Source organism: Silene latifolia, chromosome Y (assembly GCF_048544455.1).
Source record: "Silene latifolia isolate original U9 population chromosome Y, ASM4854445v1, whole genome shotgun sequence".
Lineage (NCBI taxonomy): Eukaryota > Viridiplantae > Streptophyta > Magnoliopsida > Caryophyllales > Caryophyllaceae > Silene > Silene latifolia.
Genome location: NC_133538.1, coordinates 158000378 through 158072466, shown reverse-complemented (window position 1 = coordinate 158072466; position 72089 = coordinate 158000378). Strand labels below are relative to the sequence as shown.

The following is a 72089-nucleotide window of genomic DNA, read 5'->3' as shown; positions in this document are numbered from 1 at the left end:
ATTTAGTTGTGCTTTGTTTCCATCTCAAAAACCGCCTTCCATGCCTCTCGATATCGACCTGTTATGGACTGTTGGAATCTGTTTGGTGCTGTGAAATGACCAGTTTGGACCCTGTTCGGGGACGGATATGGTACCTGCCGGGACTATTTATCATGCTTTCCCTCTTCGTGTAATATCGTCACATGTTTACTCGGTTTCGGGTGGCTGTTTGGACGGGTTTTTGATAGCTAGTGGTGGATTTAATGTGGCTGTTTTGGGTAGTAATCGGAATTGATTGGGGTCGGGTATGGCAGCTTGCGTAAGTCGTGTATGGTTGTGTATAGAGGTCGTGTATAGTGCGGCCAAATGACATGTTTGAATCGTTTCATAAATTGTTTTGGCGCTAGTTTAGTTTATTTGAAATTGTTTAATTTCCGTCTCGTACTTTATATAACGTAATTCGTTAATATCGTTCTTTCAAATATTTAATTTATTGGGCTCATTTGACCTTGTTGTTGAGCTTGTAATACTTTACTAAGTTGGACTTGTTGTATTTTAATTATTGGACTTCACATGACAATTTATTTGGGTTTTTCATGATCAAATGGTTGGGTTTCACATGATTAAGATATTGGGCTCCTTTAGTTTTGTTTGTTGGACTCATTCGGCTTTAAGTTTTAGACTTGTCACACTTCTTTGTAGGGCTTCATATAACTTAATTGTTGGGTTTAACATGAATTGATTATTGGGCTTAATGTGCCCTATTCATTTGGTCTCACATTGTTTGCGTATTGGGCTTCTTATAGCTTATTTGTTGGGCTCATAAACGAGTCACTTGAGTCGGTCACATTTTATTCCGTAATTTCACATAACGTAATTTATTCATTATCATTTATTATATTTTATTTAACCGGCATGTATAATTATGAAATGAAATGTTTATTTTATATGTTACAAGTATGAAAAATATTATTATAAATAATTACTTGTAAGAGTCGTATTCTTGTAGAAATGCCATATTACCATCGGATGTGCTTGACATACATTTTTGCCCTGCTTGTGCTGTTCTGGCAAGCACGGTTTGACCTACTTGTCTTTGTTCGCAAGTACGGTTTTGGCCTACTTGTCTTTGTTCGCAAGTACGTCTTTTGGCCACTTGTGCTGTTCTGGCAAGTGAGTCTTATCTTAGTCTTTCCGCCACTTTCGTGTTGTTCTGGCGATTGGGGTACTCGGTCTCCTTAGTAGTCGAGTCTTGGGTGCGTGCTGTGCTGGCGCACGTCGAATCGGGATATACACCCGAGAATCTGCAGATTTAGACTAGGACCGTATTATTATCGTAGTCCTACCCGGAGAAATTATAGTCTAAGAGTGATAAATGTCTTGCATTATTTGGATGGTTACTTTGGTCATATCTCCTTGAAATACGTGCTCGTGGCTAAGTGGTCGTGTCTGTTTCCTTGTCTTTCGTCTCCATTTATTTATTGTTGCTTATACCTTACCTGTTTATTCCGTCATTTCTCTATTCCTTGTTGGTTTAAACACGTATGATCTCATGTTTAGTTATGATCCGATTCACCCATGTCTTATCTAATATGATTGTTTGTTTATGTTCTTTGTTATGTTCGTTTCGACATATTATGGCTGGGAGAACCTGTGGGAAATAATCTGTATACTTCCCTTAATTTAGAAGGATTATAACGAATTTAACAATGATGATCAAAGGTCATAAACAAAATACATAAACAAAGTATAAAGGATTCAGAATTAACCTTCGGTCCTAGCAAAATTGGCCTAAGAACAATATCAAAATTGATATTCGCCTATCAGTTGCACCCAAGACGATATGAGATATGCCCTATTGATTATGCTAGAATCGATCTAAAATTTTCTGTAAATTTTTAGTTGTTTTGTGTTTTTCTGATGAGAGAGAGAGAGAGGCTAGGTCAAGAAAAAGAATTAGGGTAGAATAAACATCTCCCTTTTTTCTTATACTGACCGAAATTTTGGAGTCAATTAGGAAAGAAAAATCTTTCCCAATTTCGGCCAAACTGACCGAAATAAGGAGTATTATTCTCCTTATTTTTGGTCTATCCAAAAATATATAAAGTGTGTTGAATTGTCATTTAGTGAGGATCGAACCCATGACCTCTTGGTATGTGTACCCTCACTATTACCACTATGACACATTCATCTTGTTGATATTAAATATAACTGATTATATTTAATTACGAATTAACAGATTAATTCATCCAAGCTAACATTACATATACTCCCTCCTATTCATTTTAACCTTCCTCCTTTCCTTTTTCATCTATTCATATAACTCTCCCCCTTTCCTTATTTAGTAAAGTTTTATACTTATTTTAATCACCTTACCCCACAACAATACCCCACAATACTCATACTTTATCTTATTTTAATCACCTTACCCCCACAACAATACTTATTTTAATCATCTTACCCCACAATAATACCTTCCCTCTCTCCAATTACCTTACACCACCACAATACTTTACAATAAAATAATCATACCCTTAATTTGCGTGCCCTTTTGAAAGGGGAAGGTTAAAATGAATAGGAGGGAGTATTTAATTAAATATAACTTATTACATTTAATTTACGAATTGACAGTTAATTCGTCTTAACTAATATTATTTAATTTTCATTAAATAATTATCTCATCAACACATTGACTAACTATTTAGTCATATTGGGCATCAATATGATTATATTTCTATAACCACATTTCTCAAACACATCCTATAGGTGTGACCTTTAGGGACCAGTTGATCACCGCCATCTGTATGATAATAACGTCAAACTTTCTAGAAAGCCAACCGTTATTAGGTAAACGTTAATCAACTGATTTAAATATACGAACTATACCCTTGTGAACCTGTAAGAGATTTACAAATGTTATCACACTAATTTGTGGAGGACACAAGCTCCAACAAACTCCCACTTGTCCTCACAAGTGTATGTGCGACAACCGATTCTCATATCCTATAAAATTTCTCCCACTCAATGTAAAACAATTTGCAAATCCGAATTCACAAAGGTCGTATTTTACAAGCGATCAATATCAAGAGTGGTTTCCCCGACTAGAGAGTAACTTAACTGATAAACGAATCAACATTCGAGCATGGCCATGCATTTCAGTTACAACTCCTCGAGTGGCCCTGAGAAAGAACTATACCTGATAAGGGTTGGATATTTTCCTCAACTTGAATCCTACAGATGTAAGCACAGTATGAAATGACCCAGAAAAAAACTACTTAGCCTCCATTTACGGCAGACCGTGAGAAAGAAACCAAAGTCACCCAAAAACTGCCTTAATCTCAAGAGACAGTCGATAGTCAAAAGAATCGACTCTAGGAACACAATGGATGTCCTATCCACGACCTGGCACCAAATGTTTTTAAACATTTAGGACTCCATTACGATGTCACAAAAAAAATTTGTCCTACGAGGTATCGTCATAATCTCGCATCTGTGATCAATCAGTTAACCGTTTGACTTATGGCTCGTTGAACCCACCATCAATCGACTGCACAGTATAATAGCCGGAGTTATCAGCTCACATTGGCGATTATGGACCAAAACAAATATAATGTAATTCAGTTCACTTTGTGGCGTTCAAAGTTGTCAGTACAATCCACATGAAAAACAAAATATTATATATAAAACGATGAAGTTATAAATAGTATATGAAAAAGATAATGTATCAAATCCATAATCAAGTACTACAACCCTGGAACATGTTTAATTCCCATGGAATTAACATGCCCTACATTCTTATCATAATTCAACGGTTTGGTGAGAGGATCTGCGATGTTATCATCCATCGCAATCTTGTCAATCACTATCTCTTCTTGCTCCACGTAATCACGGATCAGGTGAGCCTTCCGAAGTACATGTCTAGATTTGTTGCTAGACTTTGGCTCCTTAGCCTGGAAGATGGCACCTCTATTGTCACAATAGATGGTGATCGGGTCATTCGAACTAGGAACTACCGAAAGCCCTTGTAAGAATTGACGCATCCATATCGCTTCCTTTGCTGCCTCCGAAGCGGCATAGTACTCGGATTGATGAGTAGAATCTGCTACAACACTCTGTTTGGAACTCTTCCAGCTGACCGCAGCACCATTAAGAGTGAAGACGAACCCGGACTGAGATTTTGAATCATCTCGATCCATTTGGAAGCTAGAATCTGCGTAACTGGTTGCGCATAGCTTAGTATCTCCTCCATAAGTCAATACCCAATCCTTAGTCCTCCGTAGGTACTTGAGGATATTTTTGACTGCTATCTAGTGTGTTTCACCTGGAGTCTTTTGGTACCGACTCGTCATACTCAATGCATATGCCACGTCTGGACGTGTGCATATCATGGCATACATGATCGATCTTATTGCAGATGCATAAGGAACACGACTCATGCGCTCTATCCCTTCAGGCGTCGTGGGTGACTGAGACTTGCTCAACTGCATCCCAGTCATCATTGGAAGGTTCCCCTTCTTGGAGTTGGTCATGCAGAATCTTTTAAGAATCTTATCCAAATAAGACTCCTGACTTAGTGATAACTGAAGGAAATGTAGATTCATATACATACTAACATACTCATATATGTCGAAATAATTTGTCATAAAATTAAATACGGATTTTATGCATGCAAACAAAATATAAATAGAGAAGAAATCACCCTTACATTGCTATTTCGGTTCTTATGGGCACAAGTGAGTTCACCTACTCACTTGTTCTTGAGCTCTCCAAATGGAAGAACAAGATCCAAGTATAGGATCTCTCCCTAAGCTTTATACCCAAGGCTAACCCTTAATCTAATTAATATTATTTGATCTAGTATAATATTAATCTTATGAAAAATTGAACCAAAATATTTGGTATTTTAGTTCTCAAAACCGGTTGAGAGAAGAGGAGAGGAAGAGAAATTATTTTTATCTCTCTAAAAATAATTATGTTGAGTGAATGAATAATTATCTTACACACTATGCATATAGTGAAAGATAAAAAAAAATGAAAAAGAACCCTTGTTCTTTCCAAGGAGAACTAGGGTAGGGTGAGGGAAATGGCCTATGCATGGCCTTTGTGCTCTTACACAAAAGGCACTAGGTATGCATGCCTATATTAGATAAATGATGATTAATTCCACTAATCTAAATTAACATAATATGTTAATAATTCCCAATATTTCGGTCCACATTGTAATATGGATTCCATATTATTTTTGTCAAATGTCAATATGTCACATGTCATATGTAACATAAATTGTTTATGTATTTTTAACATATTAAAAATCAACGCATTAATAAAAATACGTCATATACAAAATTGACTTAGTAATTCATAATTACTCGTACCAAAATATTTTACCGTTTATAAATCGCATTTATAATAATTCATTCAAATCCAATTGTTTCTTTAAACAATAATTTCATCCGAGTAATGATACAATTTGATTACTCAGACCGTATCTCATTTAATCATATTTCAATTTGATACGTAAATTTTACTTCCAAAATCGTCCGTCAATTTTTCAAGTAATTTAATTAACTCGTAACATTATACCATTAATTAAATGATCAATTAAGAGTATCGCCCTATAGGTATGACCTAGGGGGTCAACTGATCACCACCGTCACACGACAGTAATGTCAAACTCTAGTCACCCAATCATTACCGATATATGTTGACCGGTTGACAAGAATAATATTACTTCCCAATTGTATTCTATATAATGAGACTTAAACATGTGATCATCATGATCAATGATCGTGATTGCATTATTGTCGGAGGACACATATTCCAACAATCTCCCACTTGTCCTCGACAAGTGTGCGTCACCAATTCTCTTGTCCTATTACTATCTCCCACTCAATGCAAGGTGTCTTTGGGTCGTACTTGCAAGTGATCATATCGAGAGTGGTTTCCTCGATCTGGAGAATAACTGATTGACCGGATTTATCCACTCTGGATGCCATCCGAGCGTGGCCACGCATTTCCAGTTTATTACTCCTCGAGTGGCCCTGAGATATTGTTTTAACCCTGACAAGGGGATGGACAATTCCTATCGCACTCATTCCCTTCGACTAGCCACAGCCATCATAACCCAAAATATGCCCATTTGACCCCATTTACGAAGGTCGTAGTAACACAAATCAAAGTTAATCAAATCGTGCCATCTTAGGTGAATAGTCTTTAGTCAAAAGAATCGACTCATTTGAATACTATAGTAGCTCTCGCCACGACCAGGCTATATAAATTGCCAGAACTCTATAAGCGGTCATAAGGCCCGACAAAATGTTCCTAACAGTCTGCCTATGTGATCGACTAGTCATCTCACATGACTCTATGGTACTTGAACTTGCCATCAATCGCATCACACTCTAGTTACTTCGAGACGTCACCTCATATAAGTAACTATGGGCAAATACAATGTTAATCCGTGTTCACTTTAACGGGGTTCAATTGTCTCCACAACCCGTTTGGATGTAACAAAGTATAATAAAAGAGTTTTAAAATAAAACTCGAACGACAAATGCGATTATCACACATGAATAGTCAATGCCTGATTACTATTTCATGTTCTATAATCTAATTTGATCTTGTACGTAGTTGTTCATTTCAATTCAATTGAAATGACATGACTCATCATGTTTAGCCTTTGAGAAGGCTTTGGTTAGTAGGTTTTATCAATTTCTTGTACCTTACTCAACCTCACTACATACTCGTTTTCCTTTTGTAATGTATACATTTGCATTACAAAACTTTCTGAGTACGTGTCGAGATCCAATCAAGACATAGGCCCTCTAGCCTAAGAATAGCTCCCACTGTTTTCACAGTGTGCGGGACTCATCCTCTTGTACATCTCATGATTGCAAGTGTACTCAATTTCCGTTATAAATATCTCTCATTGTTCTTTATTGCCTAGAACGATTCTATAAAATCTACTTTTTAATTAACATTGCCACAATGGTATCTTAACCATCCTAGTGTGTTTTGATTATGGTTTTGTCGGAAACCATGCGCAATCTCAATTGTCAATTGTCACTTGTGTAACACCCTTACACAATATTGCATCATAAACACTTGCTTTACTTCCTTAATGCTTCTGCAAGCACTTAAGGGTAATCTTTATAGCTTACTTGGTAAAGATTACTTAAATTCGATTTTTGAAAACAATTCATCATACTCAAAGCATAAGAAGTGTTCAACATCGTTTCTTTTTAATTGATTCGGCAGCGGAAGCAAATGAAATCAATCAAATATGTTCAATTTAATTGAACTAGTCATGAATCTTATCAACATAAGACTTCTTACTGACGCTAATATCATGTGGATTTATCTTCATAAATCCGGATATTCAAGATGTATTATAATACTCCAAAAGTCTTAAATCATTCTCAATGATCAATATGTCATCCACATATCGGACTAATTAAAACTTCCGTAACTCCCACTAAACTCCATGTATAAGCACAACTTCTCGACTTATCGAGAAACGTTTTATAACATGATCAAATCATTGATTCCAACTCATTGATGTCCTACTTAAGATTCTCTCTTAAGTTTCACATAATCTTAGGATTGCAAGAATCTACAAAACTCAAGACATGTATTGAATACATTCCTTCTTTTGAAGAAGCGGGTTTTAGATTCACTTGCTACGTATTTCATAACCTCATAATGAAACACAATCCTTAAGAAGATCCAAATAGACTTAAGCATTTTAATTAGTGCAAAACCCTTTGCAACCAATCTTGCTTTGAAATATCTCTTTATTAGTGCAAAACCCTTTGTCACTAATCAAGCCTTTTGTTTTGGATTTTCTTGGCTCTAAGCCTTGTATTGAGTTGTGACTTGAACACTCTTATGTAAGTCATATGTTCATTACTTCCTAGAAGCAATCAACTTGAATCAAACAATTTCTTTGTAAGTTATAAGCTCTTTACTTTCTTAAAAGTAGCATGAATTCATCATTTTTAGCAAGTGACGAATTTAACCTCCTAGGTTTTTTGAAGAAACAATGTCTTACACAAAACATCTCATGTAGCCAAGAAAGACCAGTTTCTTGCGACATAATATTCTTTGTGGCATTTTTTTGTGGCTCTTGAATAATTTCTCCCACTCTGTCTTCTAAAAATAAACTTGTACTTTAGAAAGACAGCTTCACGAGCCGCAAACCCGTCGTACTCATGATAATTGAAGAGGAAAAATGAGCATTTGTTTCTTGTGAAAAACTTACAACCATGGTACCCTTACCATTTCATATCTCATATGATTCGATTTAGTGGAAAAATAATTTAGACAAAATGATAAAATCCCCAAAAAGATCAAGTAACTCAAAGTAACTTGATTGAAGTCCAAACCATATCGAATAGCGTTTGATTTCTTATCCAACCACACATTAATCCATAATGCGTGCTAAGAGAGATTAATTTGTGATACTATATCACAATTCATTTGGCTTATATCAAAGTCTTCACTTTGATAATCCCATCACGACTAAATCGTGATTCCTTGAACTCTTTGAAATTCTTCAAAGATTTCTCTATTTACCTTATTAAGTGAACATATTAGTGTCAACTTAAATCGTTGGTAAAAGATAATGATCAACCTATTTTGGATCGATGATTTACAACCTCGATCTCCTTTTCAACCAAAAGGCACGAGGCATCTTGCTTTGAATACAAGATACGCATATACCATTAACAATCTAATGGTTTCAAGAGTACTCGATAACTCTTTGCGTTCATCATTCCAAAATTTAAGGTTTAATCTTGGGTTACCAGTTTAAATCTTACATCATCTACATGATATATCATTCTAGTTTGGTTTAGAATATAATCACCTTGATAATGGGCTAGCCATACATCAAATCGTGGTGTATAGGGTCACAAAAGTGAAAACCTCTTTTGTATCTTAACAAGTTTATATCCTTATTTAGAGTTTATGCACTTAATAGTCATAATTAAGTACAACTTTAAATCCAAAAACTAGATTGAGTACACAATTACTCTATCTCTCGACATTATTGATGCTAGTCGTCATATTCTAATCATTCTATGTATCAAGTACAATGATGAAAACCTCCATTGGTTTCTAATATTGAAGTAAGTAGTACTAGCAAAATTTTATGTTTAATCAAATAAACATTTAAAGAAGAAGGTCCCATTAGATGTCCCACAACTAACTTGTTGATTCTTCAATAATTTGGGGTAGTTTCCTTTCTCGTGTCCAACATTTAAGACAATGGAAACTTTATCGGTCGTGATTGATAGGTTTAGTATCGTCATTCTCAACAACTTTACCTTTAACATTACCTTGTATCAATTCCTTTATAATCTTTACTTCTTGAACCTCTTCCTCATCTTAACGGTTTAAGAGAATGCTCCCACTTGTTACAATGAGTCTTTGCTTTGAGAAGCAAAATTGAATTCACGAAGATCACTCTTCATTTGTTCGTTTTAGTCTTAAAACTTTCATTGAAGTGGTTGCGTTATTTTGGTCAATTACGAATTTGAAAATCTAATCACCAAAACAATTTTATCGCTTCAAGGTACTTAATTCAATTAAGTATATGAAACATAATCCATTGTAAGTAGAAGTGTTAGTCATGAATCAAAAACCTGTTTGATAATGAATAACTTTAATCTATACTCTTTACAAGAGATCCTTAGCAATGGTTCATTTGAGGTTTTAGAAGCAAATTCATATTTGTCTTTAGTTACGATGTTTTAAGGAGATTTGAATCAAAAAACGAAATGATATCGTATATGAATTGTGGTAAAGAAATAGAACAATATTATAACGGAATAGTGGAAAACAAAACATCCATCGATATATTAATACTTGTAAACAAGTATAGCATTTACATAGTGACCTCTACCCAACTATGATAAATGATTCCAAGATCCAAATTCATATTAACTTGGGCACGGTGGGGCCGATACATCCCTTATCAATATAACTCGGTGGATTAACTCTTTAATCGATTCTACTTTTAGAACTCTTGGTCGATAAAATTACATTAACATTTATATTTAGCCCAAAACACATCGACAAGGGCACGGTGTGGCCGATACATCCCTTATCAAATACTTTTGTTGAGTTCAATCCAAATTTCGAATAAATGTGTCCATGATCCAAACCCACATTAACTTGGGCACGGTGTGGCCGATACATCCCTTATCAACATGAATTCGGTGGATTAACATTCATCACCCACTTCCCCTACGTAACAAGGTTTGTACCCCGGTATGGCCGAGCGCACTCCCTCACGAAATAGGTTTTCATGGTTTCTACTCTTTGGTAAGGCTAAGTCTCAATTGTTTATTTTAGCGAGAGGTCATGTCAATTTATTATCTATCACGTTTTAAGTGAACTAAAGCGGTGAACTACGATAATTATATTTGACACGGTCGATAAACTCGATAAAAGACAATGCATGTTTAAGTTATGGCGATTTAGCGATGCATGCGACATAAAATAAAATGCAAGCATAAAAGTAAATAAATCCTAGTATGGCCATCCTAAAATAGAAAAACTATTTAACTATTACATTTCGGAAACCAACTCCATTGGTCCCTTGAACTTCGGTTGTGGCACGCATCTCGAGGTAACACCGTCTTTATGTATCGCCATTCTTGAAGAAATCCGTCTTTGGGAACTCCGGAATGAATAAAATTACATAATAAATTACATAATTTCCTATTATACATTTGTAACTAAAATAAAATAAATCTATTAAATTACAAAACGGTGATACGAGATCACAATAAAATTACAACCGAATCGATATTCCCATACATTTCGGGAAATACCAATTAAAATCTAAGGCCATACTAAGTAAAATTACATAATTCAAAAATTACATAAATTAAAATTATGACAATCATAAAAAAAATGCAGCAATATAATATGTATGAACATGCTCAATTTTATGCTAAATCGCCTTTAATTAGCCAATATCGTATATTACTCGGTTTTACTGGTTTGCGTGATTTCAACATTTTATAATCACAAAAATACATAAACTCATATTTATGCATAAGTTAATTACCCTAACCTCTTAGGACTCAAAATTTAGTCTTCACTAATAATTTGACCATAATTAACCCATATTTTATAAGATTGTTCATAAATGGACTAAAAATTACAAAAATAAGCTATTAAACTTCAAATAAATCACAAAATTTCAAATAAATTCAAAATTTGAAATTTAAACTCATGAACATTCTGGAAAATTTCCATGACACTCATAATGTTCAAAATCTTAGGTTAAAAATTTCGAAATTTTTCCGGAAAAACAATGTTGCGGTTTATCGATTTTTAATAAAATAATCATAAAAATATGGAAAAATTATTTTCATTAACTTTTCAATTTTATATCTGAAAAAGATAATAAAATGCAACATTAGACGTTTTTCCTAAGTCATAGATTATGTTTTATTAATTTTTCACTAATAATGTCACTATTTATGCTATTTTTCTTCAAAAATCCATAAATCATGCAAAAAGACTTCTTTATAGCCAATTATTTTACACACATCTTGTAAAATTTCATGTGACAACATATTAATTTTCTATGACCAGATTCGAAATTTAACTCATATTAACCTATTTTTCACTTAAATCCGAATTTAATAATGAAAAATTCATTTTTCGAGCATAACAAGTCCAAAAATTATGAAAATTTACAGGTTATCTCAAAATAATATATGTGACAACATATCCAAAAATCAATGGAAAATTCGAAGTATAGCTAATTTTAGACCAAAAATGACATTTTTACTCATAAAATCACATTTAAATGCCATTATTGTAAATTATGAACAATAAAAATCCGAAAAATTAACCAAAATATCCTAAAACATTTTAGGACCAGAAATATTAACATGCATGTAATAATTTCGTGATATATCATAATAACACAAATTTTACAAGTTTTATTTGTTATTCTTATAACTCGGAAAAACTTTTAACCAATTTGCATGCAAACAACCGTGGCTCTGATACCAATTGAAGGAAATGTAGATTCATATACATACTAACATACTCATATATGTCGAAATAATTTGTCATAAAATTAAATACGGATTTTATGCATGCAAACAAAATATAAATAGAGAAGAAATCACCCTTACATTGTTATTTCGGTTCTTATGGGCACAAGTGAGTTCACCTACTCACTTGTTCTTGAGCTCTCCAAATGGAAGAACAAGATCCAAGTATAGGATCTCTCCCTAAGCTTTATACCCAAGGCTAACCCTTAATCTAATTAATATTATTTGATCTAGTATAATATTAATCTTATGAAAAATTGAACCAAAATATTTGGTATTTTAGTTCTCAAAACCGGTTGAGAGAAGAGGAGAGGAAGAGAAATTATTTTTATCTCTCTAAAAATAATTATGTTGAGTTAATGAATAATTATCTTACACACTATGCATATAGTGAAAGATAAAATAAAAATGAAAAAGAACCCTTGTTCTTTCCAAGGGAGAACCGGGTAGGGTGAGGGAAATGGCCTATGCATGGCCTTTGTGCTCTTACACAAAAGGCACTAGGTATGCATGCCTATATTAGATAAATGATGATTAATTCCACTAATCTAAATTAACATAATATGTTAATAATTCCCAATATTTCGGTCCACATTGTAATATGGATTCCATATTATTTTTGTCAAATGTCAATATGTCACATGTCATATGTAACATAAATTGTTTATGTATTTTTAACATATTAAAAATCAACGCATTAATAAAAATACGTCATATACAAAATTGACTTAGTAATTCATAATTACTCGTACCAAAATATTTTACCGTTTATAAATCGCATTTATAATAATTCATTCAAATCCAATTGTTTCTTTAAACAATAATTTCATCCGAGTAATGATACAATTTGATTACTCAGACCGTATCTCATTTAATCATATTTCAATTTGATACGTAAATTTTACTTCCAAAATCGTCCGTCAATTTTTCAAGTAATTTAATTAACTCGTAACATTATACGATTAATTAAATGATCAATTAAGAGTATCGCCCTATAGGTATGACCTAGGGGTCAATCGATCACCACCGTCACACGACGATAATGTCAAACTCTAGTCGACCCAATCATTACCGATATATGTTGACCAGTTGACAGTAACAATATTACTTCCCAATTGTATTCTATATAATGAGACTTAAACATGTGATCATCATGATCAACAGTCGTGATTGCATTATTGTCGGAGGACACATATTCCAACAATAACGTCCGTCGTGATCTATCTCGGTAGATACGGATTCCCAAAATGCGCTGTGCCTCACCCAGATCTTTCATCTGGAAATGGTTCTTCAACCATTCTTTAACCGAAGATAGGAGAGGAATGTCATTCCCAATCAAGAGTATGTCATCGACATACAATATCAAGAATACAATCTTGCTCCCACTCGACTTGATATATAAGCATGGTTCCTCGACCGATCGAGTGAAGCCATACTCTTTTATCACTTGGTCGAAACGATGATTCCAACTCCGAGAAGCTTGCTTAAGTCCATAAATGGAACGCTTAAGCTTGCATACTTTCTTAGGATGCTCAGGATCTATGAAACCTTCGGGTTGCACCATGTACAACTCTTCCTCCAAATAACCGTTTAAGAAGGCGGTTTTCACATCCATTTGCCAAATTTCATAATCATGAAATGCGGCAATCGCTAAGATTATCCGAATGGAACGTAGCATGACTACAGGTGCAAAAATTTCATCATAATGCAATCCTTGCACTTGAGTGAAACCTTTTGCCACAATTCGTGCCTTATACATATCTGGTTGCGCGTCTACAGAACGCTTTATTTTGTAAATCCATTTGCACTGTAGAGGTTTTACCTTATTAGGTAAATCAACTAGATCCCATACGTTATTCTCATACATGGAGTCCATCTCGGATTGCATGGCTTCGAGCCATAGCTTTGAGTTGGAACAGGCCATAGCACCTTTATAGGTTGCGGGTTCATTACTTTCTAGAAGTAAAACGTTATTCTCCTCGACCATACCAATGTATCTGTCCGGAGGATGAGAGTCTCTACCCGACCTCCTAGGTTCCTCAGGAATATTAACTGTATCATCAGTTGGAGGTACAGCTTCCTCCATCTGTTCCTCGGTTGTTGGTTCTGGAATCTCCGATAGCTCGAAGGTTCTATTACTCGACTTGTTCTCGAGAAATTCTTTCTCTAAGAACGTCGCACTAGCCGCAACAAAAACTCGATGTTCGGTAGGCGAATAGAAGTAATGACCAAATGTTCCTTTTGGATAACCTATAAAGTATGTCTTGACCGATCGCGGGCCGAGCTTATCCTCGTGTCGCCACTTGACATAAGTCTCGCAGCCCCAAACCCAAATAAAGGACAAGTTAGGGACCGTTCCCTTCCACATTTCATATGGAGTCTTGTCGACAGCTTTAGACGGACTTCGGTTAAGTATAAGAGCGGCTGACAAAAGAGCATAACCCCATAATGAATCAGGCACTACCGTGTGACTCATCATGGATCGAACCATATCAAGTAAGGTTCGATTTCTCCGTTTGGACACACCATTCAATTGAGGTGTTCTAGGTGGAGTTAACTGCAAAACGATTCCACAGACTTTCAGGTGTTGGTGAAACTCATTTGAAAGATATTCGCCACCCCGATCTGAACGGAGTGCTTTAACCTTTCTACCCAGTTGGTTCTGTACCCTATTCTGGTATTCCTTGAATTTCTCAAAGGATTCACTTTTATGCTTCATTAAGTAGACATAACCGCATCTACTCAAATCGTCCGTGAAAGTGATAAAATATCTATAGCCATCTCTAGCGGTAATTGACATACGTCCACATACGTCCGTATGTATGAGTCCTAATAGGTCACTAGCGCGCATTCCAACACCTTTGAAAGAAATTCGAGTCATCTTGCCAATGAGACATGATTCACACGTGCCATATGTAGAAAAATCGAATGCGGGAATAGTTCCATTATCAACGAGTTTCTTCACGCGTTTCTCATTTATGTGTCCCATTCGACAATGCCATAGATAGGTTTGATCTTTGTCACCAACCTTTAATTTCTTATTATTCATGTGTAATACTTCCGTGGTTTGATCTAAGATGTAAATTCCATTCATGGAAACTGCTTTGTCATAAATCATTTCATTAAAAGAGAAAATACAACTATTATCCTTTATTGAAAATGTAAAACCGTCTTTAGCAAGTACGGAAACAGAAATAATGTTCTTAGATAAACTGGGTACATAGTAACAGTTATTTAAAAATAACTCAAAACCACTAGGGAGTTGGATTACATATGTTCCCTTCGAGGCGGGTTGCTCGTGCTCCATTCCCAACTCGCAGGTCCACATCACCTTTTTCGAGAGGTATGATGTTCTTTAGGCCCTGCAAATGATTACACAGATGAGAACCACAACCAGTATCTAGTACCCAAGTTCCGAAACTTGCATGGTTAATCTCAATCATATGAATATAAGATGACATACCAATAGGAACGACGGGGCCTGCCTTGATGTCCTCACGGTAGACGGGACAGTTCCTCCTCCAATGTCCAGTCTTGTGACAATGGTGGCACTCTATGTCACCGCCCTTGCTCTTTGCCTTGCCCTGTGAGCCACTAGTCTCACCAGGCGCACTCTTACCGTTTCCTGGCTTCTTAAACTTTGGCTTACCTGGCCTAGGTCGCCATGAGCCTTGCCCTTACCTTTACCTTTGTAAATCGTGAGAACATCCTGCTTCACGCTCCCACTCAATTTCATATCCTTCTCGGTCTGTACGAGAAGGGAGTGTAGCTCATGAGGACTCTTTTTCAAGTCATTCATGTAGTAGTTCGCCCTGAAAAGGGCAAAACCATCATGAAGAGAATGAAGCATTCGGTCAATGACAATGCTCTCACCGATTTTACAATTCGGTGCCTCCGCCTTCTCGACATTCTCAATCATGTGAAGAATGTGTGGGCTAACCGGTTGGCCCTTCTGGAGTTTCGCATCAAAGAAGCGACAGGTATGCTCATATGTAACGATTCTCGGTGCTTTTGAGAACTCGTTAGTGAGCGTGGTGAAAATCTTGTTTGCACCTTGGGCAATGAAGCGTCTCTGCAAATTGGTTTCCATTGCAAAGATGAGTACGTTCTTTATCGCACCCGCTTCCATAACGAAATCACTATAAGCGAGTGACTCGTTGGCTCCTGCATTGGGGCCTGGGTTGACCGGTAATGGCTCAGTTAAATACCTGAGCTTACCGTCGCATGGCGCGCATTCCGTAGTGCCGCCTCCCAATCCGCAAAATTGGACCCATCATTCTTCAGTCGAGTGGACTGATTCATTTGGTCCATGAACATTTTTAGCCAGGACGAACGATCTAGTGTGGCACTAGGCATTTGGATTGCGTTATTTCCAGCCATTTGTTGTAACAGTATTATCGATAATAAAAGTGTTCTACACTGCGAAAGAAGAATAAAATAATAAGCATGTGCATCGTTTTGATTTTAAGTCTAATGAACTAATGTTATAACGCGAAGACTCAAAACATTTATACAATTGGCCTCCCTCAAGAATTATATAAATGACCCCAAGTCTCAATTCTCTGCAAATTGATAAGCTAACCTTTTAGCTATTTCTACCGTTAGAATTCTTGGTAGATAAATTTCTGTAAATTCTATTTTTAGTCCATCATAATCACGAGAAACTCTTCGGACTATGATGTTGAGGTAAACTAAGTCAACACAACTACTTACCCAACGTAGAAGGGGTCATATTAGGCCTACCGACGAAAAAGGGATTCATAGATGTTTGCCCTTATAAAGACTAATCTCAATTTCTGTTTTAGAGGAAGACCCCATCATCTTTATTTTAATTCATTTTAAGTGAACTATTATCTAGCATGCGAGAATGAATAAACTAAGGTGATGGCTTATAGACTGTGACATCTGCATGTCCATGAAAACTAACATACAACCTATATGAGTCAATTTTCTTGCATTTTAGAAGTAGGTGGTTTGGTTTTAGGCGGAATATGATGCAATTACTAACATGTGAATGAAAAGCAATAATAATGAAAAACGTAAAAAAACAGTAAAAGTCCTAGTATGGCCTATCCTATCAAAATAAACAATAAATACAAGTTTAGAATCCATCCTTGGACCCGAGAAGCTTGTCTTGATGTTCCATCTTGATCCATGTAGCGGGAGTGAGCTTGAATTAGTCTTCTTTGAAATTACAATAAATAAAATTACATAATTGACCTATTTATTACATTCTAATTTCAAAACCCAAAACTAAAATAAAGGAGATTCGAGATCTCATAATTACATAAAAAATCATGTTTCCTTCATTACGAAAACATAATTTGACTAAGGCCACACTAAGTAATACAAATTACAACCGATTGCAAAAATTAAATACGTAAATAAAAATCATTCATTCGATTCATTCAACAAAATTAAAAGCATCAACTAAAAATAAATTAAACATACATGACACAATTCCTTAATTATGTTGATTAATTTATCCAAACCACCTATTTAAATTAAATTAAGTGACAATTCCAAAATTAATCACATTAATTTCATTCTTAATCCATATTAAACTTGTAATATGAATTCTATCCGTCAAAATTTTAAACTGCTTTAAAATAACTCGGTATCTTTAAATTGTGAACCGATTCACAATAACTAATTGGCCAAATAAAAACAAAAACCAATTTTTTTTTAAATTGTACTCGGCTGGAAAAATAAACAACAAAAAATTTTTTTTTTTATTAAAATCCAGCTGCACACGGCTGAAAAAAAACAACCCCCTTTTTTTTATTCGGCAATTAGGAAAACAAAAGGAAAAAAAAACTTTCCAAAAAATTTTTTTTTTTTAAATTTCTGCCGTGAACAGTAGCAGAACCTAAAAAAAAAATTTGGCTAAAAAAAAAACAAGAACCCTAATTGCCCCTTTTTTCTTTCTTTTGCGGCAATATGCCCTAAAACAAGATTTGATGACAAAATTGTTTACCTTTGCTATTAGAACATGATTAGCATATGAAATAATAGACATGATTAATTTATATGCCAAAAACTATATAGCAAAAACATTCTTTTTATCATAAAAATGACGATTCCATTTAATTTTAACTTAATCTGCATTAAATCAAAAACTACCAATTCTTCATATGATAATTTTAACTGATTAAAAACAATAATATGAAAAATAAATAGAAAAAAATATCATCAAACTTAAAAGAAAAACGGCAGAAAAAAAAACAATTCGGCACAAAAAAAAATTTTTGCCGAACTCAAAAATTTTTCGAAACCCTAATTTTTTTTTTTTTCGAAAATCCTCATTGTTCACATACAAATTTATGAAAATCATCAAAATCAAAATCGTGGCTTATTGCTCTGATACCACTTGTGGGAAATAATCTGTATACTTCCCTTAATTTAGAAGGATTATAACGAATTTAACAATGATGATCAAAGGTCATAAACAAAATACATAAACAAAGTATAAAGGATTCAGAATTAACCTTCGGTCCTAAATTAGGGTAGAATAAAAATCTCCATTTCTTTCTTATACTGACCGAAATTTTGGAGTCAAATAGGAAAGAAAAATCTTTCCCAATTTCGGCCAAACTTGCCGAAATAAGGAGTATTATTCTCCTTATTTTTGGTCTATCCAAAAATATATAAAGTGTGTTGAATTGTCATCTAGTGAGGATCGAACCCATGACCTCTTGGTATGTGTACCCTCACTATGACACATTCATCTTGTTGATATTAAATATAACTGATTATATTTAATTACGAATTAACAGATTAATTCGTCCAAGCTAACATTACATATATTTAATTAAATATAACTTATTATATTTAATTTACTTAATTGATGATTAATTGTCTTAACTAATATTATTTAATTTTCATTAAATAATTATCTTATCAACACATTGACTAACTATTTAGTCATATTGGGCATCAATATGATTATATTTCTATAACCACATTTCTCAAATACATCCTATAGGTGTGACCTTTAGGGACCAGTTGATCACCGCCATCTGTATGATAATAACGTCAAACTTTCTAACAAGGCAACCGTTATTAGGTAAACGTTAATCAACTGTTTTAAATATACGAAGTATACCCTTGTGAACCTGTAAGAGATTTACAAATGTTATCACACTAATTTGTGGAGGACACAAGCTCCAACAGAACCTTGAGTTACTCCCCACTGACTGTGGCGTTCATGTTTACATGAATGACAGGTGGTGAAGGTACTTACGTGGGGAAGACGTGTGGGCTAGCGAGAACTAAACCCTTGGGCCTTAGTTGCTAGTTTAGAAACCCTTTATATGTTTATTCGTGGGATATCGTTTCCCCGCCTTCTAGACTTGGGTTGTAATAACCTAAATTTGTCTATTGTTGTATTTGTTTCATTTCTTTAGTGACACCCGCGTGCTATTCTTTAACTAGTAATTTTAAAAGTTTTTTAAAATATCACAAATTTCCGCTTTAATTTATTAGTTATATTTTCCGCTTTATCACGGGGTGTCACAACGTCCATGTTGCGTAAGTACACTTCGCTCTTTCACGATGGATCAAGGGTCTCATTGGGTTCCAGATGATCTTTTTATAGCCAAGGAGATGAATCTCCGAGACTCTTTTTTGGGTCTTGTTGCAGGTATTTCTCTGACGCTTTGTCTATTAAGATGAATGAAGATTTGGTCTATCATTTGGCCACCTCGGTTTGTCCCTTCAAGAAGATGGAGGATGAAGATGTTGATATCCATGTTCAGCCAGTCGTACACCTTCAACTGGTGTTTGTTAACCGATGTAGTTGCATTTTCGTCTTTGTTTACAGCATTAGTAGGACAAGTACATTGGACCATATGAGTACAATGCCGATTGTATAAGGAATCTTTCTTTACTTGTTGCCAAATAAAAAAAAAAAAAAAAAAAAAAAATCACTCAAAAGTCTTATATCCTTGCATCCTAAAATGTGTAAACTTCAACCAACTGTTCCTTATGAACAGTAGAGCCCTTAGTAACAATACTCCCTTAAAGAACAGTGAAAGCTCCCATCTAAACGACTCATCTCAACTGATTTGTTGCATCTAAGCCACACACTGCAACCATCCAACACACTACCATTCGTTCCTCCTTTCACTCCATGCCATTCATTCCACCTTCCACTTTACTCTAAGCCACGATAATTTCCGATCATTCCTAAGAGGCTAAGATTGTAAACTGATTTCCTTTACTCCTTCCTTGGCTTCTTCTGATGAGGATGATGATGATGACGACGACGACGACAATGACGAGATGATGCTTCCGGGAATCCGGGTATGATTGTCCCCTATGACTGATGCTTTGTTTATTACCCATATTTTTAAAAGTGAATTTATATCTAGATTCTTCAAATTGACGGTTGATTTGAAGAATGAGGCAAGAAATAGAGGATCCGGAACCGAATTTGCGGAGCTTCGATTAAGGATTTTATGGTTTGGTTAGTGGCTCAATTATATCAGTCAATCATCAAGTTCTCGGTTGAATTTTACGGTTTATAGTTTGATTTCGTTATATGTATGCTTCTGGGCTTGATTGAGATGCCTTTCGGCTCGCTTTTTTTAGACGGTATCAGTGGTCGTGATGATGAAGATGAACACAAATACAGGTACCGTTTCGTTGGTTATTGTTTTTTTTTTTTGAAAAAAAAAATAAAAAAAATCAATTCATTAATAAATAGTCATACGGCATCTACATGACAAATTTGAACGGATACAACTCGATTAGAACGAAATGAAATAAAATCTTGTTCAAAGAAAGATATGTAAACTTGAATTGCTCCAAAACGCGTCCTCTATTATATCGTCGTAAACAGCTTTTCACAAGAGGATCATAGGATCTTGAGCCTTGACGAGAGACGATTTCATCTGACCAAATTGAGTGCAACCAACAAAATGACAACATATGTAATACCATATAACGATCTATTACGAAACCGATCTTCTGCATCTTCACCATATGAAGAACGATTAAAGCGCTCTTATCTATATTTCCAATAGAATTAAAACCTAGAAAAACATGGACTGAAAAAACTCTGAAAATAGAGACTGACAAAAGATCTCACCAAAAGGGAGATTTTTATTGATTAATTCATTTCGTTGGTTATTGTTTTGATTATATTTACTTATTAGAGTTTTATAAGTTGGAAATGAGAATACACGTGTTTCAACTTTCAAGTGTATCATATTTATGTGCCTTACAAAGTATTGCTCAGGTCAACCTGTTTTAGGATTCAATCCCGCTTCAAACAACTCCCTTGTTAAGTATGTGATCCTATTCCTTTGGGGGGAGGTGCTGGTGTGAGATATTTGAAGGGAGCAGACTACAAAATAAATAAATATGAGTGAGTCGTCATTAGGTTTTATAAAAAAAACATATAAAAATAAGTTTAACGAAAATGCCTTTTTTGATTCCTGATATTGATATTGATCCGTTACTCCGGTCTGAATTAAAGATTGCGGATTCGGGGGGAAAGGTACGGTTAGGAAAGGTGTTAGGCACCCGGACCTCCCATCAAACTGACGGCCTCTACTATTTATTTATAATATTATATATTTGATGATATTTAATGATAAAAAAACAATTACTCCCTCCATTTACCTATTTCCTTCCCATTTCTCATATTTGGCAATTTATCTATTTTCTTCCCATTTCTCATCTTTCCCCATTAAGACATACAAATGACTATATTATCCTTGTCTAACTTTTGTATTTACAGATTTTGCCATCCAGCTTTGGGCCTAATTTTTTTGCTAATCTACCCTAACCCACTTAGATTAGGCCAACCCAATCCAATTAGACTAATGACTCCCTCCATATTTTTGACCCAATATACAAATTTCCCTCTAAAAACCCTAACACCCATTTCATACGATCATTCTACACACTGCCTCCTTCTCCCTTTCTCTCACTTCAGACCATCTACGCCTCCTCCCCTCCTTCTTCATCTACGCATTCTTACTTCTCCAACTTCTGTCACTTCACTCTCCTTCTTACCTCTTCATACAAATGTCGATGGATGATTTAATGTTACACTTTGTCCCAGATTCAGAGGATGAGGACGGGTTTGTTGGTTTAGATGAACTTGAAGATCATCATTGTTTCCAAGATTCAATCAATTTGCACAAGGTTTGTCGATTTTATTGTTATTTTATTGAATCATTTTATTGTGAATTTAACACTTTAGATTTGTCATTTTATTAAATCAAATACATTGAAAATAATAATTTTATGCGAGATTATTAGGTTGCATGTCATTAATTTTGTTTGAATGGATGTTTTTACAAAGGATAAAAAGAGAAAGAAGCAGGAAGATGATGTAGGGGAGAAGAAGATGGCAGAAGAGCAAGAAGGGAGTATTGTGAAGAAAAGAAAAGAGATGGAGGAGGAAGTTAACGTGGTGAAGCCGGGGGAAAAAGAGGAAGTCAAACTAAAGGAGGCGGTTTGTGAAGAAAATGAGGACGACATTGATCTTCCTAATTTGATTTTGGGAATATATTGCCCAAAATTTAAAACTATGAAAGAATATAGAGGTATAACTATCTTCACCTTCATGGTTTAATTCTGTTTTCTGCTGGTTTAATTCTGCCATTGACTGCTGGAAAGGCTATGTTGTTTGCTGGTATTTATCTGTCGTTTGTTGGTATAAGTTTGTTGTTTGCTGGATTAATTTTGTTGCATGCTGGTACCTTCTGTTCGCTGATGAAGTTGTTGATTACTCAATTCTGCATAAATAGTATTCGTCTAACAGTGCTTTTGCTTTAACATTTGACATAACAATGCTCTGGCTTTAGGAGACCTACGATATGTCTAAATTAAGCTCAATGATGAAAAAAGCTAAGTGCTTTGAGAGCAAGAATTTGGATGAAATAATTGTCACTGATGTATATGGCAGTTTGTTTTAATCAAATTGATTGGACATATACATAGGATTCCACCAGATTTTGTTGGTTGTTTGAGTGATTATTAGTAATTGCATTGGTAGGAGACTCTGTGATAAAACTAGCTTATTGCTTTGAGAGTTGGCTCAGTGATAAAAAAAAGCTTATTGCTTTGAGAGCTTGAATTTGGTTGCCTATTGTTGCTTTGAGAATTGGCGCAGTGATAAAAATAGCTTATTGCTTTAGAGCTTCAATTTGGTTGCTGTGAGCATTGCCTTAATCAAATAAATTTGGTGTCTTGCTTTGTTATTTGCCTGGACATGCATAGGATTCCATCATAAGTTTATGGCTTCAGGAGACCTTAGTTATGTCTAATTTAAGCTCAGTGATAAAAAAAAGCTTATTGCTCTGAGAGCTTCAATTTGGTTGCTGTGATCAATGCCTTAATCAAATAAATTTGATGTCTTGCTTTGTTATTTGCCTGGACATGCATAGGATTCCACCATAAGTTTATGGCTTCAGGAGACCTTAGTTATGTCTAATTTAAGCTCAGTGATAAAAAAAAGCTGAGAGCTTAATCATTTCATTGCAAAACATTGTCATTGATCATTACAAACCAGATGTTATTACAAAATGTCTCATACCCTAGTGATGTTTATAGTGTAAACATTCTTAACCTAAAATGTTTACACCATAAACTTGCACCTATAAGGGATGAGTTAGAGCAAGTGGTGTAGTTATTTCTTCTAAGCCTGCATCCCCGCCTGCTTCATGTAGATGGTTAATACACTCCCTAACTTTAACTTCATCTGCAGTAAGGTTCCTTGGCAATGTCTCAGCAAGTCTCTATGCTTTTTTTTTTCAAGTGTGGAACCTTATAATCATTGTGCCCCTTCCTGTCCATTATCTCCAACATACATGCTTGTAGACTTAACTAAACGTCACCTAAACATTGGGCTGGTTCATCATCCCAAGCTTCTAAAACATTAGACACCAACTTATCAACTGTTTGTGCCCTTTTCTTTTCTTGGAGTGACTGAATTGATCTAAAGAATCCTAAATCTAACACATTTAGATCAGGGGAGTTTGCTGGTTGTTGAGTCAAACTAATATTGAAACCATTTGATGTGGCTGCCATCCTAAAATCTGGATCATCATTCTTTATATGTGGCCGTGCATTGTCTTGTTGCATAATGATGTTCTTGCTCATTGATTCTGACCACTTACTTTTAATTGCTGGAATTACTTTGTTTAGTAGCATATCCTTGGTCACTTGTTTGTTGATTGAAGGTATTGATTTGGTTTCCAAAGTTCCAGCAGGTCTGTTTATTGAATTTCTTTGGGCTGGTTCTAGGAAAGTAAAGGGGAATATCCCTATCTTACCATCAAAAACAAGGTTACCATTCCCATCATATATTGGTCTAGAAACTGTTGCCATAAACATAACTTTTGTAATGAAACTTTTACTTTTACATGCCCTATAAGGAGTGTCTTCTTCCATGAGAAGAAAAAACTTTGCTTGGTCGTCTGTGATATAAAACCATTTCTCATCTATATGAATGATATTTGACATATCTTTGAATTTTAAAGAACATGATATCCTATCATAACTTAATTTAGAAAGAGCAAAATAGAATCTTTGAAACTTGTTCTCTTCAGTTAGAGCTGGGTGCAAGGCTGAAGTGTGGCTTCTAATTTTGCGTTGTTTAACCCAATTAAAAATTGTACCTGCTGATACTCCAATAGCTGCACCAAATATTTTCATTGACCCCCTATCTCCCAAGCTTGTTGCTAAAATTTTCTCAACTGGAACTTCTAAAGTTGGCCTGCCTTTTTTCCCTTGAGTTTGGAATTTAGCTGCAACATCTCACCATGTTCTCTTTGACGTTTTGCAACTCTCAATATGTCAAATATTGTTCTTCTATCAACCTGATACTTTGCTGCAAGTATGTTCATAGAGCCTCTTATTGGCTTGCCATTACTGCTATTTTCAAATAAATAGCACCCTATTCTGTGTCTTTCATCATTTGTGAGATTTGGCCCTCTCATTTTCAGGTAAGTGAAGGTAAGTTTTACTGCTGATTTTTTTACTATTTTGTCTTTGAATATGTTACTAACAATTTATTGAAGTACAGAAAAGTGGAGGTCAAAGTCTCTTAGAGAGCAAATGAAGGAGCTGAAAGAAATGGAAAAAACGAAGAAGATGGAAGAGATGAAGAAGCTGGATTATTGGAAAAAAATGGAAGAGAAGAAGTGAGGCAGTGTTGGTGTTTGTATGAAATATTGTAAAGTAATGATTGTAGAGTACTTATTTTAGGAGGGAACATTTATGAGAGTTTGAATTTCCCCCTCATTTGTATTTTGGTGGGAAATCCTATGCCCAGAATTTTGTACCAAAAATTAAGATTAACATAATCTTACCTTTAACCATTTCAGTTTTCTATGTTAATGCAAGCCAACTAGCAAGCCTACCATTATTTTTCCTTTCTTTATTACCTTCTCTTAATTCTTGTGCAAAAAGTTTTGGGAAGAAATTAGATAAATGGAGGGAGTATAAAACAAAAGCAATACAAATTATTTACAAAGACAAGTTAAATAGGTTAGTTTATATACAATTATACAAATTATACAATAAAACAGAGAAAATAAATAAAAGACTGAAATAGAGAGAGTAAAGAAAACTTATTCAATTTTGGTACCTCAGACCTGTGTGGATGTTGACTATTAATGAATTTCGATTTTGTCGTAAATTAACGGCTCTTATACGTTTACATAGAATTGGGACAATTTATATATGTAGCGTGTGTTTGGCCTGACTTTTAAAAGTGTTTTTGGACATAAAAACACTTTTTGGCCAAACACATGTTTATTTAAAAGCTAAAAAGAAATTTTTCAAAAGCCGAAAAACCATCTTTTTGCCCATAAAAATAGAAGCAGCATTTGATATTTCTGCTTATGAAAAACACTTTTAGAAACTTAAGCTTAAAAAACAAAAACCCGTTTTCAACAAGTTAGGCCAAACATGCTCTAGTTTGGTTAAAAACTAGAATATAATATTTGAGACGGTGTCTGGAAGTATAGTATTTCTGAATCTGGCCTTATGATTTTCGTCTGAATATTCGTATGTCCTCCTTCTGATAATAATTATGTCCGTCCCTCTCTCTAGCTAAGAGAATACTCCTACTATTTATACTGACTTGTGTAGCATGAATTCGATTTGATCTGGGATGGATCAAGATAAAGTTATTTTTTTTGGATTGCTATCTTAAATTAGGTCATCGTACATCATGCTTTGAATTGTAGTGCAGATAGAATTGTTATTACTAACAATCATGATAATTACCTACTGTCCAAGGCTATCCATTATAGAACTGGTAGTGCTCTTTTCCGTGTGCCACCTTTTAAGAAATACTCCGTATTTGTTTATTCTGTGAACTTTCCAACTTCCGTTGTGTGTTAATGACAGTTGGGCCTTGATGATATAATTAAGTTGGACGCGAATTTGACGGGCCCTATTGACTCTCAACAGAAAACATGTATTCGAGAAATGGGTTTGTTAAGTTGTACATGGCTGCTAATTTGTATTAAAAGGTGAGTTTAATAAGGTGTTGGGCTTTTGGTACGGGGTTGTTGACACACACAACTGTGAGTCGGTTTTATGCCATTTTGAATGATTTTTCGTGAAATAAGTGTAAAGAGTCGATAATTATAACATTATCAATTTTCATTTAGTCATTTAATTTTAGCCTCATCATCGGATACCCATAAGGCTAGTAGACAATTTTGAGTTGTCAACAGAAGCCCCCACTTTGACCGAGTCTGAGTAAGACGAAGGTTAAAGTAGTCCGGTCGGGACAGATAAAGGTTAAGAAACGTACATGGGTCTCTTATATTACCTGTCTTGAGTAGCTGGAAACTGGGACTGGCTTAGCAAAACTTTGTTTTACTAATCTGGAATGAAGCTGGTAAAACTTTGTTTCACCAATCTGGAAACTGGCATGGCAAAACTTTGTTTTGCAGGTCTGGAATCTTGTAAAGGAAAACTTTGTTTTGCTGGTCTGGAATCTGGAATAGCTAAGCTTTGTTTAGTTGGTCTGGAATAGCCAAATTTTGTTTAGCTGGTCTGGAATCTGGTAAAGCAAAACTTTGTTTCGCTAAAGAGTGAACCTGCAGAAATCTGATTTCACAAGTTCAGATGCGTGTCAGGGCCCGCCAACCGAGGAATTCAAAATTTTATTTTGAAAAGGGATTAGAATGTAAAATCTGATTTTACAAACTAGGATTTGCAAAATTTTATTTCGCAAAAGGGCAAGTTCAGAAAATTTTATTTTAAGAACTCAAAATGCATGTCAGGTCCTGCCGACCAATTGATTTGAAAATTGCAAAATTTTGTTTCGCAAAAAAAAAAAAGTTCAGAAAATTTTATTTTAAGAACTCAAAATGCATGTCAGGGCCTACCGACCAATTGATTTGAAAATTGCAAAATTTTATTTCGCAAAAAGGACAAGTTCGGAAAATTTTATTTTAAGAACTCAGATGCAAGTAAGGGCCTGCCGACCAGGATGAATTTCAAAATTTTATTTTGAAATAAGTTGAATTTGAAAATCGCAAAATTTTATTTCGCGAAAAGGGCTGGGAAATTGCAAAATTTTATTTCGCAAAAAGATTATATTGAAAGTTTTTGATTGATTTTGAAACTCGCAAAATTTTATTTTACGAGAAAATGAGACCTCATGAGAAAGCCCTCACTTTGGGTGAATCTGGAAGATGAATGACATAGTAGTTGACTGGAGCAGTTAGTGGCAAATATATGACACTTAAAATGCAAATGCATGTCCAAGTTATGATGCATGTACGATGAATGCAAAAAATGTTATTTTTTGATAACATTTTAAATGAGTATTGAAAGAAATTCCTTTTTTTTGAAAATATTTTGAAAAAAAGATGGGGTCTGACCCAAACGTGATCTAAGTAGAAAGATTAGACACTGACTGGACATTTTTACTCTGGACGTAGCTCACAATTTCTCTGCTGTGGAGAATGTGTATCATTTTTATTTGACATGTGAATTTGAGTTCTATTTTGATGAATTTTGCCCTCTTTAAAGTTACAAACTCTACTAATTAAGCAAAACTAATACCATAGAAACAAAATACTTTTGTGACCGTATAAACTTAGTGTACATCCCCCGAATTCTTAGACGCTGAACGAGGGTGATAAATGGAGTAGAGTAGAAGATTCTATGGTGTTAGAAGACACTGGAGACCTGTGTGCCTCTGTCACTCACCTAAATGAATGAAAGGATCGTCCCAAAAGCAAGGGAGACAATTGAACTATGGAATTGACTCGTTTGAGAAATGGAAAAAATGACTACTCTGCAATTTGATTGTAAATTGGACTGAAAATTTTTGTGTTTTGAATTTTTGAGACTGAATTTGTATCTATTTGAGATCATAATGTTTTTGTCTTTGACTTGTTGAGACTTTTGTCACTGGATTCGTATCAATTAGACATCATATTTTTTTTTTGTCTTTGACTTTTGAGAGTTTTGTACTGGAAATGATGCAACTTTGGCTGAAATTTTTGTTGACTTGTGAGTCTTTGGTGTGAATATTTTGAGCTTGTATTGTTACTTGGATTCACATCTTAAATTCATTCCAAGTGACTAGTGGTCACCTCTCTTGTTTTAATAGCACAGAGGGCGCGCTCCTGTGTCTTATTTGGTATGTTTGGGCACGGGTGTATTAGAAATATGGTTTGAATATTTTTGAGCTAGTTTTCAAGCACTAATAGGAGTGAATGATAATATTTGCTAAAATGGTTGATCATATGAGTTTGTGCTCATCTGCTAGTCATTTGAGATATGGGAAATTAATGAATCTGGTAGATAGAGAGTTGTTCTCATTTGGTAGTCATATGGAAAATTGACGAATCGGGTAAAAAGATCGAGTCTCCAAACCTATAGGTCACCTAGCTAGAGACACGGCGATCAAGGAATTATCACACACATGATGTCAAATGCACGCCCTCATTCAGGCTAATTGTAAGACGTCGATTGATCTACACTATAGAGATACGCCCGAAAGTATTTCAAGTCTATTCTACTAGTTAAGGGTAAAAACTAGATCAAGTGACGAATAAAAATGACATATGCTTTTTTTTTATTCCATTTTATGTCACTAAAAAAGGACTAGAATGACCCTATTAAATTAGACACTCTAAACAACATGTTATTTGATAATGTCAGCAACAGAGTTATGGGATTATATGATTATAAGAGAGTGTTTTTTTCGTCGTTTTATTGACATATTTGTGCTTATTCTTTGTTTTTCTTTTTAGACCGGTTGACATGACTTTACAAGGAGAAATTTGGGAAAATTGTTTAGAAACTGACTCGATGTGTAAGACAAAATATACAGATCACTACATGGATCACAAATAAGTTTTTTTTTTTGAAAAAATAGAAAGGAATTTTTTTTTTTTGAAAAGAAAATTAAATTAGGATCCCTATTTTATTAGAAAAAGAATTTTTTTTGAAAGGAGAAAAGAAACAAATAAATAAATAAATAAATAAATAAATAGATAAATAAGTTCAGACTCTACAGTAATGCAATCTTTTTACAATGCACGTAACCGTGTAATGACTATGCATGATAGTGGTCAGATGCTAAACAAATCTACAGAGAAGAATATGAGCATCCTATTGCGAAGTACTCCTACTCCGTAACTAAAACCGTGTAATGAATATGCATGACTAATCAATCAATATCTATCTATATTGTTAAAGGAAGCTTTTTTCGAGTGATTCTAGAGAGTCCACCTTTTCCGAACTACTTTAATTAAAAAAAAAGAATTGGGATCAGATATATAATACGGAGTATAGGAGGAGATAAAATACGATCTACATAAAATAAAACTCTTATCTCTAGCATCACTACAACTCTACAATCTTATTTACGTGCCATTATACCACAATTAGAAGATTAGGTATATTTAATTACCAAATTCTATATCTATGCACATATAAATATATGCGTACCCTCCAAATTTTCACGCGTGTTCTATTGGGTTGACTATTTGGATATGCCCTCATGCATTAACTTTTTCTTTTTCTATCTATGTGCTATTTCTTTTTAGGAATAGTTATTATTATTAATTATAATTTTTGTGCATGATATATTGATTTGTTCAAGTGTTGCTTTAGGTAGGTGAATTATCATTACTTGAATCTATTTTTTTTTTTTTGCAATCTTAATGGATCTTTGACATGGTGATGACAGCATTGGAATTGCTAAAATACTAGGGGTAAGCCGATTTTACACAAATTTAGTGTAGAACGGGATCTATTAGTATTCACTTCTTTACTTCTCTATTAACAAGAGTGTGTTTAGATTCGTTTTTCAACTATATAAGTGTAAAACTGTAATAACGGAAGGATATAGATTTTTTTTTTTACAACGAATCTCATGAGCAAATAAAGTAAGAGTGTGTTTAGATCCGTTTTTCAATTATATAAGTGTAAAACCATATAACGGAAGAATATAGATCTTTTTTATAACGAATATTTAAGCAGATCACGTAGTAGTATAGTATAGGATGAGAATTAGTCAAATTGTATAATGTCATATACGTGATCTGCTAAGATGTTTATTTTTTTTTTCATGACAGGTTACACAAGTTCATTACCTAGCTATGCACTGATTACTTCCTACGACACCGGAGTATTTTCGAGAGTTTTTGGTACGCGAGGTTCAAACCAAAAGTTAAGTTCTTCTATAACAGATATAAAATAAAAATTACAGAGGTTTTCCACATAAAAAACATCCAACATAAGGTTTTCCCCACAAAAAACATCCAACATTCAAACTCATGCTATAAGTAATCCTATAATAATATAACCTGTTGTTTTTGCAAGTGCCAAACAAGTTTATAATATAGTTGTTCAAGAGTGTTTTGCAATGTTAATTATAAACATCCAGGATTTGAAGATACTATATGGCTTTTGAATTGTAACTAATCCACCATTATGCGTTGAAATTGTTACCTTTGTTAGAAAATGCGAGAAAAAAATTGAGATATGTAATAATTTAGTAGTAAGAGTGAGTGCGCATTTAATTAAGAAAAAATAAAAATAAATTAGTTTTTACGAGCATTTTAACTATACACGTTTTAACATTTTCAGTTACTATATTTTACTCGGTAGAGTATTACAAATAGGCTCGTGCATCGCACGGGCATTAAATCTAGTCAATATCTATCTATATTATTAAATGAAGCTTTTTTCGAGCGACATGAGAGACCCCAACTTTCTGAAACTACCTAAAATAGTTTTTTATTACAATAAATTTAGGCATAATTAGGCAATAAGAAATTAATTATATATTTGAAGAGATAAACTTTTATCACATCATTATCTTTGTATTACATCCAAACACTTCTAATACTAAAAAGCGTTTCACAGTTGACTAATGCATGAGTTATTGAGTTTGATCAACAGCAAAATATGTTTGTATTTTTTATATTTTATGTGAGAATTATGCATAACTACATAATCTCTATTTGGGTGGATTACAAAGACTATTTGTATATATAAACACTTATATTATAATTTATACATATTCTAAACTACGGTCGATTTCCCTTCTCTCATTATCGAATTATTATTGTTATTATTAAATTGTTAATTTGTTTGTTAATCTTTAGATTTTCACTCTGATACATTAGAACGTATACAATTTTTGGGTTGCTAACTGATTTCTTTTATTTTGTTGATAGGATGAAGATGTCAATAATTATGATTTACTAAGGTGCAAGCGTCAAGCATTAATATTAAACGTAGTAATTACAAATCGATCGACAAAGATTCAAAGAGTAACGTAATATATATGTAGAAATCTCACTTTTGTGACGTTGTGCAGTATGATTGGTTTGCGCACAACAATATAATCAGAAATCATTTAATTGTTCAGATACCTTCGGCAACAACCGTTGGTTTTGCAACACTTTTTGAGTACAAGGACAGTAAGTTCCAGGCCATTGAAGAGCTAATACGAAGTAATCAAACTCACGCTGATTACTACTACGCAGTTCCAATGGGTTAATCATGGGTTGAAGGGTTAGCTATTTCAGATTGAAGTACATATGAGAAAACTATTCAGCTTAGTGGGACGAGTTAAAGTAACACAATTGAGACAACAAAAGTTAGGGTGATATTGTGATACTAAGTTAAAGCTGCAAACAAATGACATAGCCCAAAAATATGATACGAAAGATACAACGTTAACGGACTTGGGTTGAGACGTAATGACATATATAAATGGGCTTAACTCAAATATGACATGAGCTTTAACATGGTCGTGTCTGAGTTGAGCTATCTAAACATGAACCCAATAAAACTTACATATTTACTAAATTAATCTTAATTTTATACAATTATGATAAGAATTAACGTAATTGGGTAAATTTCTTATACCATTTATTGTGTATATAAGCTTAATTATTCCACCACCACCCTTTTTAAAAATGTGTTTAATATAATAATGACCGTGTAAAATTAGTCTTAACTATTTGAGTGTTGTCGCTGATATGTATGTGCTTTATCTGGTCATTTTGGAATTGCACTAATATTTATTGTGTAGAATTAGTCTTAGCTATTCGAGAACTTTTCGTGAAATATAAATGTATTCGGATGAGTAATTTTGTCAACTTGAAATTGCATCGGGCCTCTTTAGACCTGTTCTTTTCCGCTTAATTTCACCTCTTATTCAGCTCACTTCAATTCGGTTCACCTTAATTCAGCTTAAGCTCAACTCTATTCATCTCAACTAATTTCAATTCAGTGCAGCTCAGTTTAGTTCGACTTCATTCAGCACAAAATAAAATAGCCTTTGTAGATGGGAGTTGACAATTGTATTGGTTATTTTATAAATTAATTTTTAAAGGTGGTTCAAGAGACAGAATATTACAAGTGGCCCGTGCATCGCACGAAAATTTTACACTCCCATGTTGATGATGTCGATAACTCCATCTTTGCTGCCTTCTTTCGATAAAATCTGAAAATTTCTAAGGTTGTTTTCTCCGAGCACATGCGATTGGTCTGACGCCTATAACAATCACCTCCATCAACACGAAAATGAAGAAAAAAATAAAGAATAAAAATATATATATATATATATATATATATATATATATATATATATATATATATATATATATATATATATAGAGAGAGAGAGAGAGAGAGAGAGAGAGAGAGAGAGGCGGGATCTCGTGAGTTTGGTTCTTACGGTGAGTTGTGAGTTTGGAAAATCTGGACCATTGGATAAGTACAAGTACACGGCTGAGATTGGCTCTAATACTGATAATAAACGCACGCGCTTTGCTTTCCTAAACACGTTACACATCTCAAACCTCAAACATGGCCTCATCTTCTCTTCCACTAATCTTAATCACCTTTACCCTAAAAAACACAAAAAGCCCCAAATCAATTTTTCTCTGTCTTCAAAAGTTCATCAATGGCTTCCAAGCTCTTCTCACTCTCCTCACTCACAACCATCTCCACCGCCGTCAACACCAAACATTCCGACATCAACCGCCGCAGATCTGCTATTAGAACCACCGTCAACGACAAATGGTGGATGTAACACCCCATACTCCAAGTGCCTTACCAGGACCACTAAGGTATGAAGATATTACCATCTCGGTTACCCGAGGCAATGATAATCAAATAAACAATAAAGAAACAACGTTTAAATAGAAATACTTAGTGAAGGGTTACAATTCTCGAAACCAAAACCAAAAGTATAATACATGTTCTCAAACCGATCAGCATCGTTCTAATGAAATGTAAAGAAACTACTAAGCTACAAAGCGGAAGACTTCTATCATCATATCGTGGAAATCCCAGCTATCCCAGACTCATCTCATACCTGCTCAATATCTACTCACCATCCCCGAATAGATCACCGCAGGTTTACAAAACAACAACCGGGGTCAGTACTAATCACACAACTCCATATATATCAACAATAAGATAAACAGACAACTTAACTGTCACACACACAACCACACCAATTCCAACAATCTCATTCGATCGTCCCTTTGGACCGGTCCTACCGATGGGGGACGCGGCCGTACCCACCAAATCCCCGCTCCTCATAATGAGCGATAACCCTGTCCATTAATGTGCACATCCCTTCTGTGGCGGGTTCCACAGAAGGAGAAACTAGGGCGGGAAGCCACTCCCGCAAGTGACCCCACTCAGCCGAGGGCACGCCTCGAGAAACATAGACAACCAATCACAATCACAAGCACAGCTGTCACAATACAATTACTATAGCAAACAATCAATCTCAACACATCAACAATCATCCCACTATGGGACTAATAATGAGTAGGAAATCCTACCTGGAAAGCACACTATCAGACGATCTCTACAGCTGTATCAAAAAGCTTCCTCTACGAAACCTCCTCCTATCATACAACATACAAATGCTACCAAATCACATACTACTCAAAAACCCCCAAATCCCTATATTAGGGTTTAACCAAAACAAAGGAAAGACAACAAAAAGGGTACATAGATCTTACCCTCGACGCAAGGATCTCAACGGTATAACCAACGATGATAACCGACCTTCCAAACTCCGGGATTTGCTAACGATGCGATTAGGATTAAGAACGTACTTGCTTTCTCTCTTTAACAGTAAATTAGGTTTTGCAAAAGTGTTTAGAATAATGACGACGAAGATTATATATGTTAATCGCATAATTAACAAAACCCGAGAAAAACTCCCCGCAAACCGGCTACTCGATCGAGTACCCAAGTTACTCGATCGAGTACCCCCTTACTCGATCGAGTATCCTAGTTACTCGATCGAGTACCCAACAGTCGAAACTATTCTAAAACGCAACTCACCCTTACTCGACGGAGTAAGGCCTACTCGATAGAGTACCCGAAGACTCATAAATACGGAGTATTACAGTCTTCCCTCCTTAAAAAGAACTTCGTCCCCGAAGTTCAAACCACTACTAAACAAAGGTACTCCCCCAACGCTTCCGACTCACTACCAAAACAAAACTCAACATAAAACATGTTACTAACCAAACTCATCCCGACAAACATACCGACACAACATACAAAAAGGGTATAAAACGGTTAAAAACTCTTTGCGATCATCTCCTACCCTCCTAAAAGAAACAAGGTTACGTCCTCGTAACCACACATACCTGATCAAACAGAAAAGGGTATCGCTCTTTCATAGCTTCCTCTGGCTCCCATGTAGCTTCCTCAGTCTCGTGATTAGACCAAAGGATCTTAAGCAAAACTGTCTCACCACTCCTAGTCTTCCTAACCTTTCAGTCAAGAATCTGCTTAGGCACCTCAAGATATGATAAGGACTCATTGAGCTCTAAGTTCTCTGCCTCTAACACATGTGACGGATCACTCACATATTTCCGCAGCTGCGATACATGAAACACATTATGCACTCTCTCTAACGCAGCTCGTAAAGCTAGACGATATGCAACTTCCCCAACTCGCTCTAAGATCTCATAAGGCCCTATAAACTTCTGACTTAGCTTGTCTTTCTTCCCAAATCTCATAACCCCACGCATAGGAGACACTTTCAAAAGAACCTTGTCCCCAACCTGAAACTCTATATCTCGGCGGTGTAGATCTGCATAGCTCTTTTGCCTATCCTGAGCTGCTCTCATCCGTTCCCTGATCATCTTAATCTGTTCAACCATCTCATGTACCATCTCCGGTCCTAAAACCACTGCCTCAGCACTATCGTCCCAACAAATTGGACTCCTACATCTCCTCCCATACAAAGCCTCAAACGGTGCCATACCAATACTAGTGTGATAGTTGTTATTGTAAGAAAATTCTATCAAGTCCAACCTCTGTTCCCAGCTACCACCAAAATCCATCACACAAGCTCGCAACATATCCTCAAGAGTCTTGATTGTTCTCTCAGTCTGTCCGTCTGTCGCAGGATGAAATGCTGTACTCATCTTCAAAGTTGTTCCCAACGATTCCTGCAACTCTTTCCAAAACCTCGATATAAATCTAGCATCTCTGTCAGACACTATGTCCTTAGGGACTCCATGTAACTTAAGCACGTTCTTTCGATAGGCCATAGCCAATTGTGCTTTAGTCCATGTATCTTTCATTGGAACAAAGTGAGCTGACTTGGTCAGTCGATCCACTATTACCCAAATCATGTTGTTACCTTGTTGACTCTTTGGCAAACCCACGATAAAATCCATGGAAATGGATTCCCACTTCCACTCAGGTACCGTTAAAGACTGAATCTTACCTTGTGGTCGTCGCTGTTCCCCTTTAACTCTCTGGCATGTCAAACAACAGGACACAAACTCAGCTGTCTCTTTCTTCATCCCAGGCCACCAAAACGTGTTCTTTAAATCGTTGTACAATTTGTCTCCACCTGGATGAACTGAATATGGTGTGCAATGTGCCTCTGTCATGATAGTCTTTTTCAACTCCTCATCATTAGGAACACACCACCTACCATCAAACCTTAAACTACCATCTGTATGAATAGAGAATCGAGACACTGTCCCTTTCTCTACTCCAGCTCTCCACTCAATCATCTTAGGATCCAACGCCTGCTTACCTCGAATGTCATCATAAAACTCAAGTTGCACTGTCATATCGCCCATGACATCTCCTTTCTGCATCATATGTATCCCAAACCTCGCTACCTCATCTCTCAGTCTTATCAAAGATAGAGCTGTACATAGAGAATGTACACTCTTCCTACTCAAAGCATCAACAACTACATTGGCCTTCCCTTCATGGTAGATAATTTCCATGTCATAATCGCCAATCAGCTCCATCCACCTCCTCTGTCTCATGTTCAACTCCTTTTGAGTGAAAATATACTTGAGACTCTTGTGATCAGAAAATACCTTAAAGATTGCTCCATAAAGGTAATGTCTCCAAATCTTGAGAGCAAACACCACTGCACCCAACTCCAGATCATGAGTAGGGTAGTTCTCCTCATAAGGCTTCAATTGCCTAGAAGCATAGGCAATCACTTTACCGTTCTGCATCAACACACATCCCAACCCATTCTTTGAGGCATCTGTATAAACCTCAAAGTTCTCGATTCCTTCAGGTAATGCTAAGATAGGAGCTGTGGTCAAACGCTCCTTTAATGTTTGGAACGCCGTCTCACAACTCTCATCCCAACGAAACCTGTTCTCTTTCCTCATCAACGCTGTCATAGGTCTAGCTATCTTGGAGAAATCTTTCACGAACCGTCGGTAGTATCCAGCTAAACCCAAGAAACTTCTGATCTCAGCAACATTCTTTGGTGCTTCCCACTTTGTCACTGCTTCTATTTTTGCCGGATCCACATCTACCCCATCTTTAGAGATCACATGCCCCAGAAAAGCAACTTTCTCTAACCAGAACTCACACTTGGATAGCTTAGCATACAACTCATGCTCCCTCAAAGTTTGCAACACGATCCTCAGATGCTCCTCATGCTCCTCCTTAGTCTTAGCGTAGACTAGGATGTCATCGATAAACACCACTACAAACTTGTCCAAAAACTGTCTAAAGATCCTATTCATCAAATCCATAAACACTGCCGGTGCATTAGACAACCCAAACGGCATCACCACATACTCATAATGACCATACCTCGACGTGAAAGCTGTCTTTGGTATGTCCACCTCTCTAATCTTCACCTGATGGTACCCCGACCTCAAGTCAATCTTAGGAAAGACTGATGCACCACTCAACTGATCAAACAAGTCATCTATCCTTGGCAAAGGATACTTATTCTTCACCGTCACTCAGTTCAACTCTCTATAGTCTATACACAACCTCAGACTCCCATGTTTCTTCTTCACAAAAAGAACTGGTGCTCCCCACGGCGATACACTAGGTCTAATGTATCCCTTCTCTATCAAATCATCCAACTGCTTCCTAAGCTCCTCCATCTCCTTAGGACCCATACGGTACGGTGCCTTAGAGATTGGCCCCGTCCCCGGTTTCAACTCTCTTGTGAAATCTATCTCTCTTCCGGCGGCAACCCGGAATCTCCTCCGGAAACACATCCTCAAACTCTCCCACCACTGGTATCTGATCAACTGTCGGACCCTCTATCCGGTCATCTCTCACATGGCATAATATCAAAGGACATCCCTTCCTCAGATATGACTTCAAAGTAACAGCTGCAATCAACTTAACTTTGGGTTTGACTAAAAACCCACGATAAGACACACTAACGCCCTTAGGACCTCTTAAAGACACTTTCTTTTGATGACAGTCTATCTTAGCTTTATACTTTCCCAGCCAATCCATCCCAACTATCATCTCAAAACCGTCAAAAGGAAACTCTAGCAAGTCTACAGGGAAATCAACTCTAGCAACTTTTACCCTGAAGGCATATTTGATCATTGCCCATGTGTTGTCAGTAACTGTAAGACTGGTACTCCTCAACATGCCAGTTTTAAGTACTTCAATATGTGGGGCCAGGCTCCCAATTTTTTGGACAGGGTGAAGGAGGAATGGACAAGGAGTTATGAAGGTCATAAAATGTTTGGTATTGTGAAAAAATTGAAGGCTCTAAAACCTGTTCTCAAAGGACTCAATTCAGAATGTTATTCTGATATTGAGAATAGAACTGTCAAGGCAGTTCAAGGATTGGATAAAATTCAGCAGCAGCTTGCCCAAGATCCTGCTAACTCTGAGCTGGTGTCTCAGGAAATAACATTGCTTGCTGAAGTTAGAAGCCTCACTGCTGCAAGGGATAGCTTTCCGAAACAAAAAGCAAAAATACAGTGGATTGAGAATGGAGATCAAAACACTGCACTGTTTCATGGAGCTATTAAGAAGAGATATATGGCTAACAAGGTGATCCAAATTGAAGACCAGAATGGCCAGCTCTGTCAGGATAGCTAGAGCATTCAGGCAGCTGTTTTGGATTATTATATGAACTTGTTAGGCAGTACTAAACAGACTGAGAAAGTAAGGATTGATATCTTGAACACAGGGAAGCTATGCACCCAGGAGCATTGGAGCATTCTCAATAAGCCTGTTAGTAATGAGGAGATTAAACAAGCATTCTTTACAAGTCCTATTGACAAATCACCAGGACCTGATGGGTACACAAGTGGCTTTTTCAAGGATGCTTGGGAGATTGTGGGTATGGATATTTGTAGTGCTATCAAAGAGTTCTTTATTACTGGACAACTGTTAAATCAGCTGAATGCTACAAACATTACCTTGATACCCAAATGTGAAAGACCTATTTCAGTTAAGCACTTTAGGCCAATTGCCTGCTGCAACATGATTTACAAGGTAATATCAAAATTACTTTGTAACAGGCTCTCCCTTATTCTACCTGAGATTATTCATGAGAACCAAGGAGCTTTTATCAGAGGAAGGTCTATACTTGAGAATGTGCGTATTTGCCAGGACATTGTCAAAATGTACAATAGGAAGAGTGCTTCTCCAAGATGTCTTTTCAAGATTGATTTGCAGAAGGCCTATGACTCTGTGGAATGGGACTTTGTGGAGCAGATGTTGCTGGGTTTAAAATTTCTTGAACTTTTTACTCAGCAGATTATGACCTGCATTAGGACCACCACTTTTACCCTAGCACTTAATGGAAATCACTTTGGCTATTTCCAAGGAAAGAGAGGACTTAGGCAAGGGGATCCCATCTCCCCCTTACTCTTCACAATCTGTATGGAGTATTTAACAAGAACAATCAAATATGCCACAGAAAGATGGGACTTTCAGTATCATCCCCTTTGCAAAGATTTACAACTGACACACCTGATGTTTGCAGATGATCTGCTGATGTTCTGCAAAGGGACAGCTCAGTCAATTATGCTACTTGTTCGAGCTTTCTCCACTTTTTCAAAAGCATCTTGATTGATTATGAATAATGGTAAGTCTGGGGTGTTTTTCAATGGCATGGCAACTGAACTGAAGGATGATATCAGGCAGGCTACTGGTTTTATAGAAGGACAAATGCCATTCAGGTATCTGGGATTTCCTATTCAACCAGGGAGAATTTCAAAAAGAGAATGCAATATCTTAACTGAGAAGATACTGAATAGAATTAGGAGTCTAGGAGCCAGGAAATTGTCTTATGCTGGCAGACTGACCCTAATCAATTCAGTGTTGAACACTTTGTACAACTACTGGGCAAATATTTTTATTCTCCCTAAAGGTGTGATAAGAAGAATTGAAGCTGTGTGTAGGAATTTTTTCTGGGATGGATGTGCTGAATACCATAGAGTGCCCCTTGTCAAATGGGACACTATCACTCTCCCAAAAAATGAAGGAGGACTAGGGGTGAAAAATGCTGCAATCTGGAATACTGCTACAGTGGCTAAGCTTGTGGATTGGCTCTATTGTAAAGCTGATAGATTGTGGATTAAATGGGTAAATCAAATTTATCTAAAGCAGCAAGATTGGCATGACTATGAACCTACAGCTGATGTTACTTGGACTTGGAAAAACATTTGTAAAGTTAAGGAACTCATGAAGCCTGCTTATGCAGATGGACAATGGATGCCTGATACTCGGGGATATACTGTCAGTAGGGGGTATGACAGGTTGAGACTTCACCAAGCTAAACCAATCTGGTTTGAGACTGTATGGTCTAACTGGAATACTCCTAAACACTCACTGATCTCATGGCTTATAAAGAATAACGGGATAAATACAAGAGAGAAGCTTTTCAGGATTGGATGTAGCAATTCTGATAGATGCTGTGTCTGTGAAGCTGCACCTGAGACTCAGGAACACTTGTTCTTTGAGTGTGGGCATAGTAAGCTTATAATGAACCAGATAAGGGATTGGAGCAAGCTATAGCTATCAGTGACAGGAGATATACGGACTGCAGGATCAACAACACAACAAGGTGTATATGCTCTTGTGCTGACTGCTAGCTACTATCATGTATGGGGGCAGAGAAACAATGCAAGGATTAATGCTGTTCTAGTGAGTCCAAAAAGAGTTGTGCAAATGATTAAAGACAGTGTGAGACATAGGATCAAGGTCAAACGAAATGATCAAATGTCAAGTGTTGACAGGAATTGGCTGTGTACTCTAGAAAATTGAGTTGTACGATTTTGATCCTTCTGGGAATCGAACCTAAAGGCTTGACTATCATTCTTCTAATTATCATTTATTTTTGATATATATTATACATCTCACATTTTACCAAAAAAAAAGAAATCAACTTGCCTAACTATCATAGGTACATCCCTATATAACCTCCCACAAGATACAGACTCACCCGAAGGTATAAAAACTTTCTCACTGACAGACTCATACACCCTTAAACCCAACCGTTTAACATGACTCGAAGATACAAACGACTGAGAAGCCCCTGAATCAAACAAAACAAAGGTATGAATACCATTAACAAGAAAAGTCCCAGGGTGATAACGTGTGCATCCTCCTCACCGCTTTCTTCTCCATCATGAATAACTTTCCCTTTGGTCTTCCGTCCACCTCCGGGACAAGATCTTGGTGATGTGGTCGGCTTAGCACCGACCCTTGGTTGTTGTTGTTGTTCGTTGGTGGTTTTTGATAAGAATTACCGCCGTTGCGGTTGCCTCCACTCTGGTAACTATGACTTCCCCGGTTTGGCCATGACCCAGCCGGTCTATTGCTCGCATAGCTCTGCGCAGGTCTCTGGAAGGTTCCCGGTGCACTTGTGCACTCATGTCTCTTGTGGCCTACACCACCACAGCTATAGTTGGTCACTCCCCAACTACCACTAACACTTCCACGGCCACGCCCAAAGGAAGCCCCAAAGATCGAACCCCGACCCGAAGAAAACCCCTTAGACTGATTGTGGTTGCCTTTCTTGTGATTAGATTGGCCACCACCCTCGCTCTCAGACTTCCTTTTCTCACCACCTGACCTCTCCTGAGCCATCTCCACCAACCTCTCAGCTCTTCCAGCCCTCTCATAAGCTTCCTTAACATCAGTAAGGACTCCCACGGGTAACTTATCCATAATCTTAGGGGTCAACCCCCTCTCAAACCTCAACGCCAAATTCTCCTCACTCAAACCCATATCCTCAGCATACCTAGACTTGTCATTGAACTGCCTGTAGTACTCGGCCACAGACATCTCAGTGGTCATCTTAAAACTGTTAAACTCTTCCCTCAACTTACTCCTCACATGCTCCGGTACAAACTCTTTTCTCATAGCTCTACGAAACTCTTCCCAAGGTATAGCAGGTAAACTTTTGTTCACAGACAACTCCTTAGCACTCACTTTCACCGTATCCAACCACTTACCAGCTGCCTCCCTTAGATAGAATGCAGCCTGTTCCACTCTCATCTCATCAGGACAGTGAACCAAATCTAATATGTTCTCCATCTCTCTAAGCCAGCTATCAAGAAGGTTCGGCTCCCCAACCCCCTTGTACTCTTTCGGGTTAAACCTCGCTATATAGAGGCTGATTTTAGAGTGATCAACCTCTTTCTCCTTATCCTTACCCTTATCCTTATCTTTCCCCACAGTCTTTAAAGCCTCAGTAAGAGCATCCTGATGCTCCAACATCTTAACGATGTCATCTATGTTCATAAGCTCAGCTCTCGCATACAAAGCAGTCTTCTTGGGCGGCATCTTGAAACTATATGAGAGAAGGGGTGGATATAAACATACGCGCTAAAACCTCAAAACACGAAAACAAGCTGCCCAGGCCCATAATCGATCGAGTTCCAAAACACACTCGATCGAGTAACAGGCTACTCGATCGAGTGCCCAACATACTCGATCGAGTGCCCCAACATCAGACCCCAAACAGACCTTGTGATCTCTAACATACTCGACCGAGTAGCTAGGCTACTCGATCGAGTGATCCCCTACTCGATCGAGTGCCCGAGGTACTCGATCGAGTGCCCAAAAACACGATTCTGGACTCAAAATCGTCAAAAACCCACCCAATCAAGTTAGTCCCACTCGATCGAGTCATGCTAACTCAGAAACGCTACCCGCATGCTATATCATGTGCTAACATGCTAAAAACTTTATAAAACCAACATTATATCATAACTAAGCATATAATGCTACGCATCTTTTCATACGATCTACGAAATCATTATATCATGTTATTAAATGCCACATTGTAAACACCCAACATGTTTTCATTCCAACATCAATTCTACATATATCATCAACCTTTCTTTCACATTCTCAAATTCCTACCGCAAACAACCAACGGTTACACACACTTCATCACATACACACACAAGCTAACCAAACAACGCATACGACCTTGACATACACCTCCCATGTGGCCGGTTCAAAATTGTAGGGCGAGTTCGCGACTTCAGGACGTCTCCCAAGCCTTTGAATTAGCTCCTACAACCTTTACCCCGGGTTCATTTTAATTGACTCCCTATGTTCATTAGGTTCATTGGTTACAGGTTTCAGGATCGTCTCTCTGATACCATTTGTAACACCCCCATACTCCAAGTGCCTTACCAGGACCACTCAGGTATGAAGATATTACCATCTCGGTTACCCGAGGCAATGATAATCAAATAAACAATAAAGAAACAACGTTTAAATAGAAATACTTAGTGAAGGGTTACAATTCTCGAAACCAAAACCAAAAGTATAATACATGTTCTCAAATTGATTTTTCATGTTCTAATGAAATGTAAAGAAACTACTAAGCTACAAGCGGAAGACTTCTATCATCATATCGTGGCAATCCCCGCCTATCCCAGTACTCATCTCATACCGCTCAATATCGCTCACCATCCCCGAATGGATCACCGTAGGTTTACAAAACAACAACCGGGTCGTACTAATCACACAACTCAATATATATCAACAATAAGATAAAAATGCATGACTTAATCGCTCACACACACAACCACACCAATTCCAACAATCTCAATCACCGATCCGTCCATGGACCGATCCCCCCGATGGGGAACCGCATGATCGTACCCACCAAATCCTCGCTCCTCATAATGAGCGATAACCCTGTCCATTAATGTGCACATCCCTTCTGTGGCGGGTTCCACAGAAGGAGAAACTAGGGCGTGAAGCCACTCCCGCAAGTGACCCCACTCACCCGAGGACACGCCTCGAGAACCATAGACAACAATCACAATCACAATCACGGTAGTCACAATACAATTACTATAGCAAACAATCAATCTCAACACATCAACAATCATCCCACTATGGGACTAATACAGAGTAGGAAATCCTACCTGGAAAGCACACTATCAGACGGTCTCTACAGCTGTATCAAAAAGCTTCCTCTACGAAACCTCCTCCTATCATACAACATAAAAATGCTACCAAATCACATACTACTCAAAAACCCCCAAATCCCTATATTAGGGTTTAACCAAAACAAAGGAAAGACAACAAAAAGGGTACATAGATCTTACCCTCGACGCAAGGATCTCAACGGTATAACCAACGATGAAAACCGACCTTCTAAACTCCGGGATTTGCTAACGATGCGATTAGGATTAAGAACGTACTTGCTTTCTCTCTTTAACAGTAAATTAGGTTTTGCAAAAGTGTTTAGAATAATGACGACGAAGTTTATATATCTTAATCGCATAATTAACAAAACCCGAGAAAAACTCCCCGCAAACCGGCTACTCGATCGAGTACCCAAGGTACTCGATCGAGTACCCCCTTACTCGATCGAGTATCCTAGTTACTCGATCGAGTACCCAACAGGTCAGAAACTATTCTAAAAACGCAACTCACCCTTACTCGACAGAGTAAGGCCTACTCGATAGAGTACCCGAAGACTCATAAATACGGAGTATTACAGTGGACCCCGCTCTTTGGCAAATGGTCTAGAGGAGGAATCGGTGGTTATCGTGGTGGAGCACTGTCAAAGTGATGAAGTTCGAAATGATTGTAGTGTGTAGTTGTTTAGTTTGTTGTTTTTCGGCGATTTCGCGGTGCTAGTTTGATCGCTGAAGTGATGAAGTTCAAAATGATTTAGTTTTAGTGATAATTTGATCATTGTTTTTCGATATCACTTTGAACTCCGCAAAATTCACAAACTATTTGTGAAGTGTACGCATATTCGAAAGGTGAGCTAATTTTACACATATTCGACAGGTCGATTGATTATGATGATAGAGAATGATCTTGATCAATCAGCAGACTTATCTGATCACTATTCCGTCGCAACACAACACAGATGCACGGTGGCAGTAGGGACGAGCAAGATGGTGCGAGAATCGAGGACGGAGCAGGTGCGAGTGTCGGGCTGCTGTATCGTGATTAGAATGAGGAGTCAAGAGGAGTGATATGGTCGTACTGGTTGTATCTTGCTCGAGGTTTATCTGAAAGTGGGGCCAAAATTAGACGCTTTAAGATTTTGAAGTCATTACGAGGAATATCAACTTCTTCTTTACCAGCCTGATGTTTTTATAGTACTCGCCTGATGAACTTTATGCTACCAGAAATATTATGTTTCCTTTTAAAATGCATCCAAACCTGAATTGCTGGTGGTGTAAGAATACCGCTTTAGAAAGAGGGGTAAGGATGTAAGGCAATAAAGCATAGATTCAGTAAATAAAGAGATAGGAAGAGGGGTAAAATAGGAAAATTAAGGAATTGGAGGATAAGAGAAAAGTGAGTGAGAAAGGGAGTGTGTAGTCACTGTTGATCTGTTGAATATGTACAAAGAGGTAAGAGTACTGAGATGTGTTGTTGGAAAATATATGGACAACTTCGTATATTTTGTTATCTAGTGTGTAGTCAAGTGTTTTAGTACGTCTTATGTGCTCTATACGACTTGGAACTATAGCGTAAAGCTAGTAGAACTTAGAAGTGCTATTCATGTTAGAGATTAGAAGGGGAACTCGTTTTCCTGATCGGGGACATGCACGACCATAAACATGGTCACTTTGTTTTCGACCTTGATCAACAATTCGAGAACTGAACAATCCTGACAGTAGAATAACAGCACAATAACATGTGGTAGAAAAAAGAGTAAAAAAAATCAAAGTGACACCGGAATAACATCACAATAACAGCAGAATAATAGTAGAATAACAGCACAATAAAAAGTGGTAAAAAAAATCAAAGTCGTAAAAAAAATCAAAGTGGCACCGGAATAACATCACAATAACACCAGAATAATAGTAGAATAACAGCACAATAACACGTGGTAAAAAAAAAGAAAAAAAAATCAAAGGCGTAAAAAAATTCACAATAACAGCAGAATAACATCACAATAACAGCGGAATAACAATAACATATGGTAAAAAAAGAGAAAAAAATCAAAGTCGTAAAAAGAATCAAAGTAACAGCGGAATAACATCACAATAACAGCGGAATAACAATAACAACACAATAACATGTGGGGAAAAAAAAAGAGAAAAAAAATCAAAGTCGTAAAAAAAATCCAGGTAAAAAAAGCACAATAATAGCATAATAACACGAGGTAAAAAAAAATAAGAGTAAAAAAAATTTCAAGTAAAAAAAATCCGGTACAAAAAGAAAAAGAAAAAAGGTAACATAATGAGTAAAAAAGAAAAACATAAGAGAAAACAAAAATCAAAGTGGTAAAAAAAGCATAATAACACGAGGTAAAGAAAAGAGAAAAAAAATTAAAGTAAAAAAAAAAGTAACATTAGAAAAAAGAGAAAATAAGTAAATGACAATGGTTTTATATGACATGTAAGATTTGATCTTGGCCACTCATCTCTAATATAATCTAGTGGCTAAGATTCCCCCAAGGCCCCAACTCACAACTCACCATAAGAACCAAAATCACCAAATCCAATCTCTCTCTCTCTCTCTCTCTCTCTCTATATATATATATATATATATATATATATATATATATATATATATATATATATAGAGTAAGGTTCTTGTGAGTTTTGTTTCTTATGGTGAGTTGTGAGTTTTGTACTTTAAAATCTGGACCATTCAATTATATCACAGATCTACCGTCCAAATGTAATCTTGTCGTCATATATAAAACCCGTCTCCTTTTATTTTTCCCCTCTGTTAACTTCTCTCTTCACGACCAAATCATACAACATCAACCCTTTCTCTCGCTTCCGTTATTTCTCTGTTATTGTATATCGTTCCTCTCTTTTCTCCCCCAAATTCATCACTTTTTCCTGCGATTTATGGTAATTTCATGACCTTCTATCCTCTTCTTCTTCTTTTATTATCTCTATTTCATGTTTTTACGCTTCCGCTTTGATTTTTTTCTTTAATTATGTCGAATTTTACTTTGTTCACTACTTTCGTGTGGTTATTTTCCTGATTATGTTTCGTTTTCCTGCATTTTCACTTTTCTTAATTTCTTAAGTGATTTACATGTTTTAATTGTGTTTTCCAATATTTTAGGGTTTTGCTGATCCTTCTTCTCTTGATCAAATTAATGGCGTTTTTCAACTTGTTCGAGATCGATAAGATGATTTTAAGTCCGCATCGTCTAGTTTTTGGCTTGAATTCGGGTAAATTTATGAATTGCTGTGTGAATTGATGTTTCTTATTACGTTAATTACTTAATTGTTTGACTTAGGTTAAATTAGAGGTACTCACACTACTTGTTATAAGAACAGATTGAATTATCGGCTAAGAATCTAATAGAGCAAGACACTCATTCTCCGCATCATTTTAAGTGTGTATCTATGCTAATCATATGGAAAACTTGAGAAACTAATAGTATATGTAATTAGTAAAAATACTGACTTGCTGAACTTAGATACAACAATATAATGCTAAACTTTGAGAATCAAGAAACGCACTAAGATAACCATGGGCATTAGATTTTCTCCTTGTAGTCGTGGCGTTGGCCGTATTAGTGCCGGCTCGTCATAAGTCAAGCTATAAAGGTAGTTGTCCTTTGCGTGGTCACTGGTTAGGCATGAAATAAAGTCGGTCAGTTCGGTCATGTCATGTTTGGTGGTATTGATGGAGTACCATTATACTGAGGTTACTTATGTTTTACGCCAGACTTGTCGTTCGGTTTGGACTTTTAGAAGCTTCTAACTGACTAGCCATCAGGATTTGAGTTTCTGATTTGGGCTTAGGGTGTTGCTAATGCAGCTCAGTGTTATGGTGCAACACCTACTACGTTTGGGAAATGTTTCTAGGAAGGTTGCTTAACTAATATTTTAGGAGGGATGTTTCTTTTCTTAAAAAAATTATTAGCAGGTCGGATCTAGTTACGCCTCAAATAGTTGGCCTATTGGAACATTTTTGTTTCCATAATTGGTGATTTGTTTGTGTATAGTTGCTTGTGAATTTGTTGCGTTTTGAACTAGTATTTTGAACTAGATTGAGTTAATGTTTCAAATCTATAATGAACGTCGTTTATGATTGAATTTCTTAGTTGCTAGCGCGTAGAACGTACAATGAATGAAGTTTTATTTGAAATTTCTTTCTGTGATGTGGAATTATAGTTAACTAGCGAGTGGTTCTATAAGACTTGGAAAAATTTTGAGGTTCATAATTGTTGTTTTAGATCAACATTCATTCATTGTACATTCAAACTCAGATTCAAACTGTAGATCAACATTGATTCATTGTACATTCAAACTCAGATTTGATTTCATAACATTGTCTCTATTTCTGTCCAAGTCCTAACAGTAGATGAGATTGTTAAGAGTTGCACAGGTAAATTGTCAATGTGTAAATTGAAGCCTATTAGCTCAATTGGTAGAGTATCGCGCAATAACACGAATGGTGTGGGTTCAAATCCCACATAGGCTATCTTGCTTACAAGTCGTTTACATTATACTCATTTCTTTCGCATTACAAGTCGTCTAATAAAAATTACAAATCGTTTACGAACATCGCAGTAACACCGAATAACACCAGAATAACACCGGGGTAAAAACACAATAACACCGGACTAACAACAGAATAACACCAGAATAATATCGGATCGCATAACACTGTAATAACACCAGAGTAACAACACAATAACACCATAATAACAGCGGAGTAACAGCAGAATAACATCACAATAACAGCGGAATAACAGCAGAATGACACCAGAGTAACACATGTTCAAAACTAGAATAAGAATAACAGTGGACTAACAGGTGGTAACACAAAAAAAAGGAAAAAATAACAAGTGGTTAAAAAACAGAAGAATAACAGTGGAATAACATGTGGTAACACAAAAAAAGTAAAAAATAACACGTGGTAAAAAAACAAGAAGAATAACAGTGAACTAACAGGTGGTAACACAAAAACAAAGGTAAAAAATAATGTGGGGTAAAAATCAGAAGAATAACAGTGGAATAACATGTGGTATCACACAAAAGGTTAAAAAATAACACGTGGTAAAAAAACAAGAAGAATAACAGTGGACTAACAGGTGGTAACACAAAAACAAAGGTAAAAAATATCATGTGATAAAAAACAGAAGAATAACAGTGGAATAACAGGTGGTAACACAGTAAAAATAACACTTGATTAAAAAAATAATAGTGGAATAACAGGTGATAACACACAAAAAGGTAAAAAAATATTACATGGTAAAAAAACAGAAGAATAACAGTGGAATAACAGGTGGCAACAACAAAAAAAGGTAAAAAATAATGCGTGGTAAAAAACAAGTTGAAGAATAATAGTGGACTAACAGGTGATAACACAAAAAAAGGTAAAAAATAACAAGTGGTTAAAAAACAGAAGAATAACAGGTGGTAACACAAAAAAAAAAGTAAAAAATAACACGTGGTAAAAAACAAGAAAAAGAATAACAGTGGACTAACAGATGGTAACACAAAAACAAAGGTAAAAAATAATCTGGGGTAAAAAACTAGAATAACTGTGGAATAATAGGTGGTAACACAAAAAAATAAGTAAAAAATAACACGTGGTAAAAAAATAACAGTGGAATAACATGTGGTATCACACAAAAAGGTTAGAAAATATTACAAGGTAAAAAAAACAGAAGAATAACAGGTGGTAACACAAAAAAAAGTAAAAAAATAACACGTGGTAAAAAAACAACAAGAAGAATAACAGGTGGTAACACAAAAAAGGTAAAAAATAACAAGTGGATAAAAAACAGAAGAATAACATTGGAATAACAGGCGGTAAGACAAAAATAAAAAATAAAAAAATAACACGTGGTAAAAAAATAACAGTGAAATAACAGGTGGTAAGTAAAAAATAACACGTGGTCAAAAAAACAAAAGAATAACAATGAAATAACTGGTGGTAAGTGGTAACACAAAAAAAAATTATTAAGTTTTAAATTACAGATCTTGTAATTAGGTTTGAGGAAGATGATGATGATGTAGGGGAGGTGGTGAAGGTTTAAAGTAAAAAAAAAAAATTGATTTGATAATCTGTGAGGAGGAATTGAAATGAAAAGAGAGGGAGAGAAATAAAAAAGTACAACTAATGAGATCTAATCTCTACCCTTGGTTTGTTTTGATCTAATGGTTGAGATTTTCCAAACTCACAACTCACCGTAAGAACCAAACCACGAGATCCCGTCTCTCTCTCTCTCTCTCTCTCTCTCTCTATATATATATATATATATATATATATATATATATACATATATATATATATATATACATATATATATATATACATATATATATATATATACATATACATATATAATCAATCCTCAAATAATGGAGCAATTAAACAAGCTTAAATATTATCAACAAATGCAAAGCATACCGGTTAAGGATTAACTTCATTCAAATCCCTTATTTCCCTGAATGAGAAGAGCGTCGTTATCAGCGGTCATACAGTGCCCAAATCGCATCTCTCCGCCGCCGCTCCCACAACCAGTGCACCGACAGGCCGATTACCACCAGATCAACCATGAGGACAAGGTTTCCTGTACACCATTTCTTCTTCGCACCTTGATCTTTTATTCATGAGGTTCAATTTTATTATAGCAATTACATTATGGGGAATATTTTAAGGGTTTGAAGGATTTCAATTAGAATGTAATTTGGGACAGAAAGGGGATGAAACAAGGAAGATGAGCAGGTTGAGGGAGTTTTCTTTTCACATTTTCTAGGATAGGACACGTAAGTCTAAGTTTTTTATTTAATTTTTGGGTACTCACACCTCACAGAGTCTAAGGTAGTACGAGTAATACAAAAAAAAATTTCATTTGAGACCAACACTAATCGTCTTAAACTTATTACGGAATAACAACAAATTAAATTACAGATAATTGATACTGTACAGTTTAATTTTATAAATTGGTCCAATTAAATTATCTTCACCACTAAGATAAAAACTACTCACATATAGGTAGGGAATACAACTGGCCTATGATGAATTTGGTACCACAAGTTGCAAATAGTACGATCAAGTACGGGACTAAAGAAGCTAACGTTACGAATTCTCAAAAATTGCATACCTTGGGACAGTGCACACCTGACCTAACATGGGGCGATTGTGGCCGGTGTTTAAGGATCGACATCCGTCAATTCCCAGACATGCTCGGCGCACGAGTTTTGCACATATGTTATTGTAGGAGTATGTTGTAGTCATTTTAATCATTAAGAGTCCATCAATACCTAAGGCGTGCTCCCATAGTCCCAATGGTTTTTAGAAAGCATCTCTTAAGAGAGGCCGCCCTTTTACACAAATTATAGTATAAGACGGTCTTACTCTGCGAGACGATCCCCTTCTGCAAAAAAAATTGTTCATTTATTACTAATAAATAGGTTATGTTTTTTCATTAAGGGACCGTCTTACACAGTCACTACTACAGATACAGGCTATAACAACGGTTAAAAACCGTTGTTATATAAAAAAGCGGACGTTGTTAAAGCGTCCGTTGTAAAAGGTTTTAACAACGGTTGGTTTTCTTAAAGCAACCGTTGTTAAAAATATTAACAACGGTTTTAAGTATAAAAACCCGTTGTGGAAAGTGTGACTCAATTTTGGGGGGAAAGTTATAACAACGGGTTGTAATATACAAAACCGTTGTTATAACTAAAGACAACGGGTTGTTTGTAAATAACCGTTGTTGTTTGTTCTTAAAAAATAAAAAAAAATTAAATTAAATATTACTAGATGCATGTATAATTACGGCCCGTTAGAATTCTGATGCATGCAGAATATCCCTTAAATTAATTACCAACGGTTTTGAAAAAACTTATAAATGTGACTAGCTATAAATATTAAAGCATCCTTTAGTATCTAACATTCATTAATTGAAACAACATGGCAATGAACCCTAATTTTATCAACAACGAAGAATGACTTACACAAACGATTGAAGATGATGGGAAGGTTCTCGCCGGGCTTCCCGCCGATCAACACCCATTAATCAAAGCATCCCTTGAACATCAACGGAATTATTGGATTAAGAGGCGTGAAGCAGTCCGGCTTGTCAACAAAGCCTCATCATCATCATCATCTTCATACCCTCGTCGGCCACATTACTCGCAACTTGGCTGCAGCCAGAGATATGTTGAGTTGTACTCTTCCAACCTTATCTCCACATGCAAGTCGTGTCCTTGCATATATTCAATCTGTTATTGCAAAATATGAAGCCAATGACCCGGAAGTTAGCGGTATACCAGAGTGGAGTGATTGGTGGCAGGTTGAGAAGCGCTTTTTACGCTTAACCGGGGTTGTTCCGGCTTATTATACATCTTTTGATTTCTGATAATTGCTGTAATGTATTTGGTTTAAAATTAAATGAAATGATCATTTTGAAAGTGTTGAGTTATGCTTGTTTGATTTGCTTCCATTTTTTCAACTCCATAGATCAGTCATCATCAAGATCCGATTATTACCGCCATTCTTGTCCAATAAGATTTGAAAGCGTATTGAGAGATATGATGATGCTGATTATGGCACAACTTCCTAACATATATATTAATTAAAAAACAACTCAACCCACACATTGCTTAGTATAAATACATTGCATTATCTCAACTAACATGCATTTCCATTATCTCAATATATTCTCCAAACCCTAACTGCTAAAACAAACTCCAAATAAATTAACCCTCTCCTTAATCTTTCAAAACAAACTCCAAACTCCAACAAAATGAATGATATCATCCTTAAGACTCTTACTATGCTCGATCCGTCATCAAGGACGCCAAAGAAGATGGAAATGAAATAATTAGCAGATGCTGAACGGAACCTAATGGTCGATAAAAACACATACATGGAAATGAAATAATTAGAAAAATAAAATAATGACGATGAAACAAACCTGATAATTACAGAACGTACGTAAAGAGACGATGAAATCAACAGTGACGGCGAGAAGATAAAGCGACGATGAGAAAGAGAGAAAGAGACGATGAGAAAGTGTGTGTTTTGTGTTTGTGTTTGGCTGCTGCTGGGTTTGTGTTTGTGTATTAAGGTTTGTGTTTTGTGGCTGCAGCAGACTTGTGTTTGTGTGGTTTAGAGTATGGAAGGTATTAACAACGGTTATTAAACAACAATCGTTGTGAAATATGTTTTAACAACGGTTGTAAAAAACACCCGTTGTTAAATAAGTTTTAACAACGGGTTTCAAAAATAACCGTTGTGATTACTTTTCACTAACTTTGCGCCAATTTTGCGCCAAATTATTAACAACGGTTGTTCATGTCTGACCCGTTGTTAAAACGAATAACAACGGTTTTTATAACCATACCCGTTGTAATTGATTTTAGTAAAATTCGCGCCATACATTCTACAACGTCTATTGTGATTTTCGTGAATAATCGTTGTTAAAGGGGCGTTGTAGTTGCCTGGATTTGTAGTAGTGAGTAACTACGGGCTCTTTTATTATCTCTTTTATTATATGGCATAGAAAAGTAGAAATTAAAAATTGATTTGATAGTAAAAAAACAAAAAAAAAATTCTAAGTGCCGGACCAACAAAGTCCAAGTTATAAAGACTATGTGCAAGTAAACAAGCATGAGTCTTAGTTTTACGATATATGAGAAAATCGTGCAAATCCCATGTGTTATTGTTTGACATAGTTATTTAGTTTAAAATTTAATTTAAAAAATTTGGGAAAACGGTACAAAGTACCTTATTTGAGTAATTGAAACACAACTGTTACGTATTATTTAAAATGATATTGAAAGGTCCATAAAAATTAGAGGAAAGACAAATTTGAAACCCGTGCAACGCACGGGCACAAAATCTAGTATATATCTATTTCAGGCTTTTTTGATGTTTTCCTATTACAATTAGAAAATTATACACTTATATTATTATTAAAGACTTATGTTTTCCTATTAAAATTAGGAAATAATTAAATTTATAGTTTTTTTTCCTATTAAAATTAGAAAATTATACACTTATATAAATTAATTATTTACAACTTTTTCAATTAAAACCCATTTTATAAAAAAAAATATTACTTTATGTTAAAAATTAACCACTTTTCATTATTATAAATTTACCACTTCTAATATTATAAAATTATCTTATTTTAACATATAGCTACCACTGTCTATCATTAAATGATCGCTTTTTTTTATCTTTTGCACCATACAGTTACACACAATAACTACTATTCTCTGTTCCTTTAGGCTTTAACTAAATGAGACAAATAGGAAATGATAAAAGAGAGTTTTAATAATTATAATTTCTGAAGTTTAATCTGTTGGAGTTAGTTTCCTCCACAATAGTGCGTTAACATAATAAATCTCATTAATAGAATATTATCAGATATTTAATTATTTGATCCTCGTCAGTTGATTAACGTAAATCGATAACGGTTGGCTGACTAGAGTTTGACGTTATTGTCGTGAGACGGCGGTGATTAACTGATCCCTTTCGGTCACACCTAAAGGAATAAACCCCAATTGATAACTAATTAATTGTATGAGATACAATTTGTTTAGTCCCTTGATTTATAGACTAAGAGGTTAGTCGATTATTTTTAGAGAGATTTCGAGTTGCGAACTCGAGGAGCGACAGTTATTATTTAATTATGTGATAATTGAATAGTAAGTTTTGGGAGACGGGTTTTAGTTAATTAACTGTTAATTTACTAAAATTGTAGTAATTGATTAATGTGATTAATATTAGTACGTAAATAATATGTGTAGTGGTACACGTATATTTACGGAGTGAATTAGACGAATTAATTATGGAAGTATTTAAACATGACACAATGTTTAAAATAATAATTACACGGATTTGTGCGACAAATATAAGAACCAACATGGACCCGTATATGGTCAAGTTGACCGTGTAAAATAAGTGTAGTGGATGATTACTCACATAATCATTTTACCTTATTTTGTATACTACCATAATATGTATCTTATACTAGATTTTGCATGTGATGTAAGATAAAATTATAAGACAAAAATTGTCCACTAATATTGTCCTCCACCCGCCACTTTCCCACTTCAACACTCCATATATGTTCACATTTTTACACTACTTCATTCTTACACTCTACCATCTTTTGCATGTGAACATTTCACTCCATCTCTCTACAATAATTCATCACTAGTATTCATTATTAATATTACTAAGATAAGTTAGTGATATTACTAATATTTATCAAGGGAGCAATATTAACAAGTTACTAGTACAAACTTATTATTATTTTTGGGTTAGTTCTTGGGTGAAACTTGAAGGAGACTTTCTAGTTGAAAGTTTTTCAAGGAGGATCATCCACATCATTTTAGCTCAAGAACAAGCTAGTTAGGTGAACTGGTTTGTGCCCTTTTTACCACAAATTCAATGTAAGGAATTTGTTCTTTCCTTTTATGCTTTCATATTAGCATGCATGTTACATAGATCACATAAACAACAATTTATGAGATAAATTAATTTTATTAGAGAGTCTAATATGGATCTATGATCTTTCATAATATAGGCTCAATATCAATCAATTAAATATAAACATATTTAAAATTGTCTTATCCATTATGGGTAGGACATGAATCTTATAGGGCGAGAGATGGCTTCACTGTTCATGTGTATTAGTTTGAGAGGTAGGGGTAGGGGTATGACGGGTTTTTGAGGAGGGGTGAGTTTCTCGAGGGGTAGGGTTAATCTCTAACATTTAAGGGTGTATTATTTACAATTTTTTTCAATAAAAATCCATTTTATAAAAAAAATTACTTCATGTTAAAAATTAAGGGAAGTGTTAGGGCGACGCCAGATGTCACCGAAACTCAGTAACACCCTAATAAAAAATAGAATATAATAAAAAATAACAAATTAAATTTCGTTTTTGCGCTAATATCATAGGGATAAAACCGTAATTCACAATGCGTATCATAACAACACATCTCTATCTTCATCAAAGCATACATGTACCATTTAACAAAAAAAATAATTAACAAAAACAAGGGGAGAATTTTATTGTCAAAAGTGAAATGACAAATACCTTACAAAAATTTTCTCCACCGGATTCATAATTGTTAAAGTATGTTCAATTGTACAAACGAAAGATGAAATATAATTTATTCATTAATTTTTTTGTGTTCATTCACATGGAAGAACAAACATAAAATGATCACGAAGATATGTGATCGTAAGACTAGGATACCATGAAAGCAAGATGATTATGGGGTACATTTGAATCATTAATATCTCAATTACTGACTTTTTGTCCAAGATTGCACAGCTAATATCCAAATATTTACCAAATTTGTGATTGAATATCACGTTTAAATTCCATCAAACCTTACATAATCTATCAATTTGTTTTTTTATAGATAATTTTTTATTATCATTATTTTATAATTAATTAACTAATGTTAGTTTCCTAAATTACCCTTTAACAATCATTAATTTGACTTTCGAATTTTGATGGAGAGAAAGCAAAATACCTAAGGAAATTACAATAATATCGCGGGTGTCGCTCAATTTGAGTACCACCCGGTGTCGCCATTGCATTTTCCAAAAATTAACCACTTTTCATTATTATAAATTTACTACTTCTAATATATTATAAAATTATCTGATTTTACATATAGCTATCACTGTCTATCATAAAAGGATCACTTTTTTTTTTTTTTTTTTTTATCTTTTGCACTATACAGTTGCACACTGTGACACCCCTCGTTGAGGTAACTAAAAGTAACTAGTAAATCGTGGCGGAAACACGAGATTTTTAAAACTTTTAAGGCTTCTAAAGAAGTCCAACGCGAGGTATCACTAACACGATAAGTAAGTCTAGATAGTTAAGTTTAAGTTTACAACACAAGTCAATTTATTGGGGAAAAGATATCCCACGAATTAACATAGTTCAAAAGTAGGTGAGTCTATTAAATGATAACTAAATAAGGTCCGAGGTAAGAACTCGCTAGCTCACACGGTCTTCCCCACTTAAGCTTCATCACAAACCTGTCATTCATAATAAATATGAAAGCCACGAAAAGTGGGGAGTAACTCGGGGTTCTCCGGCCACAATATGTCAAAATACAAGTAATTAGGAATTTAATTAAATAAACAAGCATGAGAGTAAATACTTACGGCATTACGAAAATCATGATTAGTGGGCATAAGAAAATAGGAATGGTAAAGCACAAATGAGAGAGGAATTATTAGGGGTTGTCACACATCAACTCGACTCAAATGTAAGACAATTACAAAGTATAGACTCAAACAAGACAACCCTCTAGGCTCCAACCTCTTGGTAGGACGACGATCATAATACGGTCCTAGTCTAAACCTGGCGGACTCTCGGGATGGACGACACCCGATTCGACAAACGATACCAAATCGTATCCAAGACTCGAAATATGGTACACCTAACCGTGCCCGAAAGTCGAGTAACCTCAAGCGGAACCTTGTCACCTAACCGTGACCCCGGTCGAAGAGGCGGAAGGAAAAATAGCCCAACTCGGAAACAATGGCACCTAACCGTGACCCAATGTCCGAGGGCAAACAAATAGGGAATGTCGAGTAGTCTCACAATGTAAAACGTCACACTCGGGTCCGAACAAGAACCATAACCATTTTGCATGTTCATAACATTAATGAGTCTTAAAGTAACCAATTATCGATAGGAAAGAAGGTACATGCATAACTCAATCATTATTAGAAGTCGCAAGTGAAATAGAGCAAACAGGGGACTCCCAGCCGGGTGGTGTACCGGCCGCCGGGCCACCGGCTGGGACAACATGCCAAAAGTTGGAAATCAATAAAAACTTACAGTGCACTCCCAGCCGGTCAGTAGACCGGCTGCCGGTCCACCGGCTGGGAATACGGCCAAATTTCAAAAACACATAAAACCTTCAGTGCACTCCCAGCCGGTCAGTAGACCGGCCGCCGGTCACCCGGCTGGGAATACGCCCAAACTCAAAATCACCTAAAACCCTCAGTGTACTCCCAGCCGGTCAGTAGACCGGCCGCCGGTCACCCGGCTGGGACTACAAACACACGGGTTCAATGCAAAACACTTCCAAACCATTTGAAACCAACAAAAATTGTTTCTCATCAATTGTTTACGTATCCTAGCATGATTCTAACTCGGAAAAACAACATGTTTGAGCATGTGAATGGGTAATTTCGGATTCAAGAGATGTAGCATGAGATTTTCATCCATACATGTGAGAATTGCAAACAAGCATGATATTCAACAACCAAATTAGCACCAATCATGAAAGATACAACTTTTAACATTCATATGAGATTATAACTACATAAAACCACACAATTTTAACATAAAAGTCGAGTAACCCATCACCGTTACCTTTTTGCACTTCAATCTTCTAAAGACTCGTCAATGATGTAGCTATCCTCCTCCGGGTTGTCCAAGTTCTCCCCTAAACACAAAACTAAAGGTATTAAGTCAAGAATCCACATCCTTGAAAGATGAGAATTTCGAAAAAGAGGAAAAGATGACAACTTTCTTACTTAGAAAGAAGGGAAATGAGAAAAGGAAGAGAATGGCGCGAAAAGGAACGAGATCGGTGAAGAATTGAGTGAGTTATGGTGATTTTAAGGTTGAGAGCAAGGGTTTAACAATGGTGGAGTGGTTGTTGAGGGAATTTCAGAAATTAGAATGAGGGAGATGAAGTTGTGAGGGTTTAGTTGAGGTTTTGTGTAGAGAAAAGAGGAGAGAAAAGGCCCATGAGTCAAGTTAAGCCCAATAACTCAAAATGAGTCGGTATCCACTAGAATTTTCGTCCCAAGTCTACTATAACTCGAGACGGAGAATAATATTATTAAAATCTACACTATTATTACCGTTACACGGCTATGACGATATTTTATGAAAATAAGCTTTAAATAATAATTATTTAATAAAAATTACTTAAAAATTTATTTAAAATATAAGGAAAGCGCGGGTGTTACAATTATCCCACCTTTTAAAACGTTTCGCCCTCGAAACTTGAAACGAAAAGGTATTACCTTAAGAAAACAAACTAGGGTACTTGACACGCATGGAAGCTTCCGGCTCCCAAGTCTCTTCTTCTACATCACCACACTTCCACAAAACCTTCACCAAGGGCACCACTTTGCTCCTTAGCTTCTTCTCCTTCTTGTCCAAGATACGAATCGGTCTCTCCTCGAAAGAAAGACTAGGCTCAAGCTCGGGAATCTCATTTTGCAACACATGACTAGGGTCGCTAATGTATTTCCTAAGTTGAGAAACATGAAAGACATCATGAACTTTACCCAAACTCGGGGACAAATCCAACTTATAAGCCACGACACCAATCCTCTTTACCACTTCGTAAGGTCCAATGTACTTCGGACTCAACTTCCCTTTGACTCCAAATCTCTTTACTCCTTTCATCGGGGACACTTTCAAGAATACTTTATCTCCAACTTCAAACTCCAAGGGTCGACGGCGAACATCGGCATAAGACTTTTGTCGATCTTGGGCGGCTTTCATTCTTTCACGGATGAGCTTCACTTGATCAATCGTCTCGGCTAACTTGTCGGGTCCTAGATCACGGACATCACTTGCTTGATCCCAACAAATCGGACTTCGGCATTTCCTTCCATAAAGGGCTTCATAAGGGGCCATCTTGATAGAAGCATGATAACTATTGTTGTAAGAAAATTCCACCAAAGGTAAGCTCTTCTCCCAACTAGAATGAAAATCAAGGGCACAAGCACGCAACAAGTCTTCTAGAGTTTGAATTGTCCTCTCGGATTGTCCATCGGTAGCGGCATGAAAAGCGGTACTCATCAACAACTTACTACCCATAGCATCTTGCAAAGCTTTCCAAAATCTTGAACAAAACCTCGGGTCACGATCCGAAACGATTTCCTTAGGAACACCGTGGTAACGAACGATCTCATCAACATAAGCACTAGCAAGACGGTCTAAACTCCAAGTCTCTTTGATAGGGATGAACCTAGCACACTTGGTCAACCTATCCACAACAACCCATACGACATCCTTTCCACCAACAGTCTTAGGCAAAGCCATCACAAAATCCATGGAAATGGACTCCCACTTCCATAAAGGAACATCCAAAGGTTGTAGCAAACCACCGGGTCTCTTATGCTCAATCTTTACTTGTTGGCAAGTAAGACATCTTCCCACATAGGACACGATGTCATTCTTCATGTTAGGCCACCAAAACTGAAGCTTCAAATCTTTATACATCTTATCTCCTCCGGGGTGAATCGAATAAGGTGATAGATGAGCTTCATCTAGAACTCTCTTCCTCAAGTCAACGGCATCGGGCACATACATGCGTCCTCGGTAACGAAGGTAACCTCTAGCATCAATCTCACAATCCTTTGCTTTCCCTTCAAGGAGCTTGGCTTGAAAACTTCTAAAGGTAGCATCGTCCACAAGGCTATCTATAATCTCACGGTGAAGAACGGGCTCGGCAACCATAGCACCAAGATAATCAAAACCACTCTCCACAAGTTGCAAACTTAACTTACGAAACTCGGCACAAAGGTCATCGGGGAGCACACGAATAGCACTCAAGGGATGAGTAGACTTCCTACTAAGGGCATCGGCAACCACATTTGCCTTTCCTTCATGATACAACAACTCCATGTCGTAATCATTCACCAATTCCAACCATCGTCGTTGTCTCATATTCAAATCCTTTTGGGTGAAGATGTACCTCAAACTCTTATGGTCAGTGTAGATACGGCAATGGACTCCAATGAGGTAGTGTCTCCACATCTTCAAAGCATGAACGATGGCGGCTAATTCCAAATCATGAGTGGGATAGTTCACCTCATGAACTCTCAATTGTCGCGAAGCATAGGCAACAACTCTTCTATTTTGCATGAGAACACAACCCAAACCCATCTTAGAAGCATCACAAAACACATCAAAGTCAACGCCATCCTCGGGCAAGGTCAACACGGGAGCGGTAGTCAACCTCTTCTTCAACTCTTGGAATGCACTTTTACAAGCTTCGGTCCACACAAACTTGGTCTCTTTCTTCAAAAGTTGAGTCATCGGTCTAGCAAGCTTGGAAAAATCTTTCACAAAGCGACGGTAGTAACCCGCCAAACCCAAGAAACTACGGATCTCACCAACATCGGTTGGACTCTTCCACTCAATCACGGCTTCAATCTTCGAAGGATCTACCATGACACCATCCTTAGATATCACATGGCCTAGAAAAGACACCTTAGACAACCAAAATTCACACTTGGAGAATTTGGCAAACCACTTTTGACGACGGAGGATTTCCAAAATGATACGAAGGTGATCGGCATGCTCTTCTTCGGACTTGGAAAAGATGAGGATATCGTCAATGAAAACCACAACACACTTGTCTAAGAACTCACTAAAGGTCCGGTTCATTTGGTCCATGAAGATAGAAGGGGCATTGGTCAAACCAAAGGGCATCACCTTAAACTCGAAATGTCCATATCTCGTGCTAAAGGCGGTCTTAGGGATATCGGACTCACGAACGGGAATTTGATGGTAACCGGATCTCAAATCAATCTTGGAGAAAGTAGAAGCACCTTTGAGTTGATCAAACAAATCTTCAATCCTTGGTAGAGGATACTTGTTCTTGATGGTAACACGGTTAAGCTCACGGTAGTCAATGCAAAGTCTCATCGATCCATCTTTCTTCTTCACAAAGAGAACGGGAGCACCCCAAGGCGAGGCACTAGGTCTAATGAATCCTTTCTCAATCATTTCATCAAGTTGCTTTCTCAACTCCTTCAACTCGGTTGGCGCCATGCGGTACGGGGCTTTAGCAATCGGACCGGTTCCGGGTACAAGGTCGATAGAGAACTCAACATCACGCTCGGGGGGAATTCCGGGCAATTCTTCGGGAAAGACATCGGGGAACTCACAAACCACGTGCACTTCTTCGATCTTTGGTAAGGAAGGGGAGGTAGAGGTCACCACGCATAGAAAGATTTGGTAACCTTTCCTCTTCATGCTCATCAACTTCAAAGCGGAAATCAATTTCACACCTTCTTGGGAGCGAACTCCTCTATAGGACACACGAGTGCCTAGCGGACTCTTGAGGCAAATCTTTTGGTCTCGACACTCGAATCTTGCATCATACTTTGACAACCAATCCATACCCAAAATTACATCGAATTCCTCAAGGGGAAAACGAAGTAGGTTAGCGGGAAACAAGGTTTCCGAAATAGAAATAGGAATGTCGGAGAAAATGAGGGAGCAAGAGAATATTTCTCCGGAAGGTAAGGATATAGAAGTTTCCTCACTAGGAATGGGCTCAAGGGCTAGTTTTTCAGAAAACTTGGAAGATATAAAGGATAAAGATGCGCCGGTATCAAATAAAATGAGGCAATGTTGATCAAAAATTGAGAACATACCCGTAATGATATCGGGATGAGCGGCGGCTTCGGCTCGACTCATGACAAAGATAGTTCCTCTTGGCCTAGCATTTGGAGTAGGAGCATTCTTCTTCTCGGGGCAATCGGCAACACGATGTCCGGGCTTCTTACAATGAAAGCAAGTCAAGGGCTTGCCATAACATCCAACTCCGGGGTGTAGAGCTTGTCTACAATGGTAACACTTACGGTCCTTCTCAAGTTCATTGGTTGGTGTGGGAACTTGTCCTCTAGATTCTTGAATTCTTGGTCCTTGTCCTCCATGGTCTTGCATCCTTGGCACAAACCTTCTCTTTTTGTCATAGTTGGAAGTAGAAGGCACAAATGGTCTTTTGCCATGAAAGTTAGAACGATAAGAATGAGAAGAGGAGTGGGTTTTGGAATCTTCTTCAATGGCCTTCAAAGAGCTTTCGGCCCAAATAGCATCATCATAGACTTCCACAAAGGTAGTTGAGCTTCTTCTCACCATGCTTTCCACCTTAGGATTCAACTTGTTCTTGTAGAAGTAGACACGATCCTCTTCATCTTTCACGAACTTGGAGGCATAATGAGCAAGTTCATTAAACTTGTCGGTGTAGGCTTGAATTGATAGCTTCCCTTGCTTGAATTCCATGAATTCCTTCAATCTTTGTTGCTTGAGCTCCTTAGGGTAGAAGCGGGTTTCCACAAGTGACTTGAAGCGGCTCCAATCAAAGTTGGGGTCTTGAGTAGCGGTAGGACCGGTCAAAGTCCACCACCTATCGGCTTCCTTCACAAGAAAGTGAGAGGCTAATCTCACCTTGTCCTCCTCTCGGGCATCAAAGAGAGAGAAGTTCTTCTCCATATCACGAAACCACTCTGAGAGAGCAACGGGATCCACTTCACCACCATAGGTCCTAGCCTTGTTCCTTGCTAGTTGACTTGCAATCCAAGTATAACTTCCTTGACGGTTAGCTTCGGGTGCAGGGGGAGCGGGTTGAGCATTTTGTTGATTAGCAAGTACTTGAGTGAGGGCTTGCATGATAGCATTTTCCACATTGGTTGGTCGTACCATCTTTTTTGCATAAGAGCAAACAAGTTAGAACCTATCACCAAACATACACAAAAAGGCTACCAACTTAGGTCCTTAATTCTACCCATCTCTCATTCATTATTCAAGGTCAAGTAAGAATTTTTAAGTTGGGGTACACGTGTGTGCGTCGGGAGCAATATATGCTCTGATACCAACTGTGACACCCCTCGTTGAGGTAACTAAAAGTAACTAGTAAATCGTGGCGGAAACACGAGATTTTTAAAACTTTTAAGGCTTCTAAAGAAGTCCAACGCGAGGTATCACTAACACGATAAGTAAGTCTAGATAGTTAAGTTTAAGTTTACAACACAAGTCAATTTATTGGGGAAAAGATATCCCAGGAATTAACATAGTTCAAAAGTAGGTGAGTCTATTAAATGATAACTAAATAAGGTCCGAGGTAAGAACTCGCTAGCTCACACGGTCTTCCCCACTTAAGCTTCATAACAAACCTGTCATTCATAATAAATATGAAAGCCACAGTCAGTGGGGAGTAACTCAGGGTTCTCCCAGCCACAATATGTCAAAATACAAGTAATTAGGAATTTAATTAAATAAACAAGCATGAGAGTAAATACTTACGGCATTACGAAAATCATGATTAGTGGGCATAAGAAAATAGGAATGGTAAAGCACAAATGAGAGAGGAATTATTAGGTCAAACTGTCACACATCAACTCGACTCAAATGTAAGACAATTACAAAGTATAGACTCAAACAAGACAACCCTCTAGGCTCCAACCTCTTGGTAGGACGACGATCATAATACGGTCCTAGTCTAAACCTGGCCAGACTCTCGGGATGGACGACACCCGATTCGACAAACGATACCAAATCGTATCCAAGACTCGAAATATGGTACACCTAACCGTGCCCGAAAGTCGAGTAACCTCAAGCGGAACCTTGTCACCTAACCGTGACCCCCGGTCCGAAGAGGCGGAAGGAAAAATAGCCCAACTCGGAAACAATGGCACCTAACCGTGACCCAATGTCCGAGGGCAAACAAATAGGGAATGTCGAGTAGTCTCACAATGTAAAACGTCACACTCGGGTCCGAACAAGAACCATAACCATTTTGCATGTTCATAACATTAATGAGACTTAAAGTAACCAATTATCGATAGGAAAGAAGGTACATGCATAACTCAATCATTATTAGAAGTCGCAAGTGAAATAGAGCAAACAGGGGACTCCCAGCCGGGTGGTGTACCGGCCGCCGGGCCACCGGCTGGGACAACATGCCAAAAGTTGGAAATCAATAAAAACTTACAGTGCACTCCCAGCCGGTCAGTAGACCGGCTGCCGGTCCACCGGCTGGGAATACGGCCAAATTTCAAAAACACATAAAACCTTCAGTGCACTCTCGGTAGGTCAAGAGACCGCCACGATCACCCTACTGGAATACGCCAAACTCAAAATCACCTAAAACCCTCGGTGTACTCCCAGCCGGTCAGTGACCCGCCGGTCACCCTACTGGGACTACTGAGCTTACTAAAATATGTCCAAAACTTACAGAATCTCCCGGCCGGTCAAGAGAGCCGCACGTCACCCTACTGGGACTACAAACACACGGGTTCAATGCAAAACACTTCCAAACCATTTGAAACCAACAAAAATTGTTTCTCATCAATTGTTTACGTATCCTAGCATGATTCTAACTCGGAAAAACAACATGTTTGAGCATGTGAATGGGTAATTTCGGATTCAAGAGATGTAGCATGAGATTTTCATCCATACATGTGAGAATTGCAAACAAGCATGATATTCAACAACCAAATTAGCACCAATCATGAAAGATACAACTTTTAACATTCATATGAGATTATAACTACATAAAACCACACAATTTTAACATAAAAGTCGAGTAACCCATCACCGTTACCTTTTTGCACTTCAATCTTCTAAAGACTCGTCAATGATGTAGCTATCCTCCTCCGGGTTGTCCAAGTTCTCCCCTAAACACAAAAATAAAGGTATTAAGTCAAGAATCCACATCCTTGAAAGATGAGAATTTCGAAAAAGAGGAAAAGATGACAACTTTCTTACTTAGAAAGAAGGGAAATGAGAAAAGGAAGAGAATGGCGCGAAAAGGAAAGAGATTGGTGAAGAATTGAGTGAGTTATGGTGATTTTAGGGTTGAGAGCAAGGGTTTAACAATGGTGGAGTGGTTGTTGAGGGAATTTCAGAAATTAGAATGAGGGAGATGAAGTTGTGAGGGTTTAGTTGAGGTTTTGTGTAGAGAAAAGAGGAGAGAAAAGGCCCATGAGTCAAGTTAAGCCCAATAACTCAAAATGAGTCGGTATCCACTAGAATTTTCGTCCCAAGTCTACTATAACTCGAGACGGAGAATAATATTATTAAAATCTACACTATTATTACCGTTACACGGCTATGACGATATTTTATGAAAATAAGCTTTAAATAATAATTATTTAATAAAAATTACTTAAAAATTTATTTAAAATATAAGGAAAGCGCGGGTGTTACACACACAATAACTAATATTCTTTCTTTCTTTAGGCTTTAACTAAATGAGACAAATTGGAAATGAGAAAAGAGAGTTTTAATGATTATAATTTCTGAAGTTTAATCTAAGGTCAATTTCAATCAATTAAATATAAATCTATATAAAAGTGGCTTATACATTATGGGTAGGACATGAATCTTATAGGGCGAGAGATGGCTTCAATGTGCATATGTATTTTTTTGAGAGGTAGGGGTAGGGGTATGGCGGGTTTTTGGGGAGGGGGTGAGTTTCTCGGGGGGCAGGGTTAATGTCTAACGTGTAAGAGTGTAATTTAGGGAACATAAGTAGATATCGATAGGGCGAATTCATCGTTGATAGAGATGGGCTTAGGTAGAAAAGGTTAGGTTGGGTAGTTGGGTAGGAAGGGTAAATGCACGTGAAAAATTGATTTGGTGAGGTAATATTAGAACATGTAAATAGGTATATTTTATTTTAAGGTCGTACTATGAGAAAATGAGAAAAACACATATTATATTATTTGAAGGGGTAAGTTTCTCTGAAGTATCAGATATATAAACGAAACCATATATAAGTATATAATATGTATGTTTTATATAACGGTAAAAAATACAACAATATTGGAGAGGGAAAAGGGAGTAAGAAAAAAACCAGACAAATAAGAAATGACAAAAGAGAGTATTAGTGATTATAATTTCAGAACTTTAATTTAAGATCAATATTGTCTTATTCATTATGGGCAGGTCATGAATCTGATAGGGTAATTGGTGTGCTTTTTTTAGGGGTAGGAATAAGGGTATGCTGGGCTCTTCTGGGGAGGGGGTAAGTCTTTTGAGAGGTGGGTTAATCTCTGAAGGTTTAGAGTGCAATTTAGATAATATAAGCAAATATCGATTGGGGAAATTGTACACGGATAGGGATGGGGTTTGTTACGATGAGTTTAGGGTGTTTAGTTTCGTGGGACTGGGAAGGGTGAATGCACGTTGGAAAATAGTTGATATGGTGAGCAATATTTGAAAAGGTAAAAAGGAAGTACTATGAGGAAATGAAAAACGTAAACACACGATAAATATAGGCTAAATGCATCTGAAGTGTCGTGTATATAAACGCATAACTTTTTACATTTTATATAACGGGGGGAAAAACAATATTGGAAAGGGAAAGACGAGTAAGGAAGAAAATGAGAGAAATGAGGAATGACAAAAGAGGGTTTTGATGACAATAATATATATTGAATTGATTGATATTGATCTATTTAAAGTCATGTAACTTACTTATAGTTTGTTTGCAAAAATAAAAATATAAAGGAAAAGAGAAGGAATAAGATGGAGGGTGCAGTGAGCATCCTCTGTCCCACTTTTGTGTTCCGTTTTGTGTCCCACTCCATATATATCTTGACACATCAACACATTACCACATTTATTGTATATTTTTTTTATTTGCAACAAGTGATGTGTCAAGATGTGTATGGAGTGGAACACAGAATAGGACATAAAAGTGGGACAGAAGATCCTCACTAGAGAAAAAAGGGATGAAAATATGGAAATCGGAATATGATAAGTTTGTTTCAAATTTATCCTATGTTTATGGGATTTTGGTTTGTATTTGAGAGGTAAATATATCTCATTATTAATATTTTCATTATCTCTCTATTTTACCTCAATTGTTAATAAAACTCAAAATAAGTAATGCAAGACATTATAGTTGTAACTTATTTTAGTATCCGTGCAACGAACGGGCATAAAAACTAGTTCAATGTTAAAGTTAATATTGTCAGTGGACCAAAGCTGGTAAAACATACTCTAATGGATGATATTTGTTGAAGGCAACAATACTATTACAATTTATTAATGCATTCTAGTTTACGTACAACTTTTAGTTAGAAAATTCTAGATGATCTATATGCAAAACTTACACACTCACGCATGTATTTATTAATTTAGGTGACAAACAGATCAATGATATGAAGATAGTTACAACACAAAGCATAAAAAACAAATGTCCTAATCAAAGGTTCTACGAGATTTATGGTTAGGTTAATGGGTTGAAAATTGAGTACTCACAGCATTAAAATACCTGAGGGTATCTCTCGCTTTTTTGCTCACCCAGTCATATGGACCAAGCGAGTTGCCAAAACACGACGTCGTGAGGTGAAAATACGTGTAAGGCCTAGTCGGTCGAATGGACTTTCTAAGTATACAACATACTTTAACAAGGGTGAATTAGGGTAGCTTAAATGGCGTAATATTGCCTTACAGGGAGCTTACACCTCTTTTGTCTTTATACAAAAAACGAAACATAATAATAAAAAGAGACAAAACGAAAGGGTTAGAACACAAACAAGATTATGCGTAAAAATCAATACGAGTCTGATATTCCGTATATATATGACAGAGAATGGTAAAACAATCTCACTTTTGCTAGCATGAGACACACGTAACAAGAATATAGTCACCAATTTAGAGGAATTAATAGGAAAATAAGGATGCGGATTGTATTAGGATATTAGGCCCATTAAGACCGCCTATTGTCTAGGATTAGAGTTTACCATAATAGGGTTTATTATATATATGTCCATGTATTGAGTCAGAATGATCAATTAATAATCAATAATACACTTCTCTTATGCTATTCTCTCATCTATATTATCTTATTATGGTATCAGAGTCTCTCGCTTTTAAGGCCTAAAAACGATATTCCGCTGCCCTGCCGGAGGGACTAATGAATTATAATGCCTCCGGCGGGATTTTAGAATGATATCTATTTTATTGCTTAAACAACAAAAAAAAATGTGAATGATGTCGTGAGAGAGAACAGGGTAGAAAAGCACTAATCAATAGCAATTTGTGCAAATCAACATCCATGTGATTCCTCACATATCCTCACGTAATTTTTAGCTAGACTAATAATAATAATTTCCACTTCCCCTTACTTATTTGGTGTGAAGATTTAATGAATATTTAAATCTTGTTCTTAATGATTGATTTTGACGAGGGTTAATAAGAAAATTTACCACTCGTTAAAATTAATAAGAAAATTATCACAAACTTTTTTCTTTGAAATCTGATTAAAATTCTTCAACGTCGTTCAAGGTGGTACTTGATTTATTTGGGGTCCGAAAAAATTAACAGTCTCTAGATCTTGAAATTGACGGATAATTTTCCGTTTTATTGATATTTATTAGGTTCGATTAGCGTACCTACAAATTATCTCATATTCGACAAGTCTGGAAAACTTAACGTCTTGTTTGAAGAAATTTTCTAACGAGTCTTATATTCGTTTCTTATCTACCTTTGAAGACGAAAAAAATTCTTGAAGATCAAGAAGATGAAGATCAAAGTTTTTTATTTTGTATTTGTGCAAATTCCTGGAAATTTTAGCAAATTACCATGAGTTTGAGGGGGGATGTTAGAAGAATTAGGATTAGAGGAATTAGGGTTAGCTTACGGCGGCTATCGTCGTAGGTTTAGAGTATTAGGGTTTGGGTTTCTGATTGCATGCCAACTAAATAACAAGAGATGAGAAAATCGTTCTCTCACCATCAAAAATTCGGCCAAATGGGCACAAATGAAGGTCTCCTACCTTCATTTGTTCTTGAGCTAAAAATACATTAGGATGATCATCCAGGACTTCAAATAGAAGCCCTCCAATAAGTAGCACCCAAGACTATCCCAAAATCCACAAAATAATATGTACTAGATATTTGTAATGTGGTTTACCTTAAAATCGATTACTAATACTCATATACTACTACTAGTATTATTAGTGATTGATTTGTACACATTTGATTCATAAAAATAAATTTTATGAAGAACAAGAGAGAGTGTTGTGTTTTTCATAAAACATGAGAGAATGGAAAACTTGAGAAAAATCTCTCAATTGTTGATAGTAAAAACCGGTGGGGGGGGGGGGGGGGGGGGATTTTAGGACCTTTTCCTTTTTTCCTTTTTGTCCTCACAAGACTAATTAGTATAAGCCTTTGTCATAGTCAAGTCACTATCAAATGTCATAGACAAATGAATAAGACAAATGAATAAGACAAAACTTCTAAAATTGCCCACCAATTTTCGGTTATCATGTGTAATATGGAGTCCAGTTTATTTTTGTCAATTGTACAATTGTATGTCATGTGACATGTGACATGTGACATGTCTTATGTCATGTTTTAATTTAAAATGCATATTTAACAAATTAAATATCATTTACAAATTAAATAAATCACATTTAACAAATTGACTAGTAATTCAAAATTACTTTCACATAAAATGGTCATTTAAATTTTAGTTAGTATAATTCACAACATCTTGTAATTATAACTAACTTATCATTCTCATCTCGCGTGTTTCGCAAACACCGATTGATTTTAGTAATATAACTTCTTAAATTACTAAATAAAATCTTATTTAATCACATTATAATAAGATGTCATTTTCTCTCTTATGATAATAATTTGTTCAATTTTAAGGAATTAATTAATCTGTAACGACATACAATTAATTAACCTTTTTCAATTAAGGGAATCGTCCTTTAGGTGTGACCTCAAGGGATCAACTGATCACCACCGTCTCACGACAGTAATGTCAAACTCTAGCCAGCCAATCATTACCGATATGTGTGGACCAGTTGACTATATATGTAATGTATCATCCCTTTCGTATTCTTGTTATGAGATTTAAATATGTGATCATGTGATCAATATGATCGACAATTGTGATCGCATTATTGTCGGGGACACTTACTCCAACAATCTCCCACTTGTCCTTGACAAGTGTGCGCCACCAATTCTCTTGTCCTATTACTATCTCCCACTCAATGCAAGGTGTCTTTTGGGTCGTACTTGCAAGTGATCATATCGAGAGTGGTTTCCTCGACCTGGAGAATAACTGATTTGACCGGAATTATCTACCATAGATACCTTTCGAGCGTGGCCACGCATTTCCAGTTCATTACTCCTCGAGTGGCCCTGAGATATTGTTTTAACCCCGACAAAGGGGTGGACAATTCCTATCGGACTATTCCCTTCGACTAGCCACAACCATCATAACCCAAAATATGCCCATTTGACCCCATTTACGAAGGTCGTAGTAACATAAATCAAAGCTAATCTGAAACTGTGCCATCTTAGGCGAAAAGTCTTTAGTCAAAAGAATCGACTCATTAGAATACTATAGTAGCTCTCGCCACGACCAGGCTATATAAATTTGCTAGAACTCTATAAGCGGTCACTTCCCGACAAAGTGTTCCTAACAGTCTGCCTATCTGATCGACTAGTCATCTCACATGACTGTATGGCACTGAACTTGCCATCAATCGCATCACACTCTAGTCACTTTGAGACGTCACCTCATACAAGTGACTATGGGCGAATACTATGTTAATCTGGGTTCACTTTAACGGGGTTCAATATCGTCATACAACCCATTTGGATGTAACAAAGTATAATAAAAGAGTTTTAAAGTAAAACTCGAACGACAAATGCGATTATCACATATGAATAGTCAATGCCTGATTATTATTTCATAATCTATAATTTAATTTGATCTTGTATGTATTTGTTCATCTCAATCCAATTGAAATTACATGACTCATCATGTTAAGCCTATGAATAGGCATTGTAAGTAGGTCTTAGCAACTCCCTGCTCAACCTTGCTACATACTTGTTTTCTTTTCGTAATGTATATATTTGCATTACAAAACTTTCTGAGTACGTGTCTAGATCCAATCTAGACATACGCTTTCTTGGCTTAAAATAGCTCCCACTGTTTTCACAGTGTGCGGGACTCATCCCTCTTGCACATCCCATGATTGCAAGTGTACTCAATTTCCGTTGTAAATATTTCTCATTGTTCTTTATTGCCTAGAACGATTCTAGAAAATCTATTTCTTA

General features: G+C 36.4%; 1 protein-coding gene and 1 long non-coding RNA gene across 7 annotated transcripts; both read left to right on the top strand.

Moving 5' to 3' along the window:
* The first annotated feature begins 20080 nt into the window (after positions 1 to 20080).
* On the top strand, positions 20081 to 25420 carry LOC141634484 (uncharacterized). 6 transcript variants are annotated; one of them, XM_074446637.1, is made up of 5 exons: positions 20233 to 20363; positions 20432 to 20694; positions 22132 to 22214; positions 22375 to 22618; positions 25102 to 25420. In XM_074446637.1, exons 2-5 carry the CDS (start codon positions 20670 to 20672, stop codon positions 25221 to 25223), a joined length of 474 nt encoding a protein of 157 aa, XP_074302738.1. In that variant the 5' UTR covers positions 20233 to 20363; positions 20432 to 20669; the 3' UTR covers positions 25224 to 25420. The 6 variants fall into 6 exon arrangements, with proteins under 6 accessions (XP_074302740.1, XP_074302738.1, XP_074302742.1 ...); XM_074446641.1 differs by lacking the exon at positions 20233 to 20363 and having other exon boundaries at positions 20439 to 20526; positions 20652 to 20694; positions 22138 to 22214; XM_074446638.1 differs by lacking the exon at positions 20233 to 20363 and having other exon boundaries at positions 20440 to 20526; positions 20652 to 20694.
* Positions 25421 to 33355: 7935 nt separating this feature from the next.
* Positions 33356 to 45384, top strand: LOC141633821 (uncharacterized). The gene is made up of 2 exons (XR_012538573.1): positions 33356 to 33599; positions 44788 to 45384. It is a non-coding gene; the product is annotated as an uncharacterized LOC141633821 (long non-coding RNA).
* The last annotated feature ends 26705 nt before the right edge of the window (positions 45385 to 72089 follow it).

Coding starts and splice junctions, on each gene's coding strand:
- LOC141634484 (XM_074446642.1), top strand. CDS start 22,095: ATGTCGATGGATGATTTAATGTTACACTTTGTCCCAGATTCAGAGGAT. Junction 22,215..22,374: donor ATTCAATCAATTTGCACAAG/GTTTGTCGATTT, acceptor GTTTTTACAAAG/GATAAAAAGAGAAAGAAGCA. Junction 22,619..25,101: donor AACTATGAAAGAATATAGAG/GTATAACTATCT, acceptor ATTGAAGTACAG/AAAAGTGGAGGTCAAAGTCT.